This window comes from Humulus lupulus, chromosome 2 (genome assembly GCF_963169125.1).
Source record: "Humulus lupulus chromosome 2, drHumLupu1.1, whole genome shotgun sequence".
NCBI classification, from domain to species: domain Eukaryota; kingdom Viridiplantae; phylum Streptophyta; class Magnoliopsida; order Rosales; family Cannabaceae; genus Humulus; species Humulus lupulus.
In genome coordinates, this window is record NC_084794.1 from 272,770,802 (window position 1) to 272,842,890 (window position 72,089).

Here is a 72,089-nt window from a genome sequence, read left to right on the forward strand (position 1 = left end):
TTTCCTTCTTTTCTTTGTACTCGGCAGTAAGGCGAGCCTTGACATCCTCTATGAGGTCGAAGGTGGCGGTCTTGTCCTCCTCGAGCTTCTTATTGGTCTCCCGAAGCTGGGTGTTATCTTTCTTTTGCTCCTCGAGTTCAGTTTTCAGCTTTTCGAGCTCCTTGGCCATATCCTCAAGCTCCTTAACCACTGCCTCGAGCTTAGCATTCGCCGCCTTCAGATCATCGTTCGCTCTAAGATGGAGGTCCTTCGCATCTTGGGCATGAGTCCTGCTTGAATGGATCTTGTTATTAAGCTCGTAGTTGAGCTGGGCCGTGAAGGCAAGAGCCTGAAAAAAGGAAGAAACCACCATTAGCCTCGAGACAGCATGGATATAAGCGAAAGAAATATGAAAAAAATACTTACTGCAGCGGTGTGCTCGATACTCTTCTCGTAGAGAACAGTGCGGTCTCGGGTTCCAGTTAGGCACTGCCACTGGGGAGCTTCGAAACTGTCGTAGCTCTGGCCGATCCGGGACATGACATCCGAAATCAGCGTAGACCCATGAGGTCCGACAGCGTTATCCACCACATATGAGTCCATATGGGTGGAGATGGTTAGCTTCTGAGCTCGAGAAGCAGAAGGTCTCTTAGCAAGCTGAGCAGAAGACGTTTGACCCACCACAGGAGGTTGGGACTCAACCACGGCAGGGGTACCAGCCAGCGAGGCCGGTGCCACCGCAGAGACGACGGTCTGCGAGGATGGCATCGTCGTGGGGGCACTGATCTGGCCAGTCGACGCAGCAGCAGAGCTTGAAGCCGGCGGGGCAGGAGGAGGCGTTTTCTTAGATCTCTTGGAGCTTTTCCCCGACTGGCTGGTTTTCAGTGACCCTGCCCTGGGGCGTTTGCTCCTCTTGGCACCCGCATTATCAATAAGGGTGTCAAGGTCGGAGTCCATCTCGCCTGCACAAGTCAACACAGTGAGTCAGTAAAAGAAGTGTTCAAGTTACTTCAGTATCACAGACGTATAGAGTGATGGAAGAAAAAACATAACTGGAACTTTCCCCCGGGCTCGAGCTTGGGGACCATGAAATTCCCCCGTCTTCAGAAGAGGCGGGGGGAGTGCCTTCCCTATAAGTTGGTGATAACCTCGAGAGGTCCCTATAATCATTGGTCCCATACTGCACAGCTATCCCATTCCACATCTCGTTCGTGGTGTACATAGTGTCCTATTTCCCGAGCCCACTATCAAACCTATGGACACAGTCGTCTACCCAACTCCATATGTAGAAGTGGTATCTATCCTGTGGGCACGAGACTAACCTATTGGGCCTGTGTTTTAGCAAAGTGGGGGACCACATTCTCGAAGTAGGAAGGGTTTTACCTTCATCTGAGTCCGAGCTCGAGGCCTCGTCGTTGGCTTCATTCCCAGATCGCGGACTCCTTAAGCGAACTGGGAGAGATGCCTACTTTTCTCTCCTCGGAAGAAGGGTGCTTGTGGGCTGTGGCACCTCCTCCCAACGTTCGTATTTTTTGTTAGACCAGTCAGAGGTTGACTGGCCTTCTCCCAACTACCCACAGGCTCGGAGCTTGCCCTCTTGAAGAAGATACGAGAGAGACCTCCTGCCATAAGGAAGTCGGAGCAAGGCCTCTCTGTGCTCCCTCATTGCCTTGGTGGGGGAGGTACGCTGAAAATTAGCTGAAAGGCGAAACACATTTCAGCTAAGTATGGTCTTAAGGGCCAAAATTCCGAGCTCAAAAAAATAAAAGTAACAAGAGTACTTACGAATCCGCCTGAACGAACGATGTCGAGACAGGGACAGACCGTCTGTCCAGAAAAAAGCCTTTTTGGAGTCAGGAGGGTGGTTTGGAAGATCTTCAAAAATCTTCGTCTCTTTGGGGTAGCTCGAAAGATAAAAAAAACCATCTCCTCCCCGAGCACGGGAGGGGTTACTCTTCAAACAAAAGAGATATAAAATCTCTTGGGGTAAAGGTCATGTCCACCCCAGCTCGTGGAACAAGGACCTCAGGGCAGACAGCACCCTGTACGAATTGGTGTTGAGTTGGAATGGAGCCAACCCAACGAAATCAGTGAAGTCTCTAAAAAAGGACTTCAAGGGCAGCAGAGCTCCTGCCCTTATATGTTCCTGGCTCCAGGCCGCATATTTCACACTGACATCGCGGCCCCCAGGGGCGAAACAGCTCCGTTCAGGACTAGCCGGAGCTCGACACTTCAGGGTGTCCAATGAACCAAGGCCATGGAGGGCCAAAATGTCAGTTATTTGGTCGGTGGTGGTAACCGAGCTCTGGTAGAGCTCGGCTTCAAACATCTCTCTCCTAGGCTGCGAGGACGAAGGTTCCGCCATTAGAGAAAATTGGAGTTCCCCTGGATGATATGCAACCGTGACTTTTAACGCAGGGTCGAGGGGAATTGGCCTAGGTCCTGGGTTGGGCTCCGGATAGATGGCCTCCCGAAGAACTCTTCTCTTCTTTTCAATGACCTCGTCTATCTGATGGCGATAGTGGGCTTGAATGTCCTCTTGCTCGCGCGCAAGCTGGTATTCTTTTATCCGACGCTGATTCCGGGCGAACAGCGATTCTGGGCTCGGAGATTTAGGCTCGTAAGGGATGGCTCGCAATGACCCCCACCGTCTTTCCAGATTCTATGACATCTAACGAGAATGGTGAGGGCCATGCTTGCAAGAATCATGAGCTCGATGGTATGAGCTCGGGGATTTAGGAACAAGAAATTAAATATTGAGACCCTTACTAAAGAGTCAGAGCGTGTGTTCCACGGGAAAGAAAAGGAGCGTGGAAGATTTTTTGAAAATCCCGAGATTCAAGGGAAAGAAAGGTGGCGGTTAACTAGAAAGGGTATTCTTGGGTTTCGTGCATTTGTCAAGGACAAGGGTTTTTACCCGAAAACTTAGTAGACAAGAAACATGGCCTAAAATTTTCAAAACCCAGAAAATTGAAACTTCGCTCAAACGTTAAAACTGGATATAAACCAGTGATGCGAAATCCAGCAGGGGAAGTCTAGGAAACTTGAAAGCCTATCGAAACGAAACCCCCTATCTTATTATGCTAAGAACGTAAACTAGCATACACAATAAGAACAGTAGGGATAAAAAAACTGAAAACAAAAATGGCATACTTACACAGTGATGGTGATTGCAGAGAGATCGTCGATTGGAGAAGAGGTTGCAAGAAAGAACTCATTGACTCGAACAGACCAGGATTCCTGTGTTTCTTTGGCCGAGAAAACATGCACAGAGTAGAAACTGTGGCAAGAGGTTTCTGGGTATGTTTTTCTTCTTCTTTTGCTTACGAGGAACAAAAGTGAAGGAGAAGATGAAGCGGGGTCTTGTATATATTGGTGGGAAAACGGAATTAATCTGGAACGTTGAATAAAATCCTCACTAGATTGAACGGATGGGGATCAATGACAAGAAGGCGCCGAAAAGTTGTCAGACGGACGATCGTGGGCGTGTTTCCAAGGTACTCAAGTACCTAAAGTGAGCAATACCTAGCTGACGCGTGTCCATGTTCGAAAGTATATGACGGTGCGGGTCCCAGAGAAAGTAGTTCAAAAGTTTCCTTCTCTTAGGATTCGAACAAATACTTTTGAGGGGGCAAGAAGTTATACCCAGATTTCGAGCCATGGTAAATATGACCTCGAAAGTTGGATTCGTAACAAATGGTCTCGTAAGGATTGAAGTATGCTCCAGGATTGTATATCAAGCCTGCAAAGTACGATATATGACCTCGAATATATGAGCTCGAAACGATCTCGATCTCGAAAGGTAGCTCCGAGAACACACTCATCTTCGGGGACGACTTCGGATCGGGGGTCTCGAGCTAGATGTATGTACGATCTCGAAAGACACATGATCTCGGGAGATGCCATTAGCTCGAACAATGACGTGAGACCTAAGATGCTAAAGCCTTAGAGATACGCGATAATCACCTTGAATATTTACAAGTGATATAAATATGAGATGTAATCCTTATTTATTAATGTAAATCCCCAAGAATCGTGGGATATTATTTGGTCAGTTATGCGTTTCCTGGTCTTCAGGGACGTTTCCTTTTATATCTGATTATGGGCATTTAAAGCCATTTATTTTATTCACAAAAGAGTAACTACCCAAAATATGTGGGATAGTATTCTGCAGCCTTCTCTATAAATAGAGAAGCCATGCACCATTGTAAAGGACCGAAATTATGATCCTTGAGAGAAAACTCTGGAGAATTCATGCTAAAGAATTTTTCAGAGATAATCTTAAGATTAATAACAGAGACTCGTGGACTAGGCAGATTTAACTGCTGAACCACGTAAAAAACCATGTGTTTGATTTGTTTGTTTCGTTTGGCCATTGTCATTCATTGTTTTTGTGCTCTTCTTTTAACCGTTGACGAAAAACGGCGTCAACACATATATAAACAAAAATAAAAATAAATAAATAAATAAGAAAATACAAAACAGAAAAAACATATATAAATATAAATTAATATATATACCAGTTTAAATATATATAGTTTAAATATAATATATATATATCAGATTATATAATATATATCAGATTATGTATAATATATATATGAGTTTATATATAATATATATATATTTGTATATACCAGATTTGTGGAGGTCCGGTGGTGGCGGGGTGGTCCGGTCGGCGTGGTGGTTCGGTGGTGGCGGGGTGGTCCGGTGTACAACTGAGAAAAAAAATAGAAATGAGAGGGAAAATTCATGGGCAAAACAAACAAACAATGGGGAAAATAAAATAACTTGCCTTGAGCTTACCTTGAGATGGAAAATGAAGGGTGATGCCGTTGAAGAAGAGAGGAAAATGGTGAAGATGAGAGAAATTTGATAAATTGAAAAAAATGGGGAAGAAGGCTCGAGCGGCTGAGATATATCGTTATGACTTTTGCCGGTACGTTTCGTTGCACCGACAAAAGTATAAAAATGCGCCGGCAAAAGTCTATCAGAGAAACCCTAGTTCAAAACGACGCCGTTTAAATAAGCATACCTTTACCGACACATTTTTAGACTTTTGTCGGCGCAACGAAACGCACCGGCAAAAGTCTGGCGACCTACCTCCTTGAAAACGTGGACAACATTAATTTCACACTGACTTTTGCCGGCGCATTAGGTGAATTGCGCCGGCAAAAGTCCTTTCTATTATATTGCTAAACTTTTGCCGGCGCAAGTCGGAATTGTGCCGGCAAATGTTACTTTTGCCGGCGTAAGTCGGAATTGTGCCGACAAAAGTAACCTTTGTCGGCGCATTTCAGTACTTGCGCCGGGAAAAGTATTTTTTGCCGGTGCAATTCCGAGTTGCGCCGGCAAAAGCCTCCTTTCTTGTAGTGTGAGAACGGAAAACCCATCGTCCCCAGCCACGATAATCACCATCTTCTCCCTTTTTATGTGGGTTTTTTTTTTTAAAGTCCACGTTAATGCTTTAAATCATGTATATATTCATAAAAATGATTTATTTTGAAGTTTTAAGGCAAAATGAAGAAATTTTGAGTGAGTTTAATAGAGTTTTAATGTATGTTTATAGGTTGGGTTTTTTTTTTTTTTTTACAATATTTGGATGTTTTTGAATGTTTGTGGATGATTAGAAGACATTTTCATACTTCAAAACATGTATATTGATCTCTTAAACTTGATTTTTTTTAATATTTCAGATTTTCCATATTAATACCTAATGTATTTATTTTTTTAATAATGTTAATATTAATTATGTTAATTAATTACGATATATTGTTTTTTACATAATTTTTTATATTATAATATTGTTTTTTTTTACATATCTTTTTATGTTATTTACATAATGATTTTTTAAGTTAATTTTTGTTAATTATTTTAGCAGTCCAAATTTATTATTAATTTATGTAAAATGTATGTGTTGAAATTGTTGAATAATTTTGAAAGTGAGTAATAATTACTTCTTAATACTTTATTTCTATTTTTGATATTATACAAACAATTGTAAGAGGAGTTTGAATATATTAGATATTCATTCGTAGAGAAGTAAGTTCATAGATAAAATTGTGTATTGCGAAGATAATAGAAAGTTGAGAATATGTGTGTCTTAGTAAAATAAATTATGAGAATTTTGTGAGTTGCAGTAGTTTATGGATGGAATTATGCATGCTGCTTGTTGTGTTTATTTGAATTGAATTTATAAGTCGATGTACTATAGAAACAGATGAAACTTTGCCCATTTTTTTTAAAGATTAATATATTAATTCAGGGTTAAGCACAAAATATTATGAGGTATGTGCAATATGTTGCACTAACACATGAGCTCGTGACAAACAAAATATGTTATATTTAATCCATCAAATATATGGTGTACTTTCACCATAGAAATATATTACTATATCTTGAAAAAGAAAACGAATTGACACAAACTTTCAAGAGGTTTACTATCTTTTAGTACAAGCCAAAAGCCATAATATTATGGGATACTAGAAGACCAAACATAACAAAAACGATATAATAATTATACATAAAACACTTCTATGTATGACAACTGCTTCAGTTGTAGGCATCAGGATTTGAGAGGAGATAGGCTTCAATAGCCTTGAAGAGATGAGAAGCTTTATCTTTGCCTTCATTAACACTCTCTTCACTGATCTCATGACCATCTTTAGTATAATATTGACTGGTTCTCTTGGCAATAGAACCAGTACCATCGGCAGATGCCACCAACTTGGTCTCGTAGGAGATCTTTTCGATAACATCACCCAAAACATCACCTTCGATCACACTGTAACTGAAGGTGAAGTTGTCAAGATCGAGCTTATCAACCTTGTGCTTCACGTACTTGTAGCTACTGCCCTCACCAAATGTGATCTTCTTGATTGTTCCAGGTCCTCCATTTCCTTGGAGGATTTCAACACTTTTGATGGCTTGAGGGACAACCTTGGGGATGAGGTTGTCGGCGTCCAGGACTAAAGCCTTGAACAACCTTGTTGGAGGGATTGGAGAGACGGTCTCGGTCTCATGAGTAAACACACCCATAATGGGAATAATAATAATAACGATGATACAATTAAGAATAAGTACTATATTAGTGTGAAGATTATTAATTTGATATGTATTTGTTTGTGAGTTTTTGGGTTTGTTGCTAACTCAGGTATTTATAGAAGATGTATATATATACATATTATTATTATTATTATTATTATTATTATTATTATTATGTAATGTACACTTCGATCACACGTAACATCATCATATTATTTTATAATTTGTTTTAGTCAAAGAAAGCATGTATATAAATATAAATATATACCTTTGTTTATTGTTGATAATGAATTATTAATTTGTCAATACGCACGTATTACATCTACCTACCCCAAAGTAATCTCCTTTGTTAAACGAAAATAAAATTAAGCAATAATTTAACTAGTATTATAGCTGAATCTCCTATGTTACATAATTTTTTTAACTACAGTATACAAGTGTAATAGATTATAAAATCAGTCTTTAAGTAAAAAAAAAACATGTTTTTTATATTATTTTTTAATTATATTACTTTTTTTTATAACAATAAAGTAACTGTAAATAAACTACAAAAAATAAGAAAAGAAAAAGAACATAAATTCTTAAACAATGATTCTTTATGTTAGGGCTTAATAGAGTAATTTGTGAAAATAACATATTTTTTTGAAGTCATTTTGCATTCTGGCTGAATCTTGATAATTTTTTGCAAAATGATTTCTGTCTAAAATTTCGACAAGCTGTCTAAAAATTTCGACCAACAGTTTGAATTTTTTGACTAGCTCTCTGAAAAATTTCAACGAGTTGACTGGAGTGTCGGTGGTCATTTTGTAAAAAATTATCAAAACTAGACCAAAGTACAAAATGACTTCGAAAAATAGGTCATATTTCTAGGGACCCTTAATTTGATATTTGATTTTTTTTTTCATTAATATTTGGTATATATTTGATTTTTTAAGATATAGAGTTAATTTTAAAGATTTGATTAAAGTTTAACGAGTTTTATTTAATTTTTTAATATTTAAATTAAGATCTGAATTATTTTTATAAGATTTAATAAAAAAAAATTAGATTTTTTTATTTTAAATTATTATTTTTCAATAAAAAGGGGCACAATTTAGTAATAATCAATGTTCAGGGGGCAAAAGTGTCAATTATTCTACACGAGATTGACGTGGCAATGCCACATCAGTGTTTAAACATGAAATTTTGTATTTTAATGTTTACCAAGTGATTAAATCAAACAACGTAATAGATTGCAGAATAGTGATTAAGTTCTTTTGACAAAATCAGAATCTGATCTAATAACTAAGCTAGTTCTCTTAACAGAGTATTATAGAAATAAAAAATAAGTATAAAAAAACAATACTAGAGATGTTTCACGTGGTTTGGAAAACCTAGTCCACAGGGCCACACCCAGAGATGAAACTGATTAGTAAGGTATCACAAAGTACAAAACCACAATTGACCTATACATAGGTAGACTCCCTCTATACTTATGTCGCAAGCTTTTGTACACCCTTTAATGAGACACCAATGCTCTTGAACTCCCTCTAAAGGTTGATGAATCCTTTCTTCATTCCGAAGAAAGTCTTAGCAAAATCTTCTCTCGAAGATTGTTGAACTCGTTATCAATGGATGACACCTGCTTCTACACGAAATAGATGAATAGGAAGCTACACAGCTCCTAAATACTAGATTAAGGTATCCACTCTTAGTCTCATAGAAAGAACTCTCAAATATACAATTGATATTATAAAATGATATGTGAAGAGCTAAGCATTTATGGATGCTTGGTCCTCTATTTATAGCTGAAATAGTCTTTCAAAGCAGTCCACGAAATCTACGAAAATCAAAGAATGAAGTGCACAAATTCAATATTTAGAAAAAATTTGTCAGTCTATCAGATTCTGTTGTTATAGATTAGGAAACTGGCTCAACAGATAGTGTATTTGTACAGACTAACAGTTCAGATTCTTCCAACAAATTTTTTGATCAATTGAATTTCTAATCTTTTTGTAGTTTAGCACATGATTTGCAACAAATGATTAGAATATCATAAAATATTATTTAAATGAAAAAAGTTAAAAATCTTTTCTTTATTACACAAAGTTTCCTTTTCCAAAAAAAGAAACTACATTTTTTTAATCTTTCTTTTCACATCTAGCCATTACACTAATTTTGTCAATACAAAATATCACAAAATATTATTTCATCAATTGACAAAAAATGTCAAAGTCTAAAAAAGGAAAATAATATTTTATTCAAAGAAAAATCTTCTTATAAATAAAATAATCAATTCTCGGTGAATATCAACATATATGGACAAAATATGGAGTAAAAAAAATTCCATAAACTGTTTACCGAGTTTTTCGAAAACTAGAATTATGAAAGATAAAAGAGCTTAAGAAGAAGGGGTTTAGAAGTTTCAAGCAGAGTTTTTACGTGGTTGGGGCGTTAATGAGCCTTATTCTACGAGTCAGTTGTATTAGAGCTTAGAGAGCTTTTGACAATGGTGTCCTCTACAAGTTTTAGCAGAGTAATTGCTTAAAAGAGAAAGTCTATATCCCCTCCTCAGTGCACCACTATTCATATTTATAGGCAAGTGAGTGCACTGGGCTTGGGCCGGGCTGATCCGGGCCCAATAAGGGTGTAAATATTATTTGCTCTTTGATGGAGGCTCAATACAAAGGATTGAAATATAAAACATATATTAACCAAGGCCCATTGGGCCAGCCCGAACATGATCACATTATAAGACTCGCGAAAAACAAGTTCTTCAGTTTGGGTGTTATGGGCTACGAGGAAGATTCGCGGGACAACATCTGTCAGTGGAGTGGCAGCGCGGTTCTGAACCAACGACGTACATTCTCGAGGTAGCCTCCTCTGTAGGTTACTTATGGGGACACAGCTCCACGCTTCTTGAGATGATGTCAGTGTTGGGGGTACTTTAGCACGCCAAACTCGGCCAACCGACCTAGGTCTGTTTACCAACATCCCTCTTCGTTTACCAAGACCCGGGTTCATCCATAGCGATCCTGACCCAATCTCGGACTTGGGAGCCACGACCTCTTTACTGCATCTCAAGAGACATCCCGTTACGCGATCCCGGGTTTATGCCTCCGGTGATGGTCCCGGCTTACACTCCCGGATACCTTTTGGGCCTTGCCAACACTTGGGCTGCCAATATTCGTTTTCTCTTCGTCTACTGGGCCTGATCTGGGCTTTAACTCCCTGGAAGGCAGCCCATAGACTTAGAGTGTGGATCCGTACATCTTGGAAGAAACGGGGATAACAATTACCCCCCAAGCCTTCATCTGGGCTTGCGCGGTGGAGGCTTGTCTCCCTCCCGGACCAGCTCAGCACTTCCCGGTTCATTTCCAAGGCGACGGGTTCGCTGATGGGGGGCATTGCTTGCTGAACGATCATGGAGTGAAAGTCTGATTCAATGTCCTGGACCAAATCCAAAAAGCCCGGTCCATTTACTAGGATCCTGGTTCGTTTACTAAATCCCCGGTTCATTTACTTCAGGGTCGTCTGGAGGCCTTTCGTTCGCTCTGCTTCATCGTGAAGTGCATACGTGTCCTCTTGTGATTGGCGCATCGATGGCACTCAAATTTGAAGGGTCAGAAAACATTCTATTGGTTACAGTGTTGGCAGTTTGAATGTCAGCTCGACTTCCAAAGCGTTCCATTCACACGAACGACCCCATTATTATCCCTTCGAAAAAGAGGATCATTGGATGGGATGACCTTAGGTGCTCTTCTTCTAGGCCGTTGGATCGGGGTGGCGCGGATCGCACCTTTGGGTAACCGTGATCCAGTATTTGAGTAGGCCAATTAATGTCCCTGCGCGTTCCAGGACCGTCCGATGGGTGGGATCATGCTGAACCGTTAGATCAAAAACAGTCTCTCGGTTCTTATAAATACCTGGAGATTCTCCTTTCAAACTTTTACACTCTCAACACGAAATTGCACAAGGGAGCTTTTTTGTCCGAGCTCGCCGGCTACATTTACCAGCAGTTGCTTTGCCTTCACCGTCATTTATTTCCCATGTGCCTGATCTACGCACCTCTGCCCGAACAGATGACCCCGGCCTGTCCACTAGACGAACTTCTGCGTCGCCTTCACCTGTTCAGAACGGTGATTTCGCCATCATTGCTGCCGGATACATGCCATTCTTCACGACCAGTCCTTTTCAGTAAGTTTTCCTAACTTTTTGCTTTTAATTTCTTGCATTTACCATATCATCAAGTTGTTTGTATAGCCGTAAGGTTGCTAGAGTCAGTGCCTCTGTTTAGGGTGGCTCTAGGTGCATTAGAGTAGGCGAGGAAAAAGTTGTTTGGGCCATCCCGGATCTTCTCAGGTTCGTGCTGTCCTGGGACAAACGGCAATAGGCCCACTTAGGAAAACTTTAGCAAGAACCCTTCCTGTTTGTTCCCAATTAGGGTCTTGCGGATCCTTGGTGCTACCGAATCTGATCCGGAGGGGACTCTTCCAAGTAGTTCGTAGGATAGCCCCCGTACCTTAACCGACGTTTTTGGGTTTTGGTGCTGACTGCTTGGTTTGTTTCGCTTCCTTTTGTTCTTAGATCATCAGCTATGACTTCCGACGTCACCCTCCATTCAGAGGAACACGTTCAAACAACCACTCTTTTGGGGCCTAAAACTCCCAGTGGCAACAGATGGGAGATGGACAAGGTGAAGAACTTACTCTGGAATTACCGAATGTTGTATGCCTTGGAGAAGCATTTGGGCGTGGAATTGACCCCCAAACTGTTCTACAACCACCTGGCCAGGAAAGAAGAAAAGGCCCACACTGCTGTGGGAAAATTTGGGGCCTGGAGCGTGGGTCACATCAGTGCAGGAGCCACTCTCCAGCTTCATGATTACTTCGCACAATTCCTCAAGTTCATGGGGATTGTGCCATTCCAGCTCTTGCCTCAAGCATACAGATTGCTTGCAGGATGGTGCATCTCTTGCATAGCAAAGAGGAGTCTCGAACCCGACTCCTGCAGAGGTGTTGTACTTCTACAATTTGGAGCTGCAACTTAATGCTAAGGACAAGAGCTTGGACGACTTCTACAGACTGAAGCCTCGTGGCACCTATGCAGCTCCCACCAGCTCATGGAAGCACCCCCCGGATGTCAGACACTACTGGTTCATGACATCTGGGTTTCTTTTGGATAAGAACCCCACCCTGACGTTGGACTTCCAACGAGTGGGTAAGTAGTTTCCCGTTTCATAGTCTAACTTGGTTTCACTTTTTATTTCCCGTTTTCAACTTGCTGCCGTGGATGACAACACCTTATGCCCAGACTCCCCTCACCCAGTCGATCCTGGATTGGAAAAATTTATATTCCACGCTAAGCGCGGAGGACCTGGAAGTAGAGGCTACGTTAACATCGATAACCTTCAGGTGGTAGGGATGCTGGTGGCCAACCAAACGATCAAGGCCCCTAGTCTCCGGGGGATACAATGCGAGAAAGATCCAGCCTTGAGGGAGGAGCTGACCCTCGAGCACATCAAGGTTGTGAAAGCTGCGGCCCTGGAGGATGCGGCAAAAAGGAAGAGGAAACAGGCTCAACAATGGGAGATTACCACCTTTGAGGAGCTGGAAGCCCTTTTCGACGAGGCCCAACTGAACACGGGGACTCCCGGTGCTAGTGTATCAAGGCAAGGTAATTCACCTTTGCTTTTGACTTATGCTCCCCGTGATGGGGACTTAGTTAGGGATAAACTAGTTTATCGAGGCACCCTGTTCGGAGCTGATGGAGAAACAAGACCTTCATCTCCCATCGTTGTAGATCCGGAAACTCTCATGTACTCGTCCGAGTTCCTTCAATATGGGAACTTCCTGGACCTGGATGACATGGGAGATCGAGTCCATTCCTTCACCTTAGGAGAATTGAGTCGAGTCTGAGTTCTAGGCACGGGTTCGTCCCGGAGTACTTCTAACTTTGTTTTTACTCACTTATCCTGACTCGTTTATTTTGCTAATTCCCTTTCTGTTTATCCATTTCAGAAGACTCCGACATGTCCAACCTGGTGGAGAAGATGAAGCAGGCGCTTGAGGCCCGGGCTGCCAAGGCTAGGGCTTTGGCTAAGAAAACTGCTAAAGGCGCGCCCAAACTAAAGGCGATAGACGCGATCCTTGGGGGTTCGGTGCCGGAGCCGAAATCTGTTGGGGAGGCCTCAGCCGTGGTCCCTATGACGACAGTTCACGCTGAAACTGTCCTACCTCTTCTTGCTCATGCTCTGGTAATCAACCTGGAGCGGGAACCACTGGTATGTCGGGGATCCGGGAAGAGGACCGCGAACTTAAGCGCGGGTGAGTCCACGAAAAGAGGGAAGAGGGCCAAGACCAAAGATGCTCGCTCAGCCGAGGAGTCCTCTGGGGAAAGTCAGCTCGCCACCCAGGAACTTCCGGAAGCGCCCGTGCTTCCCATCCATCCGTCTTTGCCCAAAGAGGGAGAGGCAATCCTGCAGGATGAGCGACCCAAAATGGTGTCCTGGACGTGGGAGAATGGTCGGGAGAAAAGGGAGGAGGTTTATCAGGCCTTGATGATTCATCGTAAGGTCGAGTTCTCAGAGCATCCAGCAACCTTTAGTGCTTCCCAGCCAATCATGAACCGGCTTGTTGCTAAGACTGGGCTTCGTCCCAAACTAGGGAAGGACACGGCACCATTCACCACAGAATTGTTGGAGCAGGTTGGGGCTACAATGTCCAACTTGTAGTTAAAGCGGTACGCCACTATAGCGAACCAGGACGAGCTATTCATTTCCCAGGCGATCTGGCATCAGGCCACTGCTGTAAATTATCCGTTTACACCTCTTTTTTCTTCCCGTATTTTTAGTTCTTCATATTTGTCTAACATCAATTCATTCCAGGACGCTTTACTGGCCCATCGGAACGCCGACTTGGTGGCCGAGATGGCGATTATAATGGAGACGAGCCAATTAGAGCTAGAGGCGACCGTGAACCAGCGGGAAACCGCTAAAGTAGCCCTGGTCAAGGAGGCGGCTCAGGCCAAAGCGGACCGCGAAGAGGCTTCCAAGACTCTTTTTCAACTCAAAGAGACTTTGTCCCGGAGGGAAGCCGAAAATAGAAAGCTGGTGGATGATTTGGAGGCGGAGCTTCTCCGAGTCAAGGCTCAATTGGAGGCGGCCGAAGCCCAGTCTACCAAGGATCGGGAGAGGATCACCAGTCCCGAGTCTTGGATCCAAGCATTGGTACATTTGCTTCAATTGGAGGTGAAAGTGCACGGGGAGACCCGTCAAGAGAAAGAACAAGTGGATCCCTTGCTGGAGGCTACCTTCGACGAGGCCATCTACATGGCCTGGCTCCAAGAAAAAAGCATGAACCTCCTACTTTACCCCGATCCTGCTGCAAAAAGAGCTGAGTTTGAGGCCAAGGAAAAAGTTGACGCGGAGCCCTTGGACGAGGAAGAGGCGGATGGAGCTAACCCGGAGGCCCGAGTCTTTTATTTTTCTTTCTCTCTTTATTTGTAACACTTTGTCGACGCAGGTGCATTTGAAACAATCTTTATATATTTATTCGTTTCTCACACAAGGTTTTCCTGTTTCCATTCGTTAAGCTTTCGCTAAGTGTTTTATCACCAATCATGAATGAATCGAATGTTTGGTCCCGGTTCCAATGGCCGGGACCATTGGGGGAAAAACTGTAGAAAACGTCTCTTTTGGTGACTCGTGTTCGGATCCTTATGGCCTGGAGTGAGTTACCCCAATTTTTACAATATGGGCTCCAATGGCCCGGACCATCAGAGATCACTTTTTAGATTTCAATTTATTAACTTGCTTTAACCCTGTCGTTCAGGTTCTAATGGCCCGGGCCATTAGGGAGTTGATAATTATCACTAAATTTATTTGTCTCAATTCTAGTGTTCAAGTTTCGATGGTCTGGACCATCAGGGATTAGTTGATTAGCTTATTTTGAAACATGGATTATGTTCCCATGGCCTGGGCTGTTTATGAGACTAATTTTAGATAACTTATACTCGGGACTCGTGCTCCAATGGTCATGTGCTATTGCAGAGAAGACGTGGTCGTAAACATTTTATTTGGGACCACGCTTGGTCCACCGATTTTTAGGTATTTTATATCCCCGGACCATGCATGTCTGGGTTAGGATTAGGGCTGGCCCGCACGTCCTACTGGATATTATACCTCTGGGCCATGTATGTCTGGGCCAGGATTAGGCCTGAGCCTTAGGTCCTTTTGAGTTTGTACTCCTAGACCATGTATGTCCGGGTTGGGACTAGGCCTGAGCCTTGCGTTCTACTTGGTTTGTACCCTTGGACCTTGTCGGTCTGGGTTGGAACTAGGCGTTAGCCTTGCGTCCTTTCGTTAGTAGTTGGGCTTCCATTACTATTCGTTTATATGGTTCGAACCAAGAGCATTTAGCTTCCTGTTTTGTTTTTGTTCTCGGACTTGCTCGTATGAATGGATATACCCCCCCCCCCCCCCCCCCCTCCAAGTGAGCGAGGACTGGTCGTGGGTCACTGATTTATGGAGATGGACGAGAAATTTCATTGTTTCACAATTTTTTTTTTATGTATGATGTTTTGAACACATCATTTTTATTATTCATAAGATCGTCTTGTTTATAAGGAAAATTAAAAACTGAAACATGCTCTCCTGACTACTGATAGTACTTGGGACTAGGTCCAGGCCCTTGGGACTTCGGTCCCGTCAAGTCGCCTTAAGCGGTACGTTCCCAGACATACTTCATGTTGGATTTTGTATGGTCCTTCCCAGTTTGGGCTCAAAACCCCCACTCCTGGATCTTGGGTTGCAGGGAAGACTCTCCTTAGGACTAGGTCGCCAGTTTCAAACCTTCGACTCTTTACTTTTGAGTTAAAATGCCGAGAGATCTTGCCTTGATACATCTACAACTGAACTTGAGATTCTTCCCGGATCTGTTCGATAAGATCTAAGGATTCCTAGAGTAAGGCGTGGTTTTGAGTGGGATCATACGTGTCCCTTCTATGGGACGGGACAACTATTTCCACCGGGATGACGACTTCACATCCGTATACGATGGAGTAAGGAGTGTGTCCGGTAGACGTTCGTTCGGTGGTCCGGTATGCCCATAGTACGCTGGGCAACTCCTCTGGCCATTTGCTCTTGCAGGCTTAAAGCTTTTTCTTTAGTGTCCCCTTCAAGATTTTGTTGACGACCTCTGTTTGCCCGTTTGCTTGAGGCCTCGCTACCACGGAGAAGCTTTTCATGATGTTGTGCCTTTCACAGAAGTCCGTGAAGTGGATGCTGTCAAATTGCTTCCCGTTGTCGGGCACAATCTTGTAAGGGAGCCCGTACCGGCACACGATGTTGTTGGTGACAAAGTCCAAGGCCTTATTTGAGGTGATGGTGTTCATGGGTTCTGCTTCAACCCACTTGGTGTAGTAGTCGATAGCCACGATTGCATACTTCACTCTACCTTTTTCGGTCGGGAGCGATCCTCCTAGGTCGATTCCCCATAATGTGAAAGGCCAGGGACTCGTCATTAGAGTTATTTCCGTTGGAGGGGCTCGTGGGATCTTTGCGTACCTTTGGCGTTGTTCGCACTTACGGACGTAATCAACACAGTCTTTCTTCATGGTTGGGCAAAAATATCCTTGGCATAGGATTTTTTGGACAAGCTGAGTCCGGCTGTATGATCTCCGCAGAAGCCTTCGTGCACCTCGTGCATGATTGCACTCATTTCGGTCCCGGACACGCATCGGAGGTATGGCATGGATAGCCCTCAGTGATAGAGTTTTCCTTCCATCATGACGTATCTATGGACCTGGTACAGAAGCTTCCTGGCAGCAGCCCTGTCCGTGGGCAACCCTCCAGTTGTTAGCTATTGGATGATGGGTCCCATCCAGGATGTGGAGTATTCTATAGCGTTGATCGTGGGGGCTTGAATAGTCGGCGTGGGAGATGGTTGATCGGGACCAGCCCAAAAACTTCTGCCCCAGCATCCGTGGCCAGCTTTGCCAACGTGTCTGCAAACACGTTTTTTCCCTTGGGATCTTTCAGATGGAGTGCCTCTTGAAAGACCGAAGTATCTCCCGCGTTTTCGTCACATAAGCTGCCATCCTCCCCCCTTTTGTTTGGTATTCTCCCGAGATTTTCCTGGCAACCAATTGGGAGTCGCTATAGATCTCTAGGCTTGCAGCCCCTACTTCCCGAGCTAGGCGCAGTCCAGCCAACATGGCCTCATGCTCGGCCTCGTTGTTCGAAGCCTTGAACTAGAAACGCAGGGCGCTTTGCAATTAGTGTCCCTACAGTGACACTAGGATGATTCCGACTCTTGCTCCATTTTCATTCGAGGCTCCATCTACAAAAACCTTCCACAAGGGTGTTGTGGGATCAACGAGATTGTCTTCTTCAGTGATCCCTGAGCATTCCACGATGAAGTCGGCCAGGGCCTGCCCCTTGATTGATATTCGAGGGACATACGCAATGTCAAACTGACTTAGTTCCATGGCCCACTTCAAGATCCTTCCCGATGATTCAGGTTTATGCAACACTTGTCGCAAAGGATGGTTGGTCAGAACTCTTATGGCATGGGCCTGAAAATAAGGCCTAAGCTTCCGAGATGCAATTTGTAGGCAAAATGTCAACTTTTTGATAAGTGGGTATTGTGATTCTGCACCTAATATCCTTTTGCTTACATAATAGACCGGGAGCTGGGCCTTCCTGTACTAATGCGGCGTTGATGGCGTGTTCGGTCACGACCAAATAGAGGTACAATGGTTCTCCCTCCACCGGTTTTGCTAGAATTGGTGATCATGCCAGATGTTCTTTTAGTTTTTGGAAAGCCTATTCGCATTCAACCAACCATTCAAACCTTTTGCTTCCCCAAAGGACGTTGAATAACGAGATGCACTTGTCTGTGGCCTTTGAGACAAAGCGGCTATTCACCCTGCCAGGCTCTGAACATCTTTGTGCTTCCGTGGCAAGAGTATGTCAATCAGTGCTTTGATTTTTTCTGGATTGGCATCTATTCCCCAGTAGCTTACTTGAATCCCAGGAACTTCCCGGATGCCACACCAAAGGTGCATTTTTTGGGATTCAACTTCATCCCATACCTTCGAATGATCGCAAAGGCTTCAGCCAGATCACAGCGTGTGCTCCGGAGGTCTTGGACTTGACCAACATATCGTCGATGTAGACCTCACTATTCCTTCCTAGCTGGGCTCGGAACATTCTATTGACGAGCCGCTGATATGTGACTCTGGCGTTTTAGAGTCCAAAGGGCATGACGATGTAACAGTACAACCCCTTGTCAGTTTGGAAGCTTGTATGTTCCTGGTCTGCTACATGCATAGAGATTTGGTTGTAGCATGAATATGCATCCATAAAGCTCAAGATTTCGTAGCTGGATGTTGTGTCCACCATCTGATCGATTCGATGGAGTGGAAAAGATCTGCGAAGTTGATGCACGTTCTCCAAGTCCCGTTTGGCTTAGGCACCAGCACTGGATTGGCTAGCCACACGGGATATAAAGCTTTTCAGATGAAGTTGATCGAGTATAACTTTTCAACTTCCAGCTTGAGAGATTTCACTCTTTCCACCCATAGGGGTCTCCGTTTCTGTCAGACCGGGCCTGCGTCCTTGTCGATATTTAAGGCGTGGCAGATGATATTGTGGTAGATCCCAGTCATATCCGAATGAGACCAGGCCAGGACATCCTGGTTCTCTTTCACCCGGGCGATGATGGCGACCCGGACTTCTGTACTTAGGTTCTTCCCGACTAGGATTACCTTGGTCGGGTCGGTTTTGCTGATGCACACCTATTCAATTTCCTCCATGGGCTCTAGTATACGATCCTCCCCTATCCGCGGGTCCAGCTCATCTTCTTCCCGGACAATCCTTCTTACCACGGGTGGAGGCGGGAATGGATCGGCGTTTTCCTCCTCAAAAGGTTCTTCATGGACCATGTAAACGGGCTGGGCAGATACATGGTAACATTTCCGGGTGCTCTTCTGATCTCCCCGGACTATTCCTACCCCTTCATTGTCCTAGGGGAACTTTATGCAGAGGTGGCGGATGGAGGTGATAACCCCGAAGTCGACCAGTGCAGGCCGATCGAAGATGATGTTGTACGCGGTGGGGTAGTCCACCACTACAAATGTACAAAATTTGAATGAGCCTTGGGTCTCGTTCCCCAGAGCTATGGGCAACTGGATTTTTCCCATCGGGTGTATCGAATCTCCATTGAAACCGTAGATCTGGGTTGGGCATGATGCCAGATCTTCCTTAGTCAAGCATATTGTGACGAAGGCTAGTTTGAACAAAATGTTGAAGGAGCTCCCGTCGTCCACCAACACTCGGGACACCATCTTGTTAGCTATGTGGGCATTAATGACTAGAGGGTCATGATGCGGGAAATGGACGTTGCAGGTGTCTTCTTCCGTGAAGGAGATGGGGAGGTTCATCAGCTTCTGGCATTGAGCCGGTGCTTGGACCAAAGGGCATACCTCTTGCTCGTGATCAAGTTCGCTGAGGTAGCGCTTTTGATCATTCCAGGACGATCCTTCCAAATGGGGCCTGCCCGAGATGGTGGCTACGTGACCATCTACTCGCGGGGGCGCAACCCTAGCGGGGCAGGGCATTCCATGTCCGAGCGCCTACACAGCAGGGGCCCTCTAAGGGTCCTGTAACGCCCTAGTTACCCCATAACAGTTATGGTGAGCGGTGAACCGGAAATTTGACCCGCTACCCGAGTCCTTTGGTTAAAAACGTTCTCTAAGTGTAATTAACAGGTTAAGGCGGAAAATTAATAAAAAGGAATGGATATTTTTCATTACAAACTGCTCTGTAGAGCTAATCAAAACATTTACAAGTTGTTCTCAGTACAAAATGGTCATTACTGTTTCAAATTTACAACCCCGCCGACCTAAGCGGAAAAAATAGGGTAAACCCCCTAGTTCCTCTGAGAACGCCTTGGCCGTGGTGGTCAAGCAGCCGCATATTTACACATCACCACCTAAGCTCTCCACTCAAGGTTGGGTGAGCTTTTCTTTCCCTTTACCTGCACCACATATCACCCATGAGCCAAGGCCCAGCAAGAAAACATAATACAACATGATATAATATCAACAAGAATTGTAATAATCATCCAGGACCAACAGTCCAAACAAATAGGTGACAGTCGCAACAGTAAAAAAAGTGGGGACAACACCCTTTAGCCATGTGACAAACAGTCACCGGGGCCATATGCCCTGGCTCTGAATAACTAGTCTTAGACTAGCCAAGCGCTTATAATTTTCATCGACCTTCTAGTCGATCCAGCATTAATACCCCATATGAGTCATTCAACGCTGATATCGATTAGATCTAAGCTTCATTTGGCTCGGCGTTCACGACGCTATGCCATTTCTGACTCTTAGGTCAGTAAAACACGACTAGTGTTCAACTCATTGTGAACTTGACTAATAAATCACAGCTTCACAAATGGATCTAACACCGTTGCCGGTTCTGATTAATAAGTCAGTGCCACATACAGATAATCAATATTCATTAGCATTTAATATGAAATCCATGTCCACATTTATCAATCAACATGCCTCAATACCAAACTCGCATGTCACATATACACGGGGTGCAGTTTTCTTACCTCCTGTTCGAGCGAGAATTAATAATAAGAACGACCCTTGAGAACGATCAACCTTTTGGTCCTTTAGCGATTACCTGGTCATAACCAATTATGGGATTCCATCAATAAAATGAATAATAAAGGGTTCCCAAACCAAAACCTAGCCTCCGAGACATCAAACACTACTAAACCGGGTAGTAGGATCGACCTCGAGGCCTAAGGCTCGCATCCCCGAGCCGAAAAGCCATTTCTGGCCAAAAAGCCACTAAGGGTCCGTGGCCCGCCCCTCAAATAGAGGCGGCCAACTTCAGCACTCCTCAAGGGTCGCGGCCCTCCCTGGCCATGCCGCGGCCCAACCTCCATTTCAGCAAAAATCCCTATTTTTCTTCCCTTGCGATTTCTCTTGGAACCAACCTTTCAATCCAAGCTTAAACACCACTCAAGCCTCCAATACAACCCCTAAACTTGATCTATATCACTCCCTTAACAAAACCTAAGTGAAATCTCAACCAAAACTTCCATTAATTCCAACTATCCACAACAAAATCACAAGCTGAAAACTAACACCAAAACAGAGCATACCAGAAAACTAATGGCTGGAAACTTACCTCAAACTCAGGTTGTGATGCTCTTCAATGGTGGTACACTCTCCCAAACTCCCAAGGTCTATTTCCCAAGCTTAAATCCTCAACAAGATCACCAAAAATCACAAAGAAAATGGAAGACGAAGAAGGTACGGGTAAGCTCCAAACTTGCTCTGTTTTTCTCATCAACTTTACTACTAAACTCAGTTTATATCTATCCTAGGGGTAAAAAGACCATTATACCCCTAGGTCATTTAAGGGTTTCCAAAGGCTCCTAAGGGAAAATCTGTTCTTTCCAACCTATCTCGTTATCATAATTAACGCTCTCCAATTCCCGCTATTCTCAATAATCCCAAACACCAATAATTCATATCCCGTTACCCTCTAATACCCGGTAACACACTAACCATTAAAATCACCCCGAGACTCCTCCCGAGCCTCGAACTTAAACCTGTTATGACTAGACTGCTAATTAACATACCATGGTCGTCTCATGCCGAAAAGCTCGAACAAACCCACATTATAATGTGGTCTCAACACATATCATCCATGCATACAATTATACCCTCAACGGGCCAAATTACCATCACACCCATGTAATTAAACATGTGGACCAACATGCATGAATTTAACATCATATTATAATATAATTCACATATACATGCATAATATCATTTAATGGCTTAACTAAACAAGTATGGCCCTCCCGGCCTACTAATCCCGCCATTAAACCACATCGGAGAATTTGGGGCATTACAGGGCCTATGCTCCCAGGCCCTTCGTGTATCCTCCCAGGGGAGGTGGGTACGCTCCAGGTGTGCCCGGGATCGTGGGCTGTCCGGGGACCGTTGACAGTCCTGGAACACCCACGTGCATCCCAACCCACTGGTGGAGATGTCCCAGCTTGATCAAATTTTTGATTTCGTCCTTCAGCTGTCGAAATTCTTCAATTGTGTGGCCCACCTCCTTATGGTACACACACCTTTTGCTGGTTTCCCTTGGGTTCTTCCCCCCTTTGAACATAGGGGCTGGTTTCCGGTAATGAACCGCTCTTTCTGTGGCCAGGTATATGTTTTTCCTAGTATCCACTAGGTTGGTTTACTCTGAATACTGGGGCTCGTAGCCCCTCTTACCCTTCTTAGAGGGTTTGGACCGATTTTTTCCCTTCCCAGATCTCTTTCCCCGGGAGGGATTCACACTTGCCTCGGTTCCCCCCATCTGGGACGGCTGGGCCCCGCCGGGAGCAGCATTGTACCCGACTGGTGCGACTCCGTACTCGGGTAAACGGGTAGACTGTGCGGGGTCGAAGTCTCCTCCCTCCTGCTTGCGGACCAGGCGGTCCGTCTCCTTTTTTAAGGCGGCCAGCTGCTCCATAAACTGTTTGGTCGTACCATCATCTAGGGAAACTCTCTCGTTCCTTCTGTCGTTGAGATTGTTTCTTAAATCGCCTCCTCGGGGGCAGATCTTTTCATTGAGGGCCTGTTCCTTTCGAGCGTTCAGCCCGTTGCGCACATCTATTCGGGACGTGTCGTCCCCTGAGCTAAGGGCGTTTGGCTCGTCATCATTCTGGCATCCTTGGTGATCTTTATTAACGTAGGTGCTTGGGCGGAAAAACCATTCCCGTCCAGTCCTCTTGGGGGTAGCCTGGGGCCTGGTACCTTGCGGGCGTGTCCCTTGCGGATCAATCGGGTGATCCCATCCTGGGACGGGACACACCTTCTCTCTCCTAGGGAGCGGCCGAGGGTTGGGCCCACTTTTCTGAATGGGAGGAGTTTTTCTCAGGGGTTTATTTTTCCCTCAGGGTTGGATGCTTTGGCCCTCCCTTTCTCTTGGGCCGGGTTAGTCGGGCCCTGTTCAGGAGCTTGTCCCGGGGGAGAAATTGGCCTTGCATTCTCGGGCACGTTATTCCTAGCATGTGGGGCAGGCGGTTGTGTTCTTGGAGACTGAACAACTGGAGGACTGGCCGCCAGCCCTTGGGCCAGGAGGGATTCTTGCATCCGTCGAGTGGCTTCTTTTTGTTTAGCAATCCTGGCCTCTTGGTCCAGGACTTGCTATCTTAGTTTTCTCACCTCTGGGTCCTCCTAATCGGGGACTACTTCTTCTGGGATCGCTGGATCCTTAGCTTCGATGTCATGGCATTGCCCCTCATTTCCCTCTTCTTCCTCGTAGTAATCTTCCTCATAATCTGCTCCACCTTCGTATTTTTGCGACTCGTCAGGCTGGGGCGTCTGGTGAGGTGCGTCCTCAGGTTGGTTCTGAGGAAGAGGTTGGCTAGGCAGTGACTCTCCATTGCCTTGTTCATGGTTAGTAGGGTCGAAAGTGGTGTGTCTTGTGTTCACCATTGTTGCAGATGTTCAAGATTAACTCAAGCTTTCTTCAGCTCTCAATGAAGGAAACTAGAATTATGAAAGATAAAAGAGCTTAAGAAGAAGGGATCTAGAAGTTGCAAGCAGAGTTTTTACGTGGTTGGGGCGTTAATGAGCCTTAGTCCACGAGTCAGTTGTATTAGAGCTTAGAGAGCTTTTGACAATGGTATCCTCTACAAGTTTTAGCACACTAATTGCTTAAAAGAGAAAGTATGGATCCCCTCCTTAGTGCACCACTATTCATATTTATAGGCAAGTGAGTGCATTGGGCTTGGGCCAGGCTAATACAATACCAATAAGGGTGTAAATATTATTTGCTCTCTGATGGAGGCTCAATACAAAGGATTGAAATATAAAACATATATTAACAAAGGCCCATTGGGCTAGCCCAAACATGATCACATTATAAGACTCGCGATAAACAGGTGCTTCAGTCTGGGTGTTATGGGCTACGAGGAAGATTCCGGGGACAACATCTGTCAGTGGAGTGGCGGCGCGGTTCTGAACCAACGACGTACATTCCCGAGGTAGCCTCCTCTGCATGTTACTTGTGGGGACATAGCTCCATGCTTCTTGGGATGATGTCAGTGTTGGGGGTACTTTAGCACGCCAAACTTGGCCAACCGACCCAGGTTCGTTTACCAACATCCCTCTTCATTTAACAAGGTCCTGATTTGTTTACTAGGACCCGGGTTCATCCACAACGATCCCGGCCCAATCTCGGACTTGGGAGCCGCGACCTCTTTACTGCATCTCGGGAGACATCCCGGCATGCAGTCCCGGGTTTATGCCTCTGGCGATGGTTCTGGCTTACACTCCTGGATGCTCTTTGGGCCTTGCCAAGACTTGGGCTACCAATATTCGTTTTCTCTTCGTCTACTGGGCTCGATCTGGGCTTTAACTCCCTGGAAGGCGGCCCATAGACTTAGAGTGTGGACCTGTACATCTTGAAAGAAACGGGGATAACATAAACATATATGATGATTTATAGAAAATTAAGACTTAAGAAAAAAAATCTGTAAAACTTAAGTTGTTGCGACAGATCATAAACTTGTTATGAAAACTGCTTCAAATTTGTCAAAAAATAGTTTTTGAGTTATAAAATATATTGTCTATTTATGATAGCCAATTTAGGGTTTTACGAAACGGAAAAATAGAATGAGGCTAATAGAAGGACTATGTTTCTGTAAATGGAAAAATTCACGAGGAGTTTTGAACATGTCGTATATTTTAGGGGATACGATCTAGTAGTGTTATAAGTTCGGGGAAAAAAATACTAATTATTCTTAAATTTGTACTCAGTGGAAAAAAATTCTAGATCCGCAACTCTACCTTACCTTAATTTGTTTTACTCGAAAAATATAGAGAGAGCTAGTACTCTAACGTATTGGCTTTTTATGTTAGTATTTTCTAAAATATTTTAATGGACGGTTTTGTGAATAAGATTAATTATATAAAGAGTAATGATATGTGCATCCAAAATATACACTCAAACATTACACACAGTGATGTGGCAGTTTAGTCTAGCCAATTACATTTATTAAAACTGGGACCCATTGTTTTAAAAAGTAGTGACATGTCATTATGTGTAATATTTGAGTGCATATTTTAGGTGCACGTATCATTACACTTTTATAAATAGTGTCAATGTTTAATAGGTTAATGTAACATTTATTATAATATTCAAACATTCTCATCTCTTACACTCTTACATATGTGCGTGGTTATTGCAAGAAATAAATTAGATAATATTATATAAGAGAATTCGGAAACTATATAATAATTATCATTATATATTCAAAGAATGACTCTATAGCAAAATAAAATAATAAATGAATGATATTGTACCGAACAATTTTTCCGCCAGATAAGGGAAATTTTAGAAAGCCGACATTTCTAAGTTTCAATTTCAAACATTTTTAGAAGCTTCATCTTTAGCTTGAGGTACAGCACAACTAGTTGAAGTTTAGCAATTATCATCATATTATATATATATATATATATATTCAACTTTGGCTGCTACAATAAACAAAATGGAAAGAATAAGTAGTATGACTAATTACTTTTTTAATTTTCTTTTACTTATATGAAACGTCCTAATTATTGACTTTTTTTATGCTCTCTAATTATCAAAGTACGTAATATAGTCCAACAAGGTGTGAAATTTATTAAGCTAGTTATATTCTCCTCAAATAACTAGAAGCCACAAGTAATAATTATAGGGTAATTCTCCCATGTACCCCAAAATAGGGTATACTGGTGCCTCTAGTTTTTGGTTCAGAATGAATTTTTGATGCAATATTTTTTTTTAGTTATTTAAAATAATTTGTAAATTTTAAGAAATTTCGAATAATTTATAATATAGAAAATAAAATTTAAATAATTTGTTGCATAAATAATTATTTTTTTATGCGCATAAAAAATAATATCTTTGAACCTTATAACTATAATGTACACAATTATAAAAAAAATTACAAAATATAATTCCCAAAACTAAAAAGACCAAAGGAGTGCCCTATAATCATCCATAACTATATATGATCATGATAGAATAGACTTCATTTTATATAAATTACCAGCCGGCCAATAATGATAATAAAGATATTTTATTTTTATTCATTTTTTTATATAATAAAAAAAAAAATTCCTCTTCTTTCACCCGAGCTAGCCCAAGTAACGATTAAAGTTATTTTATTTATGGTTTTTTTTAATCTTTTTCCATTGTTTATTATTTTATTTTTCAAATTCTGATTAAAACGGATAAGGAATAAGGACTTTTTGTTACATAATGTAATAGTCAGAAATTTAAAAACCATTCTCACTGATTTGTGAAAAGGAAAAAGAAAGCGATGGGTTGGTGCAGTTGACTCAATATCTTGAATCCATCACGAGTCGTTGTTGAAAGTGCAAGCTAAGTCATTCTTACAACTTTGAAGTTCTAGATAATCTAAGTCATCACACATCAGCTTTGATTATTTTATTAATAAAATTATCAAAACAGTACAGTGTTTTTTATTTTTTTTCTTTCTAAAGCCAACTCTAAAATTAGATAACTTAATGCTAGAAGACACATGATATAATATTTTAGGTATGGTAATTATAATTTAACAAAACCACAATTAATATACCAACCCATAAATAGACACCTTAATGTGTCTTGTAATAAACACTCCTAAAATAATGACTCTAAATTTAGTACGTCTGTGTAATAGTTACAATTTATATGTACAATGAGTTTAATTGTAGCGCTCTATATATATTTTTTTTAAAAATTGGTGTATGATTTAATAAGGCAATTTGCATAAATTTCTAACTTTTTATTCTTTGGTCGCATGGCTTGTTCTGCAGAGCATTTTTAATTTGTGGCTGATTTTCTCATTTGTATTTTTCTAAGATACCCTATTTTTTTTCCTTTCATTAAATAAAAAAGACGGAATATGCTTTTGTTGACTAGAAATTTTTTTCCAAGAAAATATAAATGAGCTCAGATCTCGTTGTCACCGTGTTTATGGCATTCAGAAAAGTCCAGCAATTGTGGGTTAGATTCGTAGTTAGAAGCCGAGGTAATAAAAATAAAAGACAAACTTGCCATATACTCATACATGACTAATTACGAGTCTATAAATACTCTCCAACAACAACACTACCATATTCATCACTCCACATAATCATCCTAAACACTCAATTCTCTTCTCTTTCAGTTCATAATAAACCTCTGTCTTTCCTCCTCAAAGTCACAATGGGTGTTTTCACATATGAAACTGAGACCATCTCTTCTATCCCTCCTGCAAGGCTATTCAAGGCATTGATCCTTGATGCGGACAACCTCATCCCCAAAGTTGTCCCCCAAGCCATTAAGAGCACTGAGATCTTGGAGGGAAATGGGGGGCCTGGAACCATCAAGAAGATTAGCTTTGGTGAGGGGAGTCAGTACAAGTATGTGAAGCACCAAGTGGACGCAGTTGATGCTGACAACTTCAGATACAATTACACTGTCATTGAAGGTGATGCCCTTGGTGATGTTGTGGAGAAGATCAACTATGAGACCAACTTGGTGGCTTCTGCTGATGGAGGATCCATTGTCAAGAGCATCAGCAAGTACCATACCAAAGGTGGCCATGAGATCAAGGAGGAGCATGTTAAGGAAGGCAAAGAAAAGGCCTCTCACCTATTCAAGGCTATTGAAGCTTACCTTTTGGCCAACCCTGATGCCTACAACTAGATCTGCCTTTAGGCTTCCATCTTGCTTATTAAGAAGAAAGAGTATTTCTATATTCAAGTTCCAAATTATGTGTGAGGCTTGGTTCTTTGTGTTAGATTGGTTTGTAATTTATTATTCATAACACTTTGGAAGTTAATATTTGTAATGATGTGGGAATGAAAAATGTTGTATTTGTTTTGTATTGGAATATCAATATTTTAATAAAAAGCAAGTGAATAATTTGATGGTAATAACCTATATAGATATCTTTATATATATATATGGGGACTGATTCTATCCCGTCCACGAAACCATTCCGAGAAAAGCATTTAGCTGTTGGATCAAATCCAAGGGTTGGGGTTCAATTGGGCATTAAAAATTTAGCTGACATTCGTAGCCTTTTGTCAGCAGGGGTAAACAGTGTTTTCACTGTTCACTAAGTCTTCACTCAACCGGCTCTGTCTCTCTCCTCTCAGCCTTTCTCACTTGCATTACTCGACCTCTTTCTTCAAGAAAACCCCACTCTTTTTGGTAATTCATTTTTTGGGTATGGTTTAATGGATTCCTCTGTTGGTATGGTTTAATGGATTCCTCTGGTGTAGATCATGGTTTGGTAGTTTCAAGCTTTAAGCAAGTATGGTTGTTTATCATGATCAGTTATTGTGTTATGGTTGGCTTCTTCAAAACTCAATTTCTTGTTAACTTGGTCACTCATTCTCTCCTCATTGAAGCTCAAAACAAGAAGCGAACTCTGTACCTGAATTCTAGGAGACCCATTGCTATTTTCGAAGGTATGATGGATCAAAAATAATAATTTGTCTCGGAGAGTGCAGAGGAGAGCATGGAGTAGTTGAGTTAATTTATTGATAGAGTTAGTTTTCAAAGCCTCCTTTAATTTGATTTTTTTTAAAAAAAAAAATTAGTGGGAAATGCATGCTGCCTGTTGCTGAATATTGGTTGATTGTAAAGATTTATTGTTTCATATTTTTGTTTGTGATAGTGATGTTCAATTGTTTTTTGTGAGAGATACATTTTTAGGATTAATCTAGGACATTGCCGAGGGAAGCATTTTAGAATTTGTGATACATTGTTGTTGAATATAGAGTAGATTAAGAAGCTAAATTATGAGCATAAAAACATTCATTTAAAACTCATTTATCAAATTCCCATTACAACCAATGGACTCAAAACAAATATTAATGTGTAGTTGCTAGTTACAATCAAAGCACTCAAAACCAAGATAAAATGATCTCAAATGAAGAATGATGAAAAAGCCATGTCCACACTTGAAATCCTTGCAAATAAAAAGTTATTTACCATGAGAAGAAAGAATGAATGTCTCTATTTCCTTGTAGAGGCAATGAAACGAGATATATGTACATAAAGAAATTGAGTAAGATGATGCCTTAGAACAAGAAATCATGAATATATATGTAAAAGCACCAAAATCCAAATCATATACTAACTACCAATCCAACCAAAAGTAAACATAGATAAAGAACAATAAGACTTTCAAAACAAATATAAAAATTTTCATTTTAATTTTCTCTCTTAAGTTGTAAATATAGTTGCCTTCTTTCATCGACCATAAAAATTCAAATAGCATTAAAACTTGAACTTAGTCCTATTTGTAGCACCCACATTATTTTGATATATATAGCCAATAATCACATGATTGCATTGCATTACATATCATACAATATGTATAATTTGAGCATATGCATATTCTTATAAGTGTTCTCATGTATAAGTATAAAAGTTGTGTATGTGATGTCTATATGTATGCTCAATATTATTAACCTTGTGGCATTTGAGTTGTCTTTTATGGGTGTTTGATGTGCTCAAGATATAAGAAAGTATGAAAAATATGGACAAGGCATGGAATTAAGTGATGAAAGTGAGATATAGAAGGCAAAATAGGTTAAGTAGTGAAAAATAGTACAATGTTGATTACTAGTATTTCGGTGTAAAATTGAGTATTTATGGATTTACCAAATGTAATCGAGGTATGATTAAGGTCTCATTGATGATGTAAAAATGGTTTTAGAACCATTAGATCAATTCTCGATGGGAGGTATACATAATCAGTGGTATTGATGCAAAGTCAAAACGAGCTTAGCATAAGTGCGCTACGCTCGATCGGGTAAGCATAACTATTGGGTATGGAGTCATATGGACCTAAGGTTTGGTGTGAGTGTTTTACACACAAGGATAATAGGCCTAGCAGATGATTAAGTCGAAATTATTGAAGTGATAAGGTTTTCATAAGTCAAAAGGTGAAATGATGAGATGAAAGGTGTCAACTTTTGACAATAAGGCTAAATCATTGAAAATAAGGAATTTTCATCAACCTTATCACTTTGCACGACCATTATTCTGAAAAACAGAGAGAAAAGAAAACCAAAAACCATTTCTTGGCTGGTTTGAAGAAATTCTAAGGAGATCCAAGTGAAATCAAAGCCAAAGAAGTAGATTAAGCTTAGTTCTAGCCTTTTTATGGTAAGTTCTTGTACTTGGAAGTTAAACTATGTTTTTGAATTTTTCTGAGAGCTTATATATGGTGTTTTATCCTTTTTAAGATATTTCTTGGGGTTTCCAAGTGGTTTGAGGTTTATAAAAGCTTGAAGAGATTGTCTTCGCCGAAAAGTTGCTCGGTAAGTGAAATTTTGTGTTTTATGAGGTTTTTGGGGTTCTTGGAGTACAAGATGATTTTTTGGTTATTTGATTGAGTTTATAAGAGAGTATATATGTTTATAAATGTTTGAATATATGTGGAGACTCATTTAATTTGGGTGATGATCTAGGAGATAAGAATTTTATCAAAATCGGTATATGATAACATTATGATGAATCATGTTGGTATTTGGGATATATGGTTATGGTAGGTTATTTGATGTTGATTATTGGTTGATTTTGATATTTGAGGATAGCTAAAATTAAGGGGAAACTCTGTCAAAATTTCTCCAAATGTCTAAGATAAATCTAATGCTCGATCTAGGTGGTTTAAGGCATTTTAGGCATGTTTTGGGTATGAAATTTGATATGATGTTTTATGGGTATTTTTAAATGAGAGTTCAATGTCTTACTGCCTTCATTATGATGAGAAATCCATGCCATTGTCAGGATAAGCACATCAATACCTAAGACACCACTTGTTACACGGTGAACTATATTTTGGACAAAAGGTAAGTAAAGTACTCAACTGCAACACAAGAATTATGTGTTATGTGATAGTATGCATTATATGAATATTTTGTGAGTAAGTGGTATTAACATACAGTGACACTTCATCATAAATTTGTATGCATGGCATAATAGTGATATGGTAAATTATTATATGATATAAGACCATGCATGATATTATGATGATTAATTATATGATGCCTTTGCAAGTTTTGTGCAACATAAAAGAAAGTTGTAATAAGAAGTTTAAGTTCAGTGCCACTGTTTTGAAAAGGCAAATGAAAGTGTTAATAAGTGTAAACAGAGGCCTATAGTAGGCTTATAGTGGCTGCCCAATAATTTGGGCTAGGTTTAGTGAACCAATTATATTGTTTGCCATATTTCCGTTTTTATTTCTCCTCCATATGAGTTATTGTTATATGTATTGACACCACAGTGTGTGGCCGCCTTAACTCTTGAGCCTGACGGGGCAACGATGGAATAAGGTTTTTAATGTGCCCTACTGTGGTGATGGCTAGCCGGAGGAGAACCCATGGGATTTTATATTGTATGTGTAACAAGCCCTGCAGGCATTGACCAATTCAAACAGTGTGCACAATATTAAGGGGCCCAAAATTTAAAAAGAAGTTGTGTATGACCATTGATATTGGATAATCATTAGCATTGCACGCATTACTTTGCTTACTGAGCTTTAGGCTCACAGTTGTCTTGTGTTGCAGGTAGAGAAAGAAATATGTAAATGATATGAGGAGAACTGAAGCATGGTCCTGACCCTGATTTGTACATATGAACACATCGACCTTTTTGTGGGTTATTTCAGTTATCAGTGAGATGTTTGTAATAAAGTGTGAAGTTATGTTTTGAAAATAAATTGGGTTATTTAATACTTATGTATAATATGTTTGAGACACACTTTATGTTTAATGTAAATAATGTGAAATAAGTTTTCAAGTTAAAAAAAAATAAAAAGAAAAATGTCCAGACTTCCGTAGAAATAAATTATGATATAGTTTTAAAACGTAACACCTCAAATATGGTTTTAATTAAAATAAGTGAGGGTGTTACAAGTTGGTATCAGAGCGCCATGGTTAAAATGTTCTTGTAGACCGTTCATATGTACACATTGAGGAAAGGATAATGCTCAGTTCATCTGTAAGTTTTATGTGTGCATTTATTATGTGTTGGTTGCATGCATCATGTGCTTTATTGGCTAAATGACATAAGTTATGGACATTTTGTCTTAAAAGATATATAATAACATAGATGGATCATGAACATGGAATGGGGGCTACTGAAGGCTCTTGCAGCAATAAATATGAACAAGAAATGGCTCAACTTCGAGCGGTGGTGAATAGACAGGCTGAACAAATTGAGAAGTTGTTAGCAGAACAACGACAAAGGCAAGCACCAACACCACCTACTGAAACTCCAACACCTCCACAAGCTCCACCTCCACAAGCTCCACCTGCAGTGCACCCCATGGAACCATTATATGAACGGTTCCGAAAACAACGCCCACCAGTATTTGAAGGTAGCACTGACCCACTTGACGCACAAGACTGGAAGAGCTCTTTAGAAGACATCTTTGAGTTCATGCAACTAAGTGACAGGGAAAAAGTTTCTTGTGCTGCACATACACTTAAAAAGGATGCTAAGATCTGGTGGGAAGTGGTTAAGCAGACTAGAGAAGTGAATCAGATGACTTGGGAAGAATTTGAACTGGTCTTCAATGAGAAGTTTTATAATGAAGCTGTGTTGACTGCCAAAGTAAGTGAGTTCACTAGATTGCAACAGGGGAATCTATCAGTGGCTGAGTACGCCAGGACATTTGACCGGTTAGCCAAGTTTGCACCAGACTTGGTTAACACTGAAACTAGTAGAGTGAATCGCTTCCTAGAGGGTCTACAACCAGAATTGGCTAGAGATGTAGATATGGGACGTACAGGGCCTCTTTCTTATGCTCAGGCTGTGGAGAAAGCTTTGAGAGCTGAACACAGAGAAGAAAAAATAACAAAAGCTAAAGCTGCTACTAGCATGCCTCGTAGAGACACTCCATTCAACAAAGAACAAAGCCGCTTTCACAATGACAACAAAAGAGGGGCCCAGAATTTCCAATTTAGACAAGGACAGAATAAGAAATTTAAAGGAGGTCAGCAAAACAGGCAACCTGGATTCCAACAAATGCCACGATGTCAAACTTGTGGAAAGAATCATTTCGGGGAGTGCAGGCTTCTAACTAAGAGCTGCTTCAAATGTGCAAGGGGGATCATTTTATCAAAGATTGTCCATTGATGAAGAACCAACAAATGAAGGATGAACCTCAGAGGACAAATGCTAGGGTGTTCACGATTACTCAGGCTGATGCTGATACCAACAACTCTGTTGTGTCAGGTGATATTTTTGCATCTGGTATTCTCACTCATGCATTAATAGATTCAGGTGCCACGCATTCATTTGCATCATTGACATATGTAAAAAGGTTGGGTAGATCGTGTGAAAAATTGTCAAAAGTTTTTAGTACAATGTTACCATCTGGAGAGATTCTGTATTCTACTCATTGGTTGAGGGGGGTTCCTATTTGCATTGATGGTAGGGAATTATATGCTGATCTAATAATGTTAGAGATGGCCGATTATGAGGTGATTTTGGGTATGGATTGGCTTTCAAAGTATAATGCCACTATTGATTGTAGAAGGAAAACAGTGATATTTAAGCCTTCAGAGGAAGATGAGTTTATGTTTACTGGAGCGACATCAAAAAGTTGCATTCCATTAATTTCTGCTATGAAGGCCAGGCGACTGTTGGAAAGTGGATGTGTGGGTTATCTCGCCAGTGTGGTTGACACGTATAAGGAGCAAAAGTTAAAACCGGAAGATGTACCGGTAGTTAGAGATTTCTTAGAAGTATTTCCAGAAGATTTACCGGGATTGCCTCCAGACAGAGAAATTGAATTTGTGATTGAGCTACTTCCTGGTACAGCCCCTGTGTCCAAGGCACCTTATAGAATGGCACCAGCAGAACTAAATGAATTAAAGATACAGTTGCAAGAACTCCTGGATAAAAAGTTTATCAGGCCTAGTTTTTCACCATGGGGAGCTCCAGTGCTATTTGTGAAGAAAAAGGATGGGACAATGCGAATGTGTATTGATTATAGAGAATTGAACAAGTTGACAATCAAGAATAAGTATCCACTTCCTAGAATTGATGATCTTTTTGATCAATTACAAGGAAGAGGAGTGTTTTCAAAGATTGATTTGAGATCTGGGTATCATCAATTAAAGATTAGAGAAGAGGATGTACCAAAGACCGCATTTCGAACTCGGTATGGCCATTATATTCCTTGTGATGCCATTTGGATTAACTAATGCTCCAGCTGCATTCATGGACTTGATGAACAGGGTGTTTAAGGACTACCTTGATAAGTTTGTAATAGTGTTTATTGATGATATCTTGGTGTATTCTCGATCCCAAGAAGAACATGAGGAACATTTGAGGTTGACGTTGGAGAAATTAAAAGAAAAACAACTCTATGCCAAATTTAAGAAATGTGAATTTTGGCTAGAGAAGGTGGCATTTTTGGGCCATATAGTCTCAAAAGATGGTATTGCGGTGGATCCATCAAAGATTGAAGTTGTTAGTAAGTGGAATAGACCAACAAATGTTTCAGAAGTAAGGAGTTTTATGGGATTAGCAGGCTATTACCGAAGATTTGTTGAAGGATTTTCCAAGATAGCAATGCCATTGACACAACTCACGAGGAAGAATCATAAGTTTGAATGGACTGAAGCTTGTGAGAAAAGTTTTCAAGATTTGAAGCAAAGATTGGTTTCTGCTCCAGTACTTACTATTCCATCTGGATCAGGAGGACTTGTGATTTATAGTGACGCTTCAAAGCAAGGTTTAGGGTGTGTGTTGATGCAGAATGGCAAAGTCATAGCTTATGCTTCTAGACAATTGAAGGACTATGAACAGAAGTATCCAACACATGATCTGGAGTTGGCAGCAGTTGTTTTTGCACTAAAGATTTGGAGACATTATCTGTATGGTGAGAAGTGCGAAATATATACCGATCATAAAAGTCTCAAGTATTTCTTCACTCAGAAGGAATTAAATATGAGACAAAGGAGATGGTTGGAGCTAGTGAAGGATTATGACTGTCAAATACTTTATCATCCTGGAAAAGCGAATGTAGTTGCAGACGCACTGAGTAGAAAGTCTCATGGTAATGTGTCATTTTTGAGGAAACTGACAAGACCACTTCAGGAGGACATGTGCAGAGAGGAGATTGAGGTGATCACAGGAAGATTATCAGTGATGACTATTCAGTCTACCTTGTTAGAGAGAATCAAACAAGGTCAATGTGAGGATCCTTACTTGGTGGAACAAAAAGGTGAATTGGAAAGTGGGAAGGTCAATGAGTTTAGTGTGTCATGTAATGGGATGCTAAAGTTCAAGGAAAGAGTTTGTGTCCCTAATAATGAGGAGTTGAAGAGAGAAATCCTTACCGAAGCTCACAATACCTTGTATTCAGTGCATCCGGGGACGACCAAGATGTTTAATGACTTGAAAAGACACTACTGGTGGCCCAACATGAGAAATGATGTGGTCGAGTTTGTAGCCAAGTGTTTAACCTGTCAACAAGTGAAAGCTGAACATCAGAAACCTGCTGGTTTACTACAACCAATACGGATACCAGAGTGGAAATGGGAAGAGATTACTATGGATTTTGTTGTTGGATTGCCAAAGACTTCTAAACAACATGATGCTATCTGGGTTATAGTAGACCGATATACAAAATCAGCACACTTTCTTCTGGTACGCATGACTTATACTATGGATCAGTGGGCTGAATTATATGTTCAAGAGATTGTTAGACTTCATGGAGTGCCAGTATCTATAATTTCAGACCGGGATGCTCGATTTACTTCATTGTTTTGGGAAAGTTTGCAGAGAGCATTGGGCACAAAATTGAAGTTTACTACGGCATATCACCCCCAATCTGATGGACAATCTGAAAGGACCATTCAAACTCTTGAAGATATGCTTCGAGCTTGTGTCCTAGATTTTCAAGGATCATGGGAGAAGTATTTGTGTCTGATAGAGTTTTCTTATAACAATAGCTTTCATGCAACGATTGGTGTAGCACTGTATGAAATGTTATATGGCAGAAAATGCAGATCACCAATTCATTGGGATGAAATGGGAGAAAGAAAGTATCTTGGTCCAGATCTGGTCAGAAGGACAACTGAAGCAGTGGAGAAGATAAGAAAAAGAATGTTAACTGCTCAGAGTAGGCAAAAGAGTTACACTGATCGAAAGCGAAGAGATGTGGAGTTCAACATTGGGGACAAGGTATTTCTGAAAATTGCCCCTATGAAAGGAGCAATGAGGTTTGGAAAGAAAGGGAAGTTAAGCCCAAGATTTATTGGACCTTTTGAAGTATTGTAAAAGGTGGGAAAGGTCGCCTATAGACTGGCATTACCGCCATCACTGTCAAATGTCCACGATGTTTTTCATGTCTCATTATTGAGAAAATACGTGCCAGATCCTTCACATGTGCTAAACTACGAGCCAATAGAAGTTGAACAAGACCTAACATATGAAGAAAAACCAGTGAAAATTCTTGACAGAAAAGAGAAAGAGTTGAGAAATAAGAAGAGTTCACTGGTTAAGGTCTTGTGGAGAAGTTCAAACATTGAGGAAATGACATGGGAACGGGAAGATGAAATGAGATCTAAATACCCAGAGCTATTTGGGTAAGAGAAATTTCGAGGACGAAATTTTTATAAGGTGTAGAGGATTGTAGCACCCACATTATTTTGATATATATAGCCAATAATCACATGATTGCATTGCATTACATATCATACAATATGTATAATTTGAGCATATGCATATTCTTATAAGTGTTCTCATGTATAAGTATAAAAGTTGTGTATGTGATGTCTATATGTATGCTCAATATTATTAACCTTGTGGCATTTGAGTTGTCTTTTATGGGTGTTTGATGTGCTCAAGATATAAGAAAGTATGAAAAATATGGACAAGGCATGGAATTAAGTGATGAAAGTGAGATATAGAAGGCAAAATAGGTTAAGTAGTGAAAAATAGTACAATGTTGATTACTAGTATTTCGGTGTAAAATTGAGTATTTATGGATTTACCAAATGTAATCGAGGTATGATTAAGGTCTCATTGATGATGTAAAAATGGTTTTAGAACCATTAGATCAATTCTCGATGGGAGGTATACATAATCAGTGGTATTGATGCAAAGTCAAAACGAGCTTAGCATAAGTGCGCTACGCTCGATCGGGTAAGCATAACTATTGGGTATGGAGTCATATGGACCTAAGGTTTGGTGTGAGTGTTTTACACACAAGGATAATAGGCCTAGCAGATGATTAAGTCGAAATTATTGAAGTGATAAGGTTTTCATAAGTCAAAAGGTGAAATGATGAGATGAAAGGTGTCAACTTTTGACAATAAGGCTAAATCATTGAAAATAAGGAATTTTCATCAACCTTATCACTTTGCACGACCATTATTCTGAAAAACAGAGAGAAAAGAAAACCAAAAACCATTTCTTGGCTGGTTTGAAGAAATTCTAAGGAGATCCAAGTGAAATCAAAGCCAAAGAAGTAGATTAAGCTTAGTTCTAGCCTTTTTATGGTAAGTTCTTGTACTTGGAAGTTAAACTATGTTTTTGAATTTTTCTGAGAGCTTATATATGGTGTTTTATCCTTTTTAAGATATTTCTTGGGGTTTCCAAGTGGTTTGAGGTTTATAAAAGCTTGAAGAGATTGTCTTCGCCGAAAAGTTGCTCGGTAAGTGAAATTTTGTGTTTTATGAGGTTTTTGGGGTTCTTGGAGTACAAGATGATTTTTTGGTTATTTGATTGAGTTTATAAGAGAGTATATATGTTTATAAATGTTTGAATATATGTGGAGACTCATTTAATTTGGGTGATGATCTAGGAGATAAGAATTTTATCAAAATCGGTATATGATAACATTATGATGAATCATGTTGGTATTTGGGATATATGGTTATGGTAGGTTATTTGATGTTGATTATTGGTTGATTTTGATATTTGAGGATAGCTAAAATTAAGGGGAAACTCTGTCAAAATTTCTCCAAATGTCTAAGATAAATCTAATGCTCGATCTAGGTGGTTTAAGGCATTTTAGGCATGTTTTGGGTATGAAATTTGATATGATGTTTTATGGGTATTTTTAAATGAGAGTTCAATGTCTTACTGCCTTCATTATGATGAGAAATCCATGCCATTGTCAGGATAAGCACATCAATACCTAAGACACCACTTGTTACACGGTGAACTATATTTTGGACAAAAGGTAAGTAAAGTACTCAACTGCAACACAAGAATTATGTGTTATGTGAAAGTATGCATTATATGAATATTTTGTGAGTAAGTGGTATTAACATACAGTGACACTTCATCATAAATTTGTATGCATGGCATAATAGTGATATGGTAAATTATTATATGATATAAGACCATGCATGATATTATGATGATTAATTATATGATGCCTTTGCAAGTTTTGTGCAACATAAAAGAAAGTTGTAATAAGAAGTTTAAGTTCAGTGCCACTGTTTTGAAAAGGCAAATGAAAGTGTTAATAAGTGTAAACGGAGGCCTATAGTAGGCTTATAGTGGCTGCCCAATAATTTGGGCTAGGTTTAGTGAACCAATTATATTGTTTGCCATATTTCCGTTTTTATTTCTCCTCCATATGAGTTATTGTTATATGTATTGACACCACAGTGTGTGGCCGCCTTAACTCTTGAGCCTGACGGGGCAACGATGGAATAAGGTTTTTAATGTGCCCTACTGTGGTGATGGCTAGCCGGAGGAGAACCCATGGGATTTTATATTGTATGTGTAACAAGCCCTGCAGGCATTGACCAATTCAAACAGTGTGCACAATATTAAGGGGCCCAAAATTTAAAAAGAAGTTGTGTATGACCATTGATATTGGATAATCATTAGCATTGCACGCATTACTTTGCTTACTGAGCTTTAGGCTCACAGTTGTCTTGTGTTGCAGGTAGAGAAAGAAATATGTGAATGATATGAGGAGAACTGAAGCATGGTCCTGACCCTGATTTGTACATATGAACACATCGACCTTTTTGTGGGTTATTTCAGTTATCAGTGAGATGTTTGTAATAAAGTGTGAAGTTATGTTTTGAAAATAAATTGGGTTATTTAATACTTATGTATAATATGTTTGAGACACACTTTATGTTTAATGTAAATAATGTGAAATAAGTTTTCAAGTTAAAAAAAATAAAAATAAAAATGTCCAGACTTCCGTAGAAATAAATTATGATATAGTTTTAAAACGTAACACCTCAAATATGGTTTTAATTAAAATAAGTGAGGGTGTTACACTATTAGTAACAAGTAAAGCCACTCTCGACAACTTTTTGTTGGTTGCTAATTTACTGCATTAAAACACTTCACCTAAACCTGGTTAAGCCCTTGTAACCCATGATCAGTAGCTATCAATGTCTTTCCAAGTTGGTATCCTAGTGCAATATGAACCTTAATTTCTTGCCATGAAACAATGAAACAACTATTGAATAAACTAATACCTATACATGAAAAATGAATAGCTAAGACTTGAAACTCATTTGATGGACACTTATAGGAAGCCAAAGTTAACCAATATTTAACTAAGCATATGTTGTTATTTTCCAGAGATCAATATTGTAAGATCAGTGAATGTCACTTTTATTTTTCCATGCTACTTTAGAGTGTACATGTTGAGTGGTAGAGAAATCCACGAGTTAATTTCCATTAACTGTCCTAGACATGGAAATAAACCACTTTCTGACTCTTAAGGGAACATTTTTTCTTCTAAACTAGTAAGAGTAGAATTATTGTTAATTTTGGATTTTGTCTGGAAACTTGGAGGTTAAAAATGTATTTTGCATGAGACTAATCATAGTAAGAGATGAGACTTGTTCATTTTTTTAATTGGTACAGTTGGAATATAGATTTCGATATTGGATCGTATTCTTAGATGGAGAATTGTTTGTGAGGGAAAAGTGTTTTGTACCCTTTTTATGTACATTTTTTATCTAGCGTAGCTATTAGTCCGCACGATTTATTTAATTTTTTGTAATGTGCTATCTAGATCATAGTCGATTATTCTTGATGGTCTTCTAGATTTGTGGTTTAAATCGGGTTGTGAAGCAATTTTTTAATTCAAAGACCAATTTTTTTTCATAAATATTTGAACTTGTAATTTAATTTTGAATTTGATAAGTGTTCAAATTTGTTAAAACAGATTATGTATGTTGTTTATAGGTTGTTGTGAAGAATATTAACATCATAAATTGATTTCTATTTTGATAGCTACTATTTTGGGGCCGCATCCAAGCAGACTCTACACCATTAAATAAGATTGAACAAGTTTTTACAGAGACATGTTCCATCTATTGTATCCAACTGAGAAAGATGCCCCGTTACCCCCCCCCCCCCCCGATAAAAAAAACCACCTCGAAGAATGATCAGGTCGAAAAAGTAAGAGAAAAAACTCTTGATGCAACATTGGGGGATGAGGGAATATCAAAGGCTGGGGACATCATCACCTGGTGCTCATTCGAGAGAATTGGTCGAATCTTGTAAGTCATGTCGCCAGACCAAAAGAAGGTGGCTAAAATCACAGGATTCGATTCTCTAATGAGGATTGATCGTCCGAGCACTAATAGTAGCATAATTCAATGGTTGGTTAAGAACGTTGACATGACCGATAACAAGTTATGCATATATGGAAAGGAGTTCTACATAAATGTTGCTGCCTTTGAAAAGGTGATGAATATAAAAGATGGGGGAATAAAGATTAAAATGACCAGCCCACTTCCTAAAACAGATTTGGTGAATGCTGTTGTGGGAAAAGAATGCAGTGTTTGCATGAGGAAGCTGGAGAAAGACCTGAATGAGTCACAAGACGCCGACGACCTCTTCATTGCAAGATTTTCCCTGGCATGCATCGGCAGTATCCTGTGTCCAATGGCCAGAAATAAAGTTAGTGCTTCCTACATGAAGGTGTTGCATGATGTTAATTCCATAGCATTGAAAGACTGGGCCACATTCTGCGTGCGGTTCCTTATGGAGTCCATCAGGAAGTTCCAAGTGGGCGGGTACAGATACTTGTCCAGATGCTTAATCTTTCTCTAGGTATCTTATTTGTCTTTTAATTGTTAAATTTATGACTAAATTTAATCACAGCCAGTGTATAGAAAATTACATTTTTTGTTTACTATTTTCTGGTGTAGCTCTTCTATTTCGATCATGTTGACTCCGATTACATTGATCGAACCATTCCTTGCATAGATTTCTGGATGGACATCCAAGTGAAACGAGTGAAGAACTGGCTTCAACAATCTAGAGGATTCCAATCGAACAATGTAATTGTTTTTTTTCCTTTCTTTAGTTCAGTGAAATGTTTGTTTGATGTGCTAATCTTGATTATGCCAAAAAATTATGTAGTTATTGCTCAAGATCCATTTATTTTTGTTTTATTTTTGCAGATCCCGCTTGCTAAGGGGGTCAGGACCGTAGCTGTTGGTACCTCTAAGTCCCCCCCCCCCCCCCCTGTTGCTGTAGCTGATGACGGGACAATGCAGTATGTTGACAATCTAAGGTAGGTTGTAGATGGTGTAAGGCAGGATGTGGGCGCTTTGAAGTAGGACTTTGGCACATTCATGAGTGAGTTGACAGAAGTGAGAAAAATCATACTCACTTTACCACAAGAAACATCTGCGAAAGTCCAAGTGGCTTTGGATTCAATGTAGAAGGATTTAGAACAAAAGCTGAGTGAAATAACTTTATCCATTACAACTAGCCTGGTTGAAGAACGTACAAAAAAACAGACTATTGAGGATATCATTAGGGTTGCTGCAGTTAAAGATTCAAAGTCGACAATGGAGTGTGAGGTGCAAAGTGTTGGAAAAAGACGAAAGAATTTTGAGTGTATAAAAAAAGAGAAGCATGGATTTAGTGAGAAAAAAAGTGATATAGAGAACACCGAACCTGCAACTGAGAGGGTAGTGCATGATCTTACGCACATCGATTTTGACGGGGATAGGAGCCCCACAAAATCAAAGTCCCAAAAAAAAAATTACTAGGTCTTTACGGTGAGAAAGCCATTGAAGTTTTCTCTAATTCGGGGGGAAAGGTGGTGGGCTCTTTTCACCTAGATGTGTCAGTCCTGCTTAAGGTGATGAAGCTTGCGAAATGGATGTTCAGCCCATACTTGAAGTGGAGGTATGGAATCCTGTAATTGAGTGTAATACCATTTCAGTTGATAAAATAAATTTAAATACCATCCAGCGGTGTATTAATAATGTGCCTTTATTTTTTCTTTGTCTCGTTCATTTCAGCTACACTCTGGTGAAGTTTGGAAAGATGGAACTGTTCAGGAGCTCCATGTGCACCTTGATTCCTAGAAGAGACATTTATGGTGATGTAAGTCGTTACTGCATGTAGATTTTATATTTTCGATGTCATTACTTTGATCATTAACATTTACATTGTGGTTTCTTGATTTTAGATCATTACTTGATTTTCCCGAGTGTTGACACATGAGGAAAGGCAGCGACAAGAGGTTCCTGAAACGACTTCCATTTGGTATATGCCCACTCAAATATCGGTAATTCACTTAAAGTCCATAACCGCTAATTCAACCCACATTTTATGTTTACTATTTTGTGTTGTATGAGGCAATTTGACAAACATCATGAATATAATAGGAGGCATACTTGGGGAAAGGGAGGCCAGTGGAAGATTACGCCGTAAGCCAACAATGGGCTAATTTCCACTTTGGGCAGTTTTCCTTATGTGAACTGGTCTGTATTAAGCCTAACCCTTAAATAAAATTTATTTTTTAAAGTTAACAATATCCCTTCTGCTGAAGTGGTGATAATCTAATGAACACCTCACTATCATCTAATTTTGATGTATTCTTAGATGCTTGTACCCGTGTTGGTCACTGAGATTTTCAATCATTGGTTCCTAGTCGTGGTGAATATAATCAATAGGTGTGTTGATATTTGGGACCCCCTTGTTGTTGCCAGGAGCAAAACCATAAGCACGAAAGCCACAAAAGAGATGGTGAGAATATGCCCAAACACCCTTGTCATTGTTATTCCTTATAAGGGTTTTTTTTTTAATTTTTCATGACTACTAAACATTTTTCACTTCAGCTAAGTACTCTTGATCCCCTTTTCAAGTCCGAGATAAAGCAACATAAACAAAATGACTTCCAATTCTCCAACTTCAAGGTTTCAATAAACATCGGTACACCCCAGCAGGAAATGGGCATGATTATGGAGTATATGTCATGAAGTTTATGGAGTCCTTCAAACGGGAGGAATCCGTGTCTCTGATATGTAGTTGTTAAAATTAATTATTCATCTACCTGTGTGTTAACACTGAAATTAACCATTTTAATCAATGTATCGTTGCAGTTTGCTCCAGTGGATGAGCAGCTGAAGATAGCATGTCGGCTTGTAACACATGATCGAAACGAGGTGAGGGCGATTGTTTTCATTGACAAAGCAAAATACTACATGGAACAGACTCCTCTACCCGTAGGTAGCCCTGTGAAGACCTCTTCGGGCCCAAGATTTTCAACGAAGAAGCTGAAGTCGAAGAACTCAATTCCCACACGTCCAGTACCAACAAGGACTAGTGGTAGACTGAAGAGAATTAAGTATGAGGAATAGTTAATCAAACCATCTATGTTTTTTGGTATTAGCCATGCCCACTTTTCCTTCTCCCTGATGTATTATATCAAGTTAGAAGGGGTTGAGGAATTGTAAAGGAGAACTAGTTTAAGTTTTTTAAGAGGCATTTTTATTTATTAGGTCCAGATACATTTCTCTACAATCGACATTGTAGATCGCAAACTCTAAATTTGGCTAGTACGAAGTAGATATGTTTGTATACTGAGTTAATGTGAAATAATTAAGTACTAAATTAATTTCTCTAAAAAAAGTATATTTCCAAATTAATATTCAAACTTACTATATATCCAATAATTTTTTTCTATTTAAACTATTATCTATTGATTTAAATCTAGTAGGAGAAGCCACTACAATTGTGGCCTTAAACTAGACCATTCTATTTGTATTTGGTAAAAATATAATAAATAAATTATTCTGTAATCATTTGATTAGAACAAGTAATGAAAAAAAATTGTCTTCGAAATTAGAAGTTATTTGATATTTCTTTTCTTACTTTTGGATAATCTGGATGGATCTAGATGTCAGTCGAATTTATTAGCAGGTTGTATTTCTCAGTTGAATTGACATTTAAATTTAGAAATATAATTTTGTTTCATCCAAACCACACACAAATTCTGAGGGGGTGATTGTTTTGGCAATGAGAAATTTTATTTTCCAATTTGATATAAATTTGAGAGAACTCAAACGTTAATCTAGAAAATTAGTAGTTCGAACATGATTTCAATATTTCACTAGATGGAACATGTGTGTCATAATTGTTCCTTCGTAAATAAAATGAACATTAGGGACATCATCATGATCATGTTCAGCGTGGCCTTTAGCATGAGTCTCACTATTTGTCGCCACATCATCACCTTCATATGGTTTAAGAATAGTGTCAGGCAAGCTGTCTTCCCTATCCAATCGTTCCCCAACAGACTCTCGCACCAATAAAAGTGGATTGTCGAGCTTATCCATTGCCTCTTTTTGGCGATTCTGCATATTCCTCTGTCCACTTAATAGGTTGGCAGCTTGAGCCTTTAAGTCCAATTGCATTGCCTTAACCTCAGCAAAGTCTTTCACCATTTCCGATAAGCCATGAAAGTATGTTTGAGATTCCTGGTTTTGTTGTGTGAAATCATCTTCCATCATTTCATCATCCCCAGCAATGCGAACAAGCCAAGCATCCTCCATTATCTCGTGTTCCATGAGTGTTCGACCCATACATTGATCTATTCCCCCGAGCTTACGTAGGTGGGAGGTGTCCATGTGTTGGACTCCTGTTACCTTTGCTAACTGTGGTCTCTCCTCCGGTGTAGGCTTCAAAGTACAACAACAGGGGTATAAAAGGTGGAACAAGCATAAAAAGACTACAATTAATGGAATTTCATGTAAAAAAATAAAATGTCTTAGAAAGTGGAAAGATCGCAATAGAACGCTTACCTTATCTTTGTTCAGCATGTTGGCCACATCTACGGCAGTGAAAATCTTCTCGCTTTTCCATCGCACCATTCTTGGAATATCCTTGCTAATTAATGTTTCACATTCCAATCCTACCTCACGTATTGCCTCATAAGCCCAGTACTGAATTGCTGGTGCAAATCCGTATAATGTGTACTGAGCATGAATTTGTTGGCCTTTACATGGCTTCAGATTCATTGTACTTTCCACAACCTTCTCCAAATACTTAGCTCTTTGTTTTCTCATGTCCTTGCCATATGAACCTAAAGTATTTTCAAACGATTTATGCCCCCAAGGGTAGTTATAGAAAAAATCAAGATCTTCTACAACTAGCAACAAGTCCTTTTCGATTGCGGCGACAAGCTCATTTCCATATAGGACGCTGTCAACTAGAAAACATACTCCGAGTTTCCAGGTGTCTTCTACATCTTTGCAAGCCTTAAAGACCTCCTCCAAATTTCTTGACAAAATTCCGCTAGCGCCTTCGAAGTACAACTCCACTAATCTTCCACTTTTCAAAGTAAGCTTCTCATATTTCTTAGTGTTTGGTGTTTCGAAAGACAACCCAGTGATCATTGCAAACTCCATTGTCCCGAACCGGAGTTGCTCACAACTGATACATAATTCTACCTCATGCACCTTGTTTGAGGGTATCTTTCTCATAAGCAGCCCATGTATCAGTGTCCCTGAAAATTTGAATTGTGGCGCTGTGAAAAACTGCTTAAATACTGACTTGTTAGCCCTCTCAAGAAGATTATGTTCGTTAAACATGTCATTCAACTTCTGGAGTGTCGACGTTCCTCGGTAGGTGATCCGGCCCGGAAACTGGTCCTCCACGAGAATTATAAGGTATGACATTTGAGAAATAAGCGACAACCATATATCAACCAGAAAATGTATTTGCTTCAGCTGAATTTGAAAACTATTTGATTTTTTTTAAACAAATATTATATGATCTTTGTTTTTAATTTATCCAACCAAATTGTAAAATTAGTACACTAATTAAATGTATAATAATAGTACACAAACAACATTTTTTTTTAATTAAAGTTGCATTTTCTAAAATTAACTAGGCCACATTAGTCCAACAATGACATCTAATATTTTCTATCTGAATCATATAAGGTGGACTCAAAATAATCTCTAGTGTTGCTAAAATTTCATATTGATGGAAGAAGGTCCTGGTTTACTGTTCTTAATTATGCAAACTACAAAGTTCAATTTCTTTGGTGAGAGTAGTTAAAAGGCAACAAAGAGGTTCGTGCAAAATCAAAGTGTATCAAACAACAATGAAAATTGTATCTAACAACAATAATTCATAAAAAGAGTACCATTATGTGATAAAATTTGAGCTGAGAGTGCTTGGAATATGCAAAATTGTTTTTGTGGAAATTAATTCTCCCAAGTCTCAACTAATTTGGTTATAACAAATTCAGACTCAGTTATTTACGTAGCTTAAAAAGTCAGGTCTACACACACATATATATATAACTAACTATTTTGTTAATGTAATAATATACACGATATATTTTCACTCTCACAGAAAAAAAGCTTGAGAGAAATTGGGTTCTCATTACTGTAACGCCCCAAACCCCAGGGACCGTTACGGTGTGCCTTGTAAACAGTGCTAAACTCGCTAACCGAGTCATTTGGCCAAAATCGTGAACTAAGTATGATTAGCGGTTTAGGGATTAAAACTTCAGTTAAGATGTAACGTTTCACTAGAACGTTTAATTTATACATTGGGATCACGAAAATAAAGTTTCTGAGTTTATTACAGAAAATATTTACAACAGGCCGTTCTAAGCGGAAAAATAGGGTTCAACCCTAGTTCCACTTTAAACCTCGGCCGTGGCGGACGAGCAGCTGCATATGTACACATCATCACCTAAGCTCTTCAACTCAAGGATGGTCCAGCTTCCTCTTGCCTTTACCTGCACCACGTCGCACCCGTGAGCCGAAGCCCAGCAAGAAAACACAGTATAACATGATATAGTATCAACAATAACCACAGTTGCCATTTGGAACCAACAGTCCATACAGATAGGTGACAATAGCCAAAAGTCACAATATTGAGCATCGCTCCCTCTAGCCATGTGACGATAGGGTCACCAGGGCTTAACTGATAGGTGATTCTTTCTTAAGTTTGATTAGGTCAGGTGCAAGGTGATTAGTCACCAACATAACCTTCCTCACGACTCTAGAGTCGAAACTATGGACAACGTCCCTTAGCCATGTGACAAACGGTCACCGGGGTCATATACCTTGGCTATAGTCATCTGGTCGTAGACCAGGCAAGCACTTATAGTTCTCATTGACCTTCCGGTCGGTCCAGCATTAATACCCCATATGAGTCATTCAATGCCGACATTGATTGGATCCAATCTTTATTTGGCCCGGTGTTCACAACGCACTGCCACTTCTGACCCTTGGGTCGGTGAAACACGACCAGTGCTTAGCCCGTGGTGAACTTAACTAATAAGTTATAGCTTCATAGAAGGATCTGACACCATTGTCGATTCTGACTAATAAGTCAGCTCCATACACAAGTAAGCCATGCTGCCAAACATATATCACATGTCTATTATCCATAAACAAGGCATTCAACATGCTTACTTAACATGTATTAGTACAATTAGGACTATGCATAAACATAGAGGTTCAAGCTCTGAACAATATCATACCCAGTATACAAAGCATGTCCTAATCACATGTTTCTCATGCATCATATGCAATATATCCTGCAATCAACATGCATCAATACCAGCCATGCTTGCAACGCTTAATAACCAACCAACATGCATCAAGAATAGCCATGCATGTCATACTCAATAATCAACCAACATGCATCATAATAGCCATGCATGTCAGACTCAATAATCAACCAACATGCATCATAATAGCCATGCATGTCATACTCAATAATCAACCAACACGCACCAATAACAGCCATGCATGTCACATATACACAGGGTGCAGTTTTCTTACCTCAAAGTCGAGCTAGAACGATTAAAAGAATGACCCTTGAGAACGATCAACTTCCAGTCCATTAGCGGTCACCTAGTCATAACCAAATATAAAACCTCATCAAAATGAGTAATTAAATACTTCCAAACCCAACCCAAGCCTCCGGAATATAAAATCCCACTCAACTAGGTAGTAGGTTCGATCCTAGGCCCTTAGAGTTAAGTTCCCATCACAAAACCACCATTTAGTATTTTTTTTCCCTTAAGGGCCGCGGCCCTACATGGACCATGCCGCGGCGCGCCCCCCTGACAGAGCCTCCACCACCTTCTTCAAGCTAGGGCCGCGGCGCCCAAGAACAGGGCCGCGACCCAACTTCGCACCGGCCATTTTTCTTCGTTTTTCCACCTCTAAAACCTTCCAAGAACCCATCTAAACATCTCCAAATCATCAAATCAATGTTACCAAACTTCTCAATGGTCCAAAACCTGGAGCTCAAACCAACCAAAAACTCAACAATTCACAAAGTCCAATCCTAAGCTTAAAAACTTAAGAAACGCAAAACTTAACTCAAAAAAACAGAGCACACCTGAGTTCAAAGGCTAAAACTCACCTCAAACACAGCTTTGAATCCCCTTTGATGGTTGTTATAGGTTCCCTAGCTGCCACCTTTAATCCCCTAGCTCAACACCTCCATTTGAGCTCTCAAAATTCAAAGAAAGGTGAGGGAGGAAGTTTGTACGGGATGGAAGGGAAAAAGAAAGGATAGGCTCTGTTTTAGTATCAATCTACAGCTCTTTATGTCATATATATCCTTAGGGTCAAAAGACCAAAATACCCCTAAGCCAAATAAACCCCTCTAAAAGCATCCGAGGGTAAAACCGTCCTTTCCCGTTTATCTCGTTAATTATAATTAACGCTCTCTAATTCCCGCTATTCTCAATATCCTCAAATTCCAATAATTCATATCCCGTTACCCTAAAATCCCCGGTAACGCTCTAATCATTAAATTCACCCCGAGACTCACCCCGAGCCCCGAACTTAAACCCGTTATGACTAGACCGAACACTTACATCTCATGATCGTCTCATGTCGATTAGCTCGAACCAATCCACCTTTTAGTGTGACTATATTAATTAATCACAATCATGCACCCAAAATATACAATTACGCCCACAGTGGCCAAATTACCAAATTACCCTCATAATTAACATATGAGCCCATATGCATGCATTCACCATCATATAATAATATAATTCACGTAAACATGCATATAATCATTAAATACTATAATAAATCAATTATGGCCCTCCCGGCCTCCTAATCAAGGTCCTAAACCTTATTAGGAAATTTGGGGCATTACAATTACTGTGATTGAGAGAAAGTGAGAACCAGGGTGTAATCGGGTGTAAGGGAAATATAGAAGAGAGATTCTTGTACTGTGAGGAAGATTGATGAAGGTTTTTACTGTGAGAGGGTGTATATTGCTACTGTATCTAATATTGGATCTTGATAATTATGCTCAACTAGATGTAGGATCACTTTTTGAACCAAAATGGGATAATTTTTGGTGTTGTTAGAATGAAGTTGGTCGTGTTTTGTTTGTTGTTCTTGGCTGTATTTAACTTGATTGAAGGGGAATCTTGTTGTTGTTTTCCAACAAATCAGAGCCACATTCGATTCTAATCAACAAAGGGAGTTTGAAGGTTCACCTGAGAATCAATCAAGATAGCAATGACAGGCTCGACAAAGTTGAATGGAACAATAGATTTTGGTCTGTGGAGAGAAAGGCTGAAGGGAATTCTTGGAGGTCAAAAGATTGCAAAGGTTCTTGGTGATCAGAAGGTGCTTTCTGAAAAGTTTTAACCAGAAGACATTGAAGATATGGAGTTGAAGATTCATCCCACACAATTATTATGTATCCATCCAATAATGTTGGAAGGAAAGTTCAACGGTTGAACGCTGCAAAAGAGATATGGAAGAAACTTGAATAAATTTATGTGAACCTTCATTAACTAACAAACTTAATCTGTTAGAGATGTTGTATGGTTTTAAGATGGCTCCATATTTATGTTTAGATGAAAATTTAGATTCTTTTAACAAACCCAGGAAGTGATTCTACTTCGATCATTACAAGCTACATGTGAAGAGGTGAAGTCAGTCTTCAAATATGGTAGGGATCACCTCACTTTTGAAGATGTGCTTGGAGCTATTAAATCAAAATAATTGGAGCTAAATAAAGAGAAGGAAATTAATGAACTAAGAAGGCATTGGAAAGGTGGCTGTCAAGCACTTCGATGCAACAGTGAGGATGCTAAATCGTGGGAGATCTCAAAACATGTTAATTACCTTTCTGTCAAGCATGTATCATGGGAAAGCATCATAGATTCAAATTCATGGCTGCAGCACACAACTAAAAGAGACCATTGGGGTATATACATGCTGACTTGTAGGGATCAAGCTATATTGGAACTCACTCAGGTAATTACTATTTCTTATCAATAGAGATGACTTCACTAGATATGTTTGAGTTTATCTATTGAAAACAAAAGATGAATGTAAACAAATTTAAATTGTGGAAAACTGAAGTTGAAAATCAATATAATAAAAAAGTAAAAGTTTTAAGAATTGACAATGGCCTTGAATTCATCACTAAATTTTTTGATATATTATGTTGTAAGAATTGGTGTTGTGTGGCATTAATTCTTTTTAGGGTCCCTATCTTATTAGAATGTTCCATTGGTTAATAAGTTGAACACATGATCATTAACGAAACTCCAACCAATCTCCTTTACAGTGAACAAAATATTAATATGAAAATCTTAATAGTCAAAATCACTTAGGTATTAGCTTCAAATGTCTTACTCAAAGACCTGCCTAACTTGTTGTTTATGGAAGGGGCTGAAATATAATTATTTCAATATAAAAATAAAATTTTATTTTGTATTTATTTAGTATACAACTTATATTTCACAATTTGTTATTTTTAATTCACTACAACAAAATAGGACTACTACAACATTAAATTATAACAGTAATGAAAAAGTATTATGCTACATGTGTTAAAATTATAAGGCGAGTTCACTAAAGTTTTAGGGGCCATATATGTTTACTTTTTCATTTATTTTTCCGCCAAGTATATAAAATATTTATTTATCATTTTATTTCATTTTCTCTACATACTTCATCTTTCTCTGAGACCTATCTCTCTCGGTCTCTCACTCCCCTTCACGAAAGACAAATCCCATTTCATTCAAAGAAAAATGAGAAGGCAACACCACATTCGAAGGCGATATAGGAGTTCTGGTTCGTCGGCAGTGGCAGAGATGCGACTTATCTTCGGCTTTGCCTCATCGGCTTCTTTGACTCTCATTTTCACTCTGAACTCGACGACGCCTTCGTTTGTCCCATATTTTACGAATCAACCTCTTTAATTGTAAAAGCTCATAAATCATCAACCCGAATTCTTAGCTACCTTCAAGCTCGATACTTTTTTCGGAAGAGAAACCATGGCTATTGCATCTGGTTCATTTCAATTCCCTTTTTCATCTTAATTTAAAATTTCTATTCTCATAGTTGTTCAATTTTTCATACTCAGAAATTGATTTGGGAATCGACACAATGTTTAGGGTTTTCTTTAGGCTTAGATTTGTGCATTGTGAATTTGAGTAAAGGCCTTTATTTTGGGTATGCCTTTTGTTTTCGCTCTTCGGTTTCCTTCTTCGCTTGCTATTCTACTTGTTGACGCGGTTCTTCGCCAACAGGTAATTAAGAGAAAGAGAAGAAGGGATTAGTGACGAATGTAGAACCGTAACAGATGTAAGATCTTAGTGAATGAAATAGGTGACTCAAGACACGTTTTTGAGTGGTTCAAAGGTTAAAATCCTTCTACTCCACTAGTCAATATTATTGATATATTCAGGGTATTTGGTTACAACGTATATCTCTCCAGAGACTATTTGTTCCAACCCTTATCAACTCCCAGGGTCTCCATATTTATAGGAGAAGGCACCTGGAAGTTGGTAAGGAGGTCATCCCATGACCTTCTTATTTGTCATATCAACTCTGTGACATTCATGATTAATTCCTAAACCTGACACATAAGTATGGTCAAATCGATAGGTAAGGAGATAATGGGCCGCACGGCCCAACCCAGCCGTGGGTGTCTGAACACGCACGCTCCTGCAGCGTGTCTGAGAAGTCAGGGAGATATCGGACACGTGATGTCAGATATATGCACGTTTATCTTACGTGTGTTGACTTTACAAGGGGTCATAGCCTCCATGCCTAGCTCGTACCACGAGCTGTGCATCTGACCCGATCTTCGGCCTTCCGACTCCTTGCTCCAGTCTTGGGAGTCTTGGCTAGTCCTTGAGGATTCCTCGAGCTAAAGGGGGTACGACCTTAAGACAGGAGCTTCGACCTGGGGGATGTTTATGGACCAACCATGATTAGTCCGAAGCTCGGCCTGCTAATCAGCCCGTGGGAAAAACAGGGCGTACACTACTCATGTTTGAGTTTTTGTTCTTCGGTTTGAATTGTAATGGGAAAGAATGCTCGAGAAAATTCAACCCCTTTTAATCGTTTTCTTTATTCTTTCATGGATTTTCTTTTTTTCTTTCTTTTTTTGGCTGTTTAAATTTCTTTCCTTAATTGCAAGAAATAAACTAAAGCTTCGAATGTGTTTTTGGTCCCCTTTCTAAAATTGTTTGGTTTTAGTTGTTTACTCTTTCTTTGGAAAGATATCTGATATGCGATTGCATATCATTTTGTCCAATGACCAAAATTTAGATTGTGGTTTTGTAACCATTGAGACTGTTTTTAATTGTATTGATGTGCTGCTAGTTGGTAAGATTATGGGTTTTCAATCCCCTACTCTTAAATTTCCAAAAAAATTAGGGTGGTTTCCTTTTTGATTTGTAAGTTCTGGAAGACGAATTCTGGGTTTGTTCTGCAATTGAAATCATATTCATTTTTTTCTTTGGTGGAAAACAAGATTACGTGCCAACTGTTTTGGACAATTTCAGTGCAAATGTTGTTGTGAATGGAAGCACTGTTAACTTGGGATTATGGGATACATCCGGTAACTATGCATGATTAAAATTTAATTTAAGCAGTTGTGTTATACAAATTTTCTTTTCTGGGTCTGAATTTGTTACTGTGGAACAGGACAGGAGGACTATAATAGGTTAAGACCCTTGATTTATCGTGGGCCAGATGTTTTTATACTGGCATTCTCTCTCATTAGAAAAGATAGCTATGAAAATGTTTCCAAGAAGGTTAGGATTTGTTTTTGTATGGATTGTTACAATTTATTATAACATTCATTTGGAGTTGGTAATCCCATTAATGCCCTGATGTCTCCCATCACATTTTTTATGTTTCTTCTCCAGTGGATTCCAGAATTGAAGCATTATGCACCCAGTGTCCCAATTATTCTTGTTTATTAAGTACCATATTGTTTAGTTGATGGAACTTCTGATAATAGCATGAACAAGAATAAACCCTTTTTTCATTTTTTCCCTTTCCTTTTGATTTTGACGAGCTAGACCTTCGAGAAGATAAGCAGTTCTTTATAGACCATCCTGGTGTCGTGCCAATTACTACAGCTCAGGTGAAAATTCACTCCTTACATGCTCTAATGGATTACATAATTTCACTTTTTTTTACCTTCTTTACATTGACCTTTGTATCACATTTAGGGGGAGGAACTGCGAAAGCTTATTGGAACACCTGCTCATATTGAATGCAGTTCAAAGACACAGCAGGTATGTAGTAGTATCACTTGCTCAGTAAACTTAGCTTTTTCCTTCTAATGAAATTGGCTTTTTTTCTTAACAAACTTGCCTCGACTACAACAAATCTCCCTTTCCACAACAAATGAATATTAGCTTTTTCAAAAAGTATTATAATAAGGAAGATTAAAAAGAGGTAAAATTAGATTTCTGAAAATTATAGGCAGGACAAAACATTTTAAGCGGAAAATGAAAAAATGTGTTATACTTTTTGCCCAAATCCAATTTTTCTTTCTTTCACCTCATTCTTTTCTCTCCGCTCAAGTCACTTTGACAATTAGCCTCCATCGTACAACTCCACCTCCATCTCCATCACAACCTTTGTTTTCTTCTCTCCCCTAATTTGAAAAATTAACCTTCCCTATCTTCTCTATGTAGATTTATACTACTTTAAAGCTTTGAATGATATATGTAAAGATGACTGAGCGAGAGATTTGTAGAGAAAAAGATTAAGGGCTAAAAAGGATAAAACTTTAGAAGGTAAGCTAAGCATTTTTTTTTCAATTTTCTCTTCCAAAACCCCTCATTCATGAGTGGGTAATTCTGTACAGAGAGAATATTATATATATTTTTTTCTGGTCATTATATTTTGGTTCATTAAATGATATCCACGTCACGTCATGGTGCTCACTAGCTTTAGATTTGTGGCAGCTGGTGATTCTATAAACTTATAACATAGTATGTAGTAATAGTTTGATTTGTGAGATTTTATGATGTTGGGATCTATTATTGGGCATTATTGTAAGTGTTTATTTCCTCTCGTCCTTCTATGATTTGTATGGAACAATTAATTTCCAATTTGTTTTATGTTCAAATAAATTCAAATTTTATTCTTTCTTGTGTCATTAAAAGTTTTACATCACTGTCTTTTTCTTTGAAATTTCATTTTAGCCAAATAAGAAGATTTAACTCCATCTCTATTTCGTTTCTCTCTCTGATCTCTATTTCAAATGGTATAGTGAGCCTCTCTCATGGATTTATTTTTCTTAACTAATTCCTCCAAGGTCTCTTCTCGTAATGATTTTTGAGAAGTTAAGCAACATTGTTGGGAGTTCCTTCAACTGCCAAAGAAAATATTCACTGAGTTTGGTATGTTCTTTCCATTTTCTTTTATTTTGTTTGGCTGTTTTGTGACATATTACTCTTTGTTTGTTGCTACTTGTTCGCAGGTGGCATTTTATGAGAGTGAGATACTTGATTTTATGTTGGTATTTTAGGCATAAGAACATGGGGCATTCATTAAGTATTTAAGATTTTTTTTTCACATTTTCCAAGCAAGAATACACATGCAGTTGTTTAAAGTTGATTTTTTTTTGTTATTTTGTTTAAGAGACTTTACAAATCTAAGAATACCATGATATTTTTGTTATTTTGGCTGCTTCCTAGTTATTTTTAGTTTGTCAACTGAAAGTCTTTTAGCTGTGCTGTTTGTTTAAAGCTGTAGGAAGTTAGAAATGGCAGTACTTTCTTATTAGCATGATTAGTGAAACTGTAGTGAACTGTGCATGATTAGCATGCTATGAGACTGTATTATATTTTATGTACTTGTACAAATGTATATATTTCCATGCTTAAGACATACATTCATTATAATGTCGTCTGTGGATTCTGCTTACATTATATAACCATATTTTGACCATGTCAATCCTTTAGGCTTTCTTCAAGCGTTTGGATTTGTGCTTATCTCATTATTAGTTTTTATTTCTTTAAAATTTGTGATCAGTTTCTGATGGGTGCATTGTGTAACTATCAGATTTTGCTTGGTTTTATTTTCTGATGGAATTTACAGTTGCTGATTGATTTTTGGACCAGGACTAGTTCTTTCGTTAATCTTTGAAGATGATTCATTTTCCATCTTTTATATTCGATGATAATGCATCATTGTACACCAAACATAGTGTTTTAGAAAGGAACTTTGTTGCTTGAGATGTCTTTAAATGACTAGTTTTGTTGTTCTTATGGGGCTTACAGTGACTCATTAATGTAATCTCATTTTTTTCTTAACACAGGAAATACATTTATTTCCAAGAAAGTTGACAACAAGAAGAAAAAGAAACTTAAGAAGGTGGAAGATAAGATGCTTGGATGGGGCAAGCTTTTTATGGTACTCTTAAATGCTCTATTTAATAGTTTAGTGACCTTATATTGCATGCTATTTACATTATCACTCTATTTCCATTCTTAATATTGATACGATACTGTTGAAAAAATTCGAGTGTTGGTCAATATTGTTTTAGAGTCAAATTTTAGTGTTTCAGATCCTTGTGCATATTGGCTTGCAAGTTAATTTCTCTTTCATAAGTGCTGAATTGCTTAAATTTGAGTTGCCTTTTGGACTTTCCTGAATTTTAGTCAAATATTATCGTCTTTTAAGTTGCTCATGATATATACTTGGAAGTAGTCTTTTTATAAACTATGTTATATTCTTTCTTTGTTTCATCAACCATTAAACCATCATCTGTAAGACAGGTGGTCGTGATGATGCAAAGTTGTCTATTCCAGCTACTGTTATTCTTCGTTATATGTTCATGCCTGCTGAAATAAGGGTAGGTTATAGAATGTCTATGGCTTTAAACTCTCTTCTCAATGGTTATTTACTAGTTTGCTGCACACTAGTTGTAATGTGAACTTTTATGCTAACAAAAGAATCTACCTTTGTTACTGGCTGCACATGATTGACAAATGAATAATGCCTTTTGAGATTATCCTTTTCTTAACTATTCAGTTTGAAGTTGCTCGCCTAGGAAATCTTTCTGAAAACTAATGTGCTTACCTTAGTGATGTAGCTACACAGTTTCTCTTTCAGGAGTTTCTGGATTTAATTTTTTGGTTTCTATTCTGTCCTGTCCATATCCACATAACCTATTATGATTATAGGATAACACTGATTTTTCTTTCTTTAATATGTCGTCTTGGAAAATTATATGTACTAGTTGACTTAAATAAAAATGATATTATTATAAAAATGCTGAAACAAAATGTCGGTGATAGTTGTACTTCTCTTTTTGAAAAAAAGAGAGTAAAGATGCCATATTTAGTGGATACAAATGTCAATCTGTCTTTTACTGTGAGTTAAAAATAAAATTGTCAAAGTTTCTTTGAGAAAAAGTGACTAGTCCTTGTGCATCTGAATCAACTCATTCTTGTATGAAATTGAATGTTAAAATCATCTTTCTCAGGCTGATGTAAGTTTTCATGTCTACTTTATACCTAGGTTGTGGTATTTTCTTGGGCTTCTTTTTATTACAATGTAATAAAGAAATTTACATAATTGATAACTGTACTAAAGGTTTTGCTCTTTATTTTTAATTGATTTTAGGTTCCATGTCAATTTGTTTGGGTTAGTTTGCCCTGTTTGCTCGTATAATTTAGGTGTTGTCGAAATTTTCAAAGTTTCTATGTTCTCTAAGCTTAGTTTTGATCCAATTCATACCAGCCATCTAGGGGACTCAAGAAAAAAATGTAGACCAACCAGTAAAAAAATAAAAAAACTCAGAAGTCAGTCTCTTCATCAGGGCAGCGTAGGTTTGTTGTTCCTGGTGATGGCGAGGAGGATTTGCATTTGGGTGGTAAAATTTTTAGGCTACAAACCAAATAATTTTGTTACCTTGCACTCTTTTATGTGTGCATTACAAGTTGAGCACTATGTGTATATGTTTTTGTGTTTGCATGTGTGCATTAATATTTTACAGTGGTACCAACTAAGTGAAAATTTTGCATGTATTACAATAACTCAACATGTTTCACATTGCATGTCTCTCTAGTATATTATCTTTTCTTTTTTTTATTATAATTATTTTCTGTATATCAAGCGTGTCTTTGATATTAGTTCAATGGCGCTTCCTGAAATCAAGTGTAAAAATATTTCAAGATAGCAAAATCTAACAGACCCTTCTTTGTAGTCTTATAGTTTTCGAAGAGGGTCATATCCATCGACTATATTTTCCTTGTCATTTGGTCCTTCGACAGAGCTTCCAGATATTCTTGTGGCCACAGGTTCTTCAGGATCAGTTCATGCTTTCTCACTTGGGTTTGCTTTATGCCAAAGGCGAGAACCGTGACTGGAATTTGTAGATGACAGTACGTAATACTCATATTTTCTGCATCTAACCAAATTTATATTTTAACATATTGCTATTTCACATGTATGCTTGTTGTTGATAACTTTTGAAGATTGTTTATTGCTCTGTGGGGGTTTATATAACCTGTTATAATTCTCTTTATTCAATTTTCATTTTTAAAGTTTCATAATTTAGTCGTATTGGTTGGTGCTTTTATATAGAGAGTATGCATGATTTCCAACTTTCTATTTTATCCAAGTAGTATCAAGCTACCAAAACGTTGATATGAAATAAATATATTTGTAATTGACTTTTTCAACTACGCATGCTGTTCAATCTTCACCTCAGAAGGAAAAAAAAAGGTCCAGAAAAATAATTGACTTATGGATACATTGGGAAGATCTTCAGATTGAACTAAGCACAGGTTCAATTTTCTCTTTTAAGAGAAGGGCCTACTTGATATTTTTAATTGTTAGAGCATCATATATAATGAGCATAATCTGTGTAAATATGTGTATGTATGGATGTATAGTTGTACGTATTAGATTTCACAATACATTTTATGTGCAATAATTTATGCTAGTTTTGGTGATATAATGGTTACATGTGATTATATTTGGACATTTAAAATGGGAAAGAGGTGGTGCAACTTAGATCTAATGGAACTTCCCATAATAGTTAGAACCCTTGATTAGATATATGTAAGTTACTTTCAAGTCATCTGCTTAACTGTCTTCACAAGATTGCATGTAATCTTAGTCATCCAACTTATCCTTTTCTGCGTAGGGAGCATTTTTTCCGATAAACTAAGAAATATCAGTTAGCCTTATTTGTATACCATTCTCACTTTACAGAAGCAAAAGATCAAGTATTATTCTGGGATCAATAATACTCGAGTTTGTTTCAGATGCATTGAATCCGGCCCATCATGGTGTTCTTCATAGTGCTTCACCAGCAGGAGTTAAGAGGTAAGAAAAATCAAATTAGTTTGACTGAGATTAATTTTCCTTCATCCAAATTCATCATATAATTTCCTTTATGTTTCACACACCGGTTTGTGAAGCCCACAACTTTTGATGGTATTTTTATCTGAAGTAGATAACAATACATTACTTATTATTAAGCTCATCACTTTTACGCATGTCACTATGGAATCTGATAAGTACATATGCGTGAGGGAAACGTCCCTGCAGAATAGTGTTGTTATAATCGATATGAGTATGCCAAATCAACCTCTGAGGAGGCCTATTACTGCAGACTCTGCACTGATGAATCCGAATTCTAAAATTCTTGCGTTGAAAGGTAGGTTATGACTTTCAGCTGCATTTCAAAATTGATATGAATCATATATGATTGCTATATTCTGGAATATGTATTTGAAATTTTAGTTCGTCTATAAATGTCTTGTTACACTATTGCGGAATCTTTGAGATTCAATTTACACAATTTAATTTTTTTATTTTGTCATTCCTATGGTGTCAGACTCTTAATCATTGTTCTTATAGTGTCAGGATCTTGATATTAAGTTGTAAATGATAGTTTGGCAGTGTAGGGATTTTTATAGTATTATTTATATAGTTGTTTGGGCTCACTAGAAATAGACATGATAATTATTTCTACTGTGATATGTATACTACACTCGCATTTCTACACAAATTTAGAGTTTGACTCACTCATTGTCATTATACCTGATATAAATTTGATTGCTTTGAGTTTTTTTTTTTCTTTTAACAATACTTACTTTAAATTTGGTTACTTGAGTTTTTGTTTGTTTTATTTCTTACTATTTTGGGGTACTGTTTTATCATCTTTGAATTGTTATAAACTTAGTTCTTTTCATATATACAATATTATATACGTGGCTTCTTATTTTTTGGGCTGAGCAAGGGTATTGTCTGTTTTGGCTCCACTGGATGGCTGGACAATTATGTTCGGCTGCCAAAATGGTGCACTTGGTGGGGAGGCTTTTGGAAGGTATTGAATTTATTTATTTAGTTTTTTCCCCTTATCTTGTCTCATTAGTTCTCAGGCAAACTTCCATTAAGCTTTTTAAAATTGTTCATGGATTAGAAAATAATTCATTTGTAAGGTGCATACTGCATACCTAGACTTTTAAAGTGTATACTATAGACATTCATTTTCCATTAAAAAAGAGCATTACAGAACTTTTTATGATCTGCTGTTGGCTGTGGCTTTTTTGCTATTGTGGATATACTTGGGTCTCCATTGCCCCTATTTTTTTATGCACTACCATTCTTACTTTGGCCCTTTTAACTTTCAAGTGTCTCATTTTACCATTCTAATCATGTTTTGGCCCCTTATTTTATTGTTGACAAAAAAAAATTATGCCTGAGGTAGTGACAATTCATATTTTTGTCATACTTACAGTATAATAAAAGGCCATGTGACCTTTGTCAAAAAAAAAAAGTATAGTGTTTGGTTTCTTTGTTTGCTTTGGTGTAGTTGTGAATTCATTATTTTGTATGTGGTGTCCTCTCTTGGAAATAATTTCCATAGTATTTTTTTTGAAGTAATTTGTAATGCTAGATAATAACAATAAAACCTGTTTTTGTTTATTTTGTAGATGTGACAAGCGAAATAGAAAATGATACTTAATTTTGAAGCCTTTGTGTTGGAGAGCTGTAGAATATTTTGTGCTGAAAGTAGTAACTTTTCAATATGTTGAATATTTAAGACTACTTGAATACTTAAAGAACATTTTGTTGTCGATGTCAGTGTTGAATGTTTTAAACTAATTTGTTGATTGTTAATACAATGTTGAATGTTTTTACTTTTTGTTATTTGAAAATCAAGTTCATTTGATGATGGTAGTATATATTAGAAAGATAATTTGAATTATATAAATAAAAAATAAAAATATAATATAATAAATTAGTGTTATATAAATGAATATATAATGAGAATTTAAACTTATCTAAATATTAAAATAATCCGAAAAATGTGTTATAATATCTATTACAATAACACTTTTTTATAAGTAAAGAAGTTTGTTATGCAAACTTCATTATATAACACAAAAAATGTGTTATACTAAAGTGTAGTATAACACAAATTTATAAGTATTGAAATGTGTTATATAATCGACTATAAAACATATAATTAAATACTTATCTATTTAATAAAATAACATAGAAAGTGTGTTATTGGTGACAGTATAATAACACATCTGTATAACAATGATAAAGTGTTATGTAAAGTACCCTGCCCTACGATAACATAGTCAGTCTTAACACATCAAAAAGTGTTATGGTATGTTTTGATAACACATTTTTGGTGTTATTAAAAGCATTTTTTCTTGTAGTGATTGGTATACAATAAGCATTTTACATTAAATGGATTTAGTTTTATACATATTTTATTATTTCTTTTTACACAAAAAATATGACATAGTATATTATGAATTAGTAATAATAAATGATATGACTATGGAGTTATAAAATTATTTTTTTTCATTTGGTTAAATCTTTTATTTCTTCTTCCCTTATATTGGCCAATGTTTACCGAGGTTTTCAGATACTATACTAATGAATATTAGCTAAGATTAGAGATATGGAATTTAGAAGATTAACACAGGATTTCTACGTGGTTGGGGCGTTAATGAGCCTTAGTCCACGAGTCAGTTGTATTAGAGCTTGGAAAGTCTTTTACAATGGAAGTTCTCTCTATCTTTTGACAGAGTAACTGTATACAAGTCGAAGAGAGATCCTTTTTCCAGTGCTCTATCGCCTGTATTTATAGGCTCATAGGAACATTGAGTCTGGGCCAGGTATGACCCGGGCCCATCAAAAATGTGGATACTCTTGGCTTCTCTGGCGGAAGCCCAATACAAAAGATAAAAATACGCAGACCCAAGAATAAATAAGGCCCAATGGGGCGGCCCAAGAGCTATATTTCGCCCAACAAAATGGTGCTTTTGGTCTGGGCACTCTGAGTTACGAGGCAGATTCAAGGGACAAAACCAATCAGTGTACTTGGCAGTGCAGGTCTGAAACAGCGGCGTGTAATCCCAAGGTGGCCTTTTCCGCAGGTGAAAAGTGGGGACAACCCCCACGCGTCGTGGGGCAGCTTCAGGGTCACGGATGCTTTTCCTTGCCAACCGGAAGGAATTGATCTGGGTTCGTTTACCTCTGTCCCTCTTCGTTTACCAAAGGCCCTGACCGTTCACCGGGCTCAGGGATCGTCTCTGCATGCACTCCAACCATAATCCCAGTTGACCATACATCACCTGGGCGACTGCCTGGATCACCTTCCCGGACACCATCCGGGTCCGAAACTACACTTGGGTCGTAGCCCTTGGTTACTCCCGTACCAATCAGGCCAGGGCTAGGCCCATATCCGAACGTCCAGCCCCATGGGCCAGGACCATCGTCCCGGGCCCACGACAGGAAATAGGGATAACATTTACCCCCTAAGCCTTCGCCTGGGGCCGCTAGGTGGAGGCTTGCCTTGTTCCCAGACAATCCACGGTTGCTTTCCCGATTCCTGCTTGGAATCGTGGGTTCGTGACAAAGGGCAGTACAGCTGGCCGCATACTAGGCCCGGACCATTTACAAGTGTCCAGGTACGTTTACCTAAGTCCTGCTTTGCGGCAAGGGAACACGTGTCGCTAGGCGACTGCTGTATGGATGGATCTTGACCTCGAAAGGTCACCTAACTACCTCAAGGGTTGCTAGGCCTAGGCTAGTGCGTCAGCACAGATTTCGAAGCGTCCCATCCAGACGGGGGTCCTTCACTAATGCTCCTGTGCTAATGTGTACTGTCGGATGGGGCGACATTTGACATTCGCCTTTCCTGGGCCGTTAGATCTGAGATGGCGAGGATCCAGCTTTAGAGTGCTCATAAATGCCCCTACATGATCTTGGACCGTTCGATGGGGAGATTTCTATCCGTTGGATCAGAGGCCAGAATTCGGGCCTTTATAAATACTCCCCAGACACTTATTTTCCATCTTTACACTCTCGAGCCATTTCAAGAACTGATAAACTTTGCATGTTCGATATCGCTGACGACATCCTTCATCGCCTGCTTACTATACCCCGTCGTCTATTTCCGACAGTCCCAGCATCTGCCCATCCGCCTGAGAGCACGTCCTGGGTCTGCCCTATCGATGAGTTACTGAACCGGCTTTACCAGTTCAAGAACAAAGTTCTGCCATTATTACCGTCGAACAACTACCATCTTCTGCGGCCAACGACTCACAGTAAGTCCTTTTGACCTTCTTGATGAATATATGAACTTAGGTTGTTCTTTTAATTCGTATGCTTAGGCTGCTAGAATCTGATTACACTTAGGAGCACTGTTAGGAAGGCTGCCTGGTTCGAGTTCGTCCGGGTTCGGATGCTCCCTGGACAGATGGTGGAGCCTACTTAGTAGCCCTCTTTCCGTTCCCGATCTGGGTTTCGTGGTTCCCTGGTGATCCCGGACCCGATCCGGAGGGGACTCCAAGCAGTACCTTAACCGACTTTCTTGGGTTTACGTACTGACTGCTTGGCTTTCTTTCTTTGTTCCCAGATCATCAACTATGGCAACGGGCGTCATCCTTCACTCCGAGGAAGAAGACAACAGGGCCCCTGTCGTCTTCTTCGGGTCCCGGACCCCCAAGTGCAACAGATGGGAGATGGACGTGTTGACCAACCTGTTCTAGAACTACCGGATGATGTACATCCTTGAGAAACGCCTGGGCATAGAGTCTACTCCTGGACTCTTCCACAACCACTTGGCAATGATCGAGGAGCGGGCGCACACGTTCGTAGAAGGGTTCGGGGCATGGAGCGCCGACCATATCAGCGTGGGAGCCACACTCCCGCTTCACGATTACTTCATGCGGTTCTTGACGTACGTGGGGATTGCACCGTTCTAACTTCTGCCACAAGCATACCAGCTGCTCACGGGATGGCGAGTGTTCTGCGCCGCGAAGGAGATCGCGAAGCCGACCCCTGCCGAAATCTTGTATTTCTACAAGATGGAGCTGCAGGTCAACGCCAAGGACAAAACCTTGGACAACTTCTACAGACTGAAGCCGCGAGGTAACTATCTCGCTCCCACCAGCTCTTGGAAGCATCCCTCGGATGTCTATCATTACTGGTTCATGACGTCCGGGTGCCTTGTGGAGAAGAACCCCACGCTGCTGCTGGACTTCCAACGAGTGGGTAAGTGCTTCCCTGTTCCTCTTCCTCTTTTTTCTTTTATTTTTTCTTTCTTTTTCTCCGTTTCTCATCATGTTCCTCCGGGTGGCAGGACCCTTTGCCCAGACTTCCCTCACCCAGTTCATCCTGGAACGGAGGAGGTACTATTCCGGGCTGAGCGCGGATGACCTGGATGTAGGAGGCTACGTCACCACGGACAACCTCCGACTGGTCGGGATGCTCGCGGCCCACCAAACTATTGTCATCCCGAACCTTCGGGGGATCCAGTGCGAGAAGAATGTCGCCATCAGGGAACAGGTGGCCTTGGACCACATCGCGGAGGTGGAGAAGGCGACACGAGCCGACGCGACCAATCGAAAAAGGGACCAGGCCCAGCCGGAGGCAGCCACTTCGGAGGAGCTCGAAGAGCTCTTCGAGGATGCCCTACCGAACACGGGGACCCCCGGGGCTAGCGTATCGGGGCGAGGTAACTCCCCTTTAATCTTAACTTATGCTCCCCAAGTCGGGGACTTAGCTAGGGATAGGCTAGCACTCCGAGGCCCTGCGTTCGGGGCTAACGGGGAGATGGGACCTTCCTCTCCCGTCCCCGTAGGCTCGGAGGTTCTCATGTTCTTGTCCGGGTTCATTCAGTACGAGAATTTATTGAACCCGGACGATATGGGGGACCGAGTCCACTCATCGATTTAGATGAGTTGAGTCGCACCCGGGGCATAGATGAGGGTTCGTCCGGGGTCACTATTAATTTTGATGTTGATTCTTTTGGATAGTCGTACTGACTCTTTTTTTGTGTTCTTGCAGGAGACTCCTGCATGTCTACCCCCGCAAGTTAACTGAGGCAGCTCCTCAAGGACAGGGCGGCCAGGAAAGCTGCCAGAAAGGAAAACAAGGTGGCGAGCCTGGACCTAAACCTCAACAAGGAGGCGCCCGGGGCGGAACTTCGAACCAGCGGGGGATCCCTTGCTGTGGTCCCCATTCAGGCTGTGGACCCGGCTGCAGTCTTCGGCTCTGCTCAACACCCGATGATTGACTTGGAGACGGGTGCAGCGGCCAGCCAAAGTTCTGGGAAAAGGGGCCTGGACGCTGGCGCTGAGGAGGCCAACACTGGGAAGAAGATGCCTCAAACAAGGCGGGCTAGCTTGGCCGACGAGTCGCACGGCGAGAGCCGACTTGCCGCGAAAGAGATTCCCGCACCGCCGGTTCTCCCCATACGTCTGACATTACTCGAGGAGAGGGAAGCCATTGTGCAGGATGAGAAGTCCCGACTAATTAACCGGACCTGGGAGAATGGTCGGGGCTGGAGAGACGAAACATACAAGGTCCTGACAATCTGCCGTCAGGTCGAGTTCGTGGAGCGTCCGGCGACGTTCAGCGCCCCTCAGCCGATCATGGATCGGCCAGCCGCCGAGACGGGCTTCCGCCCTAAGCTTGGGCAGGACACGGCCCCCTAGCGGCAGACCTGTTGGACCAGGTGGGGAACACCATGTCCAACCTCCAACTCAAACGGTATGCCACAATAGCCAATCCGGACATGTTTTTTATCTCCCAGGCACTCCTCCATCAGGCCACCGTGGTAAGTTCATTTTGTATTTTTTCTTTCCCTCTTCTTATTTGTTTATTAGGATTCCTTCTAACTTTGCTTTGTTCTAGGTTGATATGCTATCCCATCGGAGTGCCGATCTTGTGGCCGAGTTGGCCATGAAGATGGAGACAGTCAAGATGGAGCTGGAGGCGGCCGTGAACCAGAGGGAGGTCGCCAAGGAGGCCCTGGCCAAGGAAGCGGCCTAGGCTCGGGCGGACCGTGTGGAGTTCGACCGCATCAAGTCCGGGTTGGAAGAGGCTTTGTCCTGAAAGGAAAACCAGGCAAATGAGAGGGCAAAACTTCTGGAGGCGGCCGCGGCTCAGTCTGCCCAGGACAAGGAGGAGATCCAAACCATGACGGCTCAGGTCCGTGAACTGGACGATTCTCTCCGCGAGGAGAAGACGGCGCACGAGAAGGCCCGCTGCGAGAAGGAGGAGGCGAACGACATGCTGGAAGTCACCTTCGAGGAGGCCATTTACATGGCTTAGCGCAAGGACAAGAGCATGAACCTCCTGGTCTTCCCCGATCCAGAATCGAAGAGGACCGAGTTTGAGGCCAAGGAAAAGGAAGACGCGGAGCTCCTGAGGGATGAAGCCTAGGCTAGGATCTTTACCTTGTCTCTTCTCTATCTTTTCGTTGTAATTTTGTAATACCTCTTTCTGACGCGTACGCGTCTAAGACACTTTGTATTTCTTTCTCTGGTATATATATTTTTCTTTTCTTATTCCTTGAGTAGAAATTTCATTTTATTACCGTGTCTGACTGATTCAGAGGGTTTGGTCCTGGTTCCAACGGCCTGGACTAGACCAACTTACTAGATTGTCGAGTTTTCAGACCTAACCGCCTATTTTCCATTCCCGGATCCAACGGCCCGGGCCAACGTGGCTTGTTCTCCCTTTACCAGTTGTAGGCCACGACTTTGCTCTGGGGCATACCGGAGGCTTCTCTCTCCCGGACATCGCTCGTTCGGAGTGGGGTGGGACCAGCCTTGGGCTTGGTCCGCATTGATTTATACCCCCCAGAAATTGTTCGTCCGGGGTGGGATCGGCCTTAGGCTCGGTCCTCTTTAACTTATACCTCCGGACCTCGCTCGTCCGGGGTGGGACCGGCCTTAGGCATGGTCCTTTTAACTTTATACCCTTGGACATTATTCCTCCAGGGCGGGACCAGCCTTGGGCTTGGTCCGCATTGATTTATACCCCCGGACATCGTTCGTCCGGGGTGGGACCGGCCTTAGGCTTGGTCCTCTTTAATTTATACCCTCGGACCTCGCTCGTCCAGGGTGGGACTAGACTTGGGCTTGGTCCGCATTAATTTATACCCCCGGACATCGTCCGTCCGGGGCGGGACAAACCTTGGGCTTGGTACTTTTAACTTTATACCCCCGGACATCGCTCGTTCGGGGTGGGACCGGCCCTAGGCTCGGTCCTTTTAACATTATACCCCCAGACATCGTTCATCCGGGGTGGGACCAGCCTTGGGCTTGGTCCGCATTGATTTATACCCGCGGACATCATTCGTCCGGGGTGGGACCGGCCGTAGGCTCGGTCCTGCGGGGTTTGTATTACCTGGACATCGTTGATCCGGGCCGGGACTAGCCTGATCTTGCGCCCCGCCGGGTATTTGCTCATACTCGGGATACCTCCAGCAAGTGAGTGGAGACTAGTCTGGGGTCACTTAAGTAAGATTCTCACTGTTTGACAACATTTCTTTATGACGTTTTGTACACGCCATTTTTATTATTCAAAGGGGGTCACCGTGAGACGTACATTATTTACAATGAAAATACAAAATTGGAACACGCTCTCCTATCTACTGATAATATTTACGGAGATGTCCCGCATTCCAAGCTCGCGGGACTTCCGAGCCATTGAGTTGCTTTAAGCGGTATGTCCCGGGGCACACTTCATGTTGAATCTCGTACGTCCCTTCCCAATTCGGGCCCAGAACCCCCACTCCCGGATCTTGAGTAGCAGGGAAGACTCTTCGCAACACTAAGTCGCCGGTTCCGAACTTTCGGCTTTTTACTTTTGAGTTGAAATGCCGTGCGATCTTTCCTTGGTACATCTTCAGTTGCACTTGCGACTCCTCCCAGATCTCCTCGATGAGATCTAATGATTCTTCGAGTAAGGCGTGGTTCTGGGTAGGGTCATACGAGTCTCTTCGGTGAGACGGGATGGTCGTTTCGATGGGGATGACGGCTTCGTATCCATAGTCCATGGAGTAAGGAGTGTGGCCGGTTGATGTCCTCTCGGTCGTCCGGTAGGCCCACAACATGTGGGGTAGCTCTTCGGGCCATTTGCTCTTGCAGGCCTGGAGCTTTTTCTTCAGCGTCCCTTTTAGGATTTTGTTCACGGCTTCTGCCTGCCCGTTTACTTGGGGCCGGGCGACCGCGGAGAAGCTCTTGACGATGCCATGTCTCTCGCAAAATTCCGTGAAGTGGGCGTAGTCAAACTATTTCCCGTTATCAGATACAATTTTGTAGGGGAGGCCGTACTGACACACTATGTTGTTGATGAAAAAATCCAAGGCCTTCTTCGACGTGATTGTGTTCATGGGATCTGCCTCAACCCACTTGGTGTAGTAGTCCACGGCCACGATGGCATACTTCACTCATCCCTTCCCGGTCGGGAGAGTTCCTACCAGGTCGATCCCCCACACTACGAAGGGCCAGGGGCTAGTCATCAAGGTTATTTCTGTCGGGGGGGCACGCGGGACCTTTACGTATCTCTGGAACTGTTCAAACTTGCAGACGTAATCGATACAATCCTTCTTCATTGTCGGCCAGAAGTATCCTTGGCGCAGGATCTTTCTGGATAGACTGGGCCAGGCTGTATGATCTCCGCAAAAGCCTTCGTGCACTTCACGCATGATGGCGCTTAGCTCTGTCCCGGACACACACCTGAGGTAAGGCATGGACAACCCCCGAAGATAGAGTTTTCCGTCCATCATGACATACGGGTGGACTTGGTACTGAAGCTTCCTGGTTGCAGCCGTGTCTGCTGGCACATCCTCGGCTGTCAGATAGCGAATAAGCGGTCCCATCCAAGACGCAGAGTGGTCGACAGTGTGGATCGTGGGGGCTTTGATACTTGGGATGGGGAGATGATTGAAGGAGACTAGCCCGGCCAGTTCTACTTCAGTGTCGGTGGCCAGCTTTGCTAGTGTGTTCACAAAGACATTTTGCCCTCTGGGGATCTGGCGGATTGAGTGCTTTGTGATTGCCTGCAGTATTTCCCTCGTCTGGGTCACATAAGCCGCCATTCTCTCTCCTTTAGTTTGATATTACCCCGAGATCTTCCTGACAACCAACTGGGAATCGCTGTAGATTTCCAGGTTCGCGGCTCCTACTTCTCGGGCCAAACGTAGCTCGGCTAAGATAGCGTCGTGCTCAGCTTCGTTGTTCGATGCCTTGAACTGGAAACGAAGGGAATTTTGTAGCTAGTGCCCTTGTGGCGATACCAAGATGATCCTGGCCCCGGACCCATTCTCATTCGAGGCCCCGTCCACGAAGACCTTCCATACGGGCACTGCGGGGACCTCGGGATCATCGTCTTCCTAAGATATCCCAGAACACTCAACGATGAAGTCAGCCAGGGCTTGCCCTTTGATGGACACTCTAGGGACCTAGGATATATCGAACTGACTTAGTTCCATGGCCCACTTTAGGAGTCTTCCCGATGACTCGGGCTTCTATAACACTTGCTGCATGGGGTGGTTGGTCAGGACCTTTATGGCGTGGGCCTGGAAGTAAGGCCGGAGCTTCCGGGATGCCATCAGCAGGCAAAAGGTCAGCTTCTCGATTAATGGATACCGAGACTCAGCGTCCAACAATCTCTTACTTACGTAGTACACCGGGAGCTACGTCCTTTCCTCCTCCCATACCAGCGCGGCGCTGATCGCGTGCTCGGTCATTGCCAGATAAAGGTACAGAGGCTCCCCGTCCATCGGTTTGGCCAGGATTGGAGCTTGGGCCAGGTGTTCTTTCAATTTTTGAAAGTCTTCTTCGCACTCGACTGACCATTCAAACCGCTGGCTTCCCCGAAGGACGTTAAAGAACGGGATGCACTTGTTCGTGGCTTTGGAAACGAAACGGCTTAAGGCGGTTATCCGCTCGGTCAGGTTCTGCACGTCCTTCTGCTTTCGGGGAGAGGGAATATCAATCAGTGCCTTGATCTTATCCGGATTGGGCTCTATTCCCCGGAAGCTCACTATGAAGCCCAGGAACTTCCCGGAGGCCACGCCAGAAATGCACTTCTTGGGATTTAGCTTCATCCTGTACTTCCGAATGAATGAGAAAGCTTCAGCCAGGTCATTCGAATGCTTCCTGGACGTCTTGGACTTCACCAGCATGTCATCGATATAGACTTCCATGTTTCGCCCTAGCTGGGCCCGGAACATTCGATTGACAAGCCTTTGATAGGTAGCCCTAGCATTTTTCAGTCCGAAGGGCATGACGATGTAGCAGTATATCCCCTTGTCGGTTTGGAAACGGGTGTGCTCCTGATCTGCCACATGCATAGAGATCTGATTGTAGCCAGAGTAAGCATCCATGAAGCTTAGGATCTCATATCCAGATGTAGCATCCACCATTTGGTCGATCCTGGGCAACGGGAAACAATCCTTCGGACAAGCTTTGTTGAGGTCCGTGAAATCGATGCACGTTCTCCATGTTCCGTTTGGTTTCGGCACCAGAACGGGATTGGCCAGCCACATGGGGTATACAGCCTCATGTATGAAGTTGATTGAAGACAGCTTCTCAACTTCCAGTTTAAGGGCCTCGGCCCTCTCCGTCCCCAAAGGCCTGCGTTTCTGGCGGACCAGGGTCGCGTTTGGTTCAATACTCAACGCGTGGCAGATGATGTTGCGATCGATCCCCTTCATGTCCGAGTGAGACCAAGCCAGAATATCTTGGTTTTCCTTAACTTGGGCGATGATGGCGGCCCGAACATCCGCCGGCAGATTTTTCCTGACCTGGATGATCCTGGGCGTATCGGTGTCGCTGATGCACACCTCTTCAATCTCGTCCATTGGCTCCAGGACACGGTCATCCCCTATCCTCAAGTCTAGGTCATCTTCTACCCAGATCACTCTCTCACAGTGTGGGGGAGGAATCGGGTCGATGAAGTCCTCAATGGGCTCGTTCCGGACCATGTATATTGGCCAAGCTAACACGTGGTAGCACTTTCGGGCGCTCTTCTGATCCCCCCGGATAGTCCCCACCCCTCCGTTGTCGCACGGGATCTTCATGCAAATATCACGAATAGAGGTGATGGCCCCGAACTTGACTAATGCGGGCCAGCCGAGAATGACGTTGTAAACGGTGGGGCAGTCCACCACCACGAAGGTGCAGAACTTGAACGAGTGATGCAACTCACTTCCCAACGTTACAGGCAACTGGATCTTCCCCATGGGGAGTAGTGCATCTTCGTTGAAGTCGTAAATCTGTGTCGGGCACGATGCCAGATCCGCTTCAGTCAAGCCAATGGCGGTGAAGGCAGGCTTGAATAAGAGGTTGACAGAGCTCCTATCGTCCACCAACACACGAGACACCAACATGTTGGCGATTTGCGCATCTATGATCAACGGATCATGGTGCGGGAAATGGACGTTGCGGGCATCATCTTCCGTGAAGGTAATGGGGAGGTTCATCAACTTCGGGCACTGAGCTGGAGCCTGGACAAGGGCGCACATCTCCCGATCATGGTCCAGTTCGCTTAGGTAGCGCTTTTGGTCGTTCCTGGACGATCCTCCCAGGTGAGGTCCGCCCGAGATGGTGGCCACATGCCCGTCCACTCGAGGGGGTGCTGCCCCGGATGGGTAAGGTATTCCAAGGCCGAGAGCTTGCGCGACGGGGGCCCCCTGAGGGATCTGTGCCGTCGGTCCCTGTGCATACCCTCCCTGAGGCGGATATGCCCTGGGTGCTCCCAGGACCGCAGGCTATCCGGGGCCTGCTGACAAGCCCGGGACTCCCACGGGCATCCTGACCACTGGTGGAGATGCCCCAGCTTTATGAGATTTTCCATCTCATCCTTGAGATGTCGGCATTCTTCAGTAGTGTGGCCTACATCCTTATGATAGGCACATCTCTTGCTGGTATCCCTCGGATTCCTTCCCCCCTTGAACATGGGGCTAGGCTTCCGGTAATGAAACGCCCTTTCTGTGGCCAGGTAGATGTTCTCCCTGATGTCCACCAGATTGGTGTATTCTGAATATTGGGGCTCGTAGCCCCTTTTTCCTTTCTTGACCGGCTCAGGCCAGTTTTGGTCTTTGTCAGATCGCTTCCCCCGAGAGGGGTTCACGCTCTCTTCTCTCACTCCCGCCTGTGACTGCTGGGCCCTGACGGGGACGACGCTGT

General features: G+C 40.8%; 3 protein-coding genes and 1 long non-coding RNA gene across 4 annotated transcripts; 3 read left to right on the forward strand and 1 right to left on the reverse strand.

Annotated features, from left to right (window-relative positions):
* Positions 1-6,302: 6,302 nt before the first annotated feature.
* LOC133819442 (major allergen Pru av 1-like) lies at positions 6,303-7,093 on the reverse strand. Its single transcript, XM_062252704.1, has one exon. The coding sequence runs from the start codon at positions 7,015-7,017 to the stop codon at positions 6,532-6,534; it is 486 nt and encodes a 161-aa protein (XP_062108688.1). The 5' UTR covers positions 7,018-7,093; the 3' UTR covers positions 6,303-6,531.
* Positions 7,094-27,203: 20,110 nt separating this feature from the next.
* On the forward strand, positions 27,204-28,011 carry LOC133819443 (major allergen Pru av 1-like). The gene has a single exon (XM_062252705.1). The coding sequence runs from the start codon at positions 27,296-27,298 to the stop codon at positions 27,776-27,778; it is 483 nt and encodes a 160-aa protein (XP_062108689.1). The 5' UTR covers positions 27,204-27,295; the 3' UTR covers positions 27,779-28,011.
* A 1,478-nt stretch (positions 28,012-29,489) lies between these two features.
* On the forward strand, positions 29,490-30,968 carry LOC133816687 (uncharacterized). The gene is made up of 3 exons (XR_009885411.1): positions 29,490-30,256; positions 30,337-30,411; positions 30,881-30,968. It is a non-coding gene; the product is annotated as an uncharacterized LOC133816687 (long non-coding RNA).
* An 18,895-nt stretch (positions 30,969-49,863) lies between these two features.
* On the forward strand, positions 49,864-53,974 carry LOC133815501 (rac-like GTP-binding protein RHO1). Its single transcript, XM_062248337.1, has 7 exons — positions 49,864-49,974; positions 52,872-52,977; positions 53,126-53,212; positions 53,299-53,408; positions 53,523-53,570; positions 53,675-53,743; positions 53,832-53,974. Exons 1-7 carry the CDS (start codon positions 49,864-49,866, stop codon positions 53,943-53,945), a joined length of 645 nt encoding a protein of 214 aa, XP_062104321.1. The 3' UTR covers positions 53,946-53,974.
* Positions 53,975-72,089: the final 18,115 nt, after the last annotated feature.

Coding starts and splice junctions, on each gene's coding strand:
- LOC133819442 (XM_062252704.1), bottom strand. CDS start 7,017: ATGGGTGTGTTTACTCATGAGACCGAGACCGTCTCTCCAATCCCTCCA.
- LOC133815501 (XM_062248337.1), top strand. CDS start 49,864: ATGACAGGCTCGACAAAGTTGAATGGAACAATAGATTTTGGTCTGTGG. Junction 53,213..53,298: donor GGGATTATGGGATACATCCG/GTAACTATGCAT, acceptor ACTGTGGAACAG/GACAGGAGGACTATAATAGG. Junction 53,571..53,674: donor CCAGTGTCCCAATTATTCTT/GTTTATTAAGTA, acceptor GATTTTGACGAG/CTAGACCTTCGAGAAGATAA.
- LOC133819443 (XM_062252705.1), top strand. CDS start 27,296: ATGGGTGTTTTCACATATGAAACTGAGACCATCTCTTCTATCCCTCCT.